General features: G+C 35.1%; 4 protein-coding genes across 4 annotated transcripts; 2 read left to right on the forward strand and 2 right to left on the reverse strand.

Annotated features, from left to right (window-relative positions):
* Nucleotides 1–13568: 13568 nt before the first annotated feature.
* Nucleotides 13569–14328, forward strand: LOC133831918 (uncharacterized). Its single transcript, XM_062262320.1, has 2 exons — nucleotides 13569–13598; nucleotides 13729–14328. Exons 1-2 carry the CDS (start codon nucleotides 13569–13571, stop codon nucleotides 14326–14328), a joined length of 630 nt encoding a protein of 209 aa, XP_062118304.1.
* Nucleotides 14329–35859: 21531 nt separating this feature from the next.
* LOC133830011 (uncharacterized) lies at nucleotides 35860–40168 on the reverse strand. The gene is made up of 5 exons (XM_062259888.1): nucleotides 37862–40168; nucleotides 37305–37408; nucleotides 37083–37216; nucleotides 36538–36729; nucleotides 35860–36192 (listed from the first exon to the last, which is right to left on the reverse strand). The coding sequence occupies exons 1-4, from the start codon at nucleotides 37916–37918 to the stop codon at nucleotides 36710–36712; spliced, it is 315 nt and encodes a 104-aa protein (XP_062115872.1). The 5' UTR covers nucleotides 37919–40168; the 3' UTR covers nucleotides 35860–36192; nucleotides 36538–36709.
* Nucleotides 40169–41269: 1101 nt separating this feature from the next.
* On the reverse strand, nucleotides 41270–42861 carry LOC133830010 (ATPase GET3B-like). The gene is made up of 5 exons (XM_062259887.1): nucleotides 42283–42861; nucleotides 41996–42061; nucleotides 41737–41811; nucleotides 41557–41655; nucleotides 41270–41368 (listed from the first exon to the last, which is right to left on the reverse strand). Exons 1-5 carry the CDS (start codon nucleotides 42325–42327, stop codon nucleotides 41300–41302), a joined length of 354 nt encoding a protein of 117 aa, XP_062115871.1. The 5' UTR covers nucleotides 42328–42861; the 3' UTR covers nucleotides 41270–41299.
* Nucleotides 42862–44229: 1368 nt separating this feature from the next.
* LOC133831919 (uncharacterized) lies at nucleotides 44230–45714 on the forward strand. The gene is made up of 3 exons (XM_062262321.1): nucleotides 44230–44751; nucleotides 44929–45268; nucleotides 45374–45714. The coding sequence occupies exons 1-3, from the start codon at nucleotides 44230–44232 to the stop codon at nucleotides 45712–45714; spliced, it is 1203 nt and encodes a 400-aa protein (XP_062118305.1).
* The last annotated feature ends 26375 nt before the right edge of the window (nucleotides 45715–72089 follow it).

Here is a 72089-nt window from a genome sequence, read left to right on the forward strand (position 1 = left end):
TCGTGGCGAATCTCTGGCATTTTTCGCATTTCTTCACATACTCGAAAGAATCTGTTCTAATGGTTGGCCAGAAATATCCCTAGCGTATGATCTTTTTGGACAGGCTATGCCCCCCGGTATGATCTCCGCAGAACCCTTCATGAATTTCTTCAATGATTTTCTTAGCTTCGGGAGGTGTTACGCACCTAAGTAACGGCATGGAATACCCCCTTCGGTATAGCCTTCCATCCAAAATTGTATAACGGGGAAGTTGATACATCAACTTTCGAGCCTGATTCTGATCTTTTGGAAGAGTTCCATTTTCGAGATAATCAACTATCGGGGTCATCCAGGTCGGCTCTGTTTCAATCATACACACATCTTCTTCTTCTGGCTCGCTGATGCTAGGTGCTGATAGGTGTTCTATGGGTACAACATTCAGCTCTTCATTTTCGGCGGATGTGGCGAGTCGAGCTAAGGCATCTGCATTTGAGTTCTGTTCTCGGGGAACTTGTTCGATTGCATAAAATTCGAAATACTCCAATGCGGATTTTTCCTTCTCCAGATAAGCTGTCATTCTAGTGCCACGAGCCTGGTATTCTCCTAGGACTTGATTAACCACGAGCTGGGAGTCACTGTAGCAATGTATAGCTTTAGCTTTGAGCTCCTTTGCTATACGAAGTCCTGCGAGTAAAGCCTCGTATTCGGCCTCGTTATTTGATGCTTTAAAGCCAAACCTTAGGGAAGAATGAAATCTGCTTCCTGCGGGGGTAACCAAAATGATCCCTGCCCCTGCTCCATTTTCATTTGACAAGTCGTCGATGTAAAGCTTCCACAACTCGTGGGCCGTGGTTATTACCTCGTCGTCGGCTATACCCGTACATTCCACTATAAAGTCCGCCAATGCCTGTGCCTTAATGGTCATTCTTGGGTGGTAGGTGATCTCGAACTGTCCGAGCTCAACAGCCCATTTAAGAAGTCGACCTGAAGCTTCTGGTTTAGACAGGACTTGCCTAAGTGGTTGATCAGTCAGCACATGGATGAGATGAGCTTGAAAGTAGGGGCGGAGCTTACGGGATTAATGAATCAGACTGAGCGCGAGTTTTTCCATCAATGGATATCTTGACTCTGCCCCTAGTAATCTTTTACTGATGTAGTAAATGGGTCTTTGCACCCTCTCTTCTTCTCGGACGAGCACTGCACTTATCGCGTGTTCGGTAGTCGACAGGTATAGGTACAGTATTTCTCCCGTTTCAGGTTTTGATAGGATGGGTGGTTCCACAAGGTGCTTTTTGAGCTCCTGAAAGGCCAGCTCGCATTCCTCCGTCCATTCAAACTTCTTACCTCTTCTCAGCAAGTTGAAAAATGGAAGACCACGATCAGTAGATTTCGAGATGAATCTGCTCAGGGCTGCCATCCTGCCAGTCAGACTTTGGACGTCTTTATGCCTTCGAGGTGAGGGCATGTCAATCAGGGCCTTGATCTTGTTAGGGTTAGCCTCGATTCCACGAGATTTCACAATAAAGCCCAGAAATTTTCCTGAAGATACCGCGAAAGTGTACTTCTGAGGATTTAGCTTCATGTTATACTTTCTGAGCACACCGAAGCACTCTTCGAGGTCATCAACATGGTTCTTGTTAAGTGGAGACTTGACAAGCATATCATCAACATAAATCTCCATGTTGTTCCCTATTTGTTCAGAAAACATCATGTTTACGAGCCGCTGGTATGTGGCTCCAGCATTCTTGAGCCCGAATGGCATGAAATTATAGCAGTATAGCCCTTTATTCGTGATGAAGCTCGTATGTTCTTGGTCGGGGGCATGCATGGGAATCTGGTTATATCCAGAATAAGCATCCATGAACGACATCAGGCCATGTCCCGCCGTGGCATCCACGAGCTGGTCAATCCTTGGTAACGGAAAACAGTCTTTTGGGCAAGCTTTGTTGAGGTCTGAGTAGTCAATACAGGTTCGCCACGTCCCATTGGGCTTCGGGACCAAAACTGGATTGGCTACCCAGTCAGAGTAAAAGGCGTCCCTAATGAAATGGTTTGCCTTTAACCTGTCAACCTCCTCCTTCAGTGCTTTCTTTCTGTTTTCGTCCAGCTGTCCTTGCTTTTGTTGCTTTGGGGGAAAGCTTTTTTCTATGTTTAGAGCGTGGCTTGCTACATTCGGGCATATCCCTACCATGTCTGAGTGCGACCACGCGAAGACATCCTGGTTTTTCTTCAGAAAGCAAATTAATTGCTATTTTGCCTCATCTTGGAGGTGTTTTCCGACCTTCACTTTCTTCGAGGGATCAGTTTCTTCGAGCTAAATTTCTTCGAGCTCCTCTAAAGGTTCGAGGTCAGCTTTCTCCTCAATCCTCGGATCAATCTCCTCGTCAATTTCTAAAACTGTTCCGTCTTTGTTTTGTATGATAACGAGTGCTTGAGCGTTCTTTTGTTTCTTTCCCCTCAAGGAGATGCTATAGCATTCCCTCCCTGCCAATTGGTTTCCTTTTAATGTCCCGACTCCGCTAGGGGTGGGGAACTTAAGAGCTAGATGCCTTATTGATGAAACTGCCCCCAGCCCGACCAGGGCGGGTCTCCCAAGCAGCACATTGTAGGCAGATGGTAAGTCTACTACCACGAACTCCATTATCCTGGTCACCGAGACTGGATAGTCTCCCAAGGTCACGGGGAGCTCAATGGATCCCATACAGGCAGTTCCTTCTCCTGAAAAGCCGTACAAAGTAGTTGCACATGCTTTCAGGTCGCGAAGGGAGAGTCTCATCTTCTCGAGGGTTGCTTTATAAAGGATGTTGACTGAGCTCCCATTATCTATGAGAACTCGGTGGACCCTTTTATTGGCCAACTGAAGAGTAATGACCAGCGGATCATGATGAGGGAACTAAACATAGGAGGCGTCTTCCTCGGTGAAGGTTATTGGTTGTGTTTCAATCCTCTGGCTTTTTGGTGCCCTAGGTTCGGGTTCATAAGGAGACCCGTCCCCTGTCTTTAACTCGTTAACATACCTTTTTTGGGCATTCTTGCCCCCTCCTGCGAGGTGAGGCCCTCCCGAGATGGTTATTACATCCTCTCCATCAATCAGCGGGGGCATGTCCTCTCCCCGAGCTCGGGAGTTATTGTTTTGTGTTGTCGGTGGCACGGCTACTCTCTGGCTCGCGGCCGTCTGACCAGTACTCTGGTTTTTGACATATTGCCGGAAGTAACCTCTCGAGATTAACCCTTCGATCTCGTCCTTCAATTGTCAACATTCATCTGTTGTATGACCGGTGTCTCTGTGGAACCGGCAATATTTACTGGAATCCCTCTTGGATTTTTTATTTCTCATTGGGTCCGGACGCCTAAAGGGGACCTGGTTTTCATTAGCCAGGTATATGCTCTCCCGAGACTCATTGAGCTCGGTGTATACTCTATACATGGATAAATACCTTTCCCCTTTCTTCTTCTTTCCTCCCTCGGCTTCGGGGTTACTTCCTTCGTTCTTTTTCCTCTTGGAGGGATTCTCCGTGGCAGGCTTTGGAGCTGCTGGGTCCGCCGAGGTTGAGGCAGAGTTGATGTTTATCGTTGTAGTTTCGGACTGGGAAGTCGCTTTGAGCGTCGACCTCGCTTCCTCTACATTGACAAACCTCTGCGCTCGTCTGTTAAACTCGGTTATTGACCTTACCGGTTTCCCTTGCATGTCGTCCCAAAGGGCACTTCCCGGTAATACACCAGCTCGGATAGCCATTAGGTGCCCACTGTCATCTACGTCTCGAGCTCGGGCGACTTCCAGATTAAATCTTGTTAGGTAACTTTTTAGTGTTTCGCCCGGCTGTTGTCGGACGTTAGTTAAGGTGGATGCCTCTGGTCTGACCCCCATCATTGCTCTGAACTGCTTCTTAAAGTCTTTGGACAAATGCTCCCAAGAAGTTATTGAGTGTCTCTTATATTTTTCGAACCAACTTTTAGCGGGTCCTACCAATGCTGTTGGAAACAACATGCACCTGAGCTCGTAACCCACGTTACTGGCTCTCATGATAGTGTTGAACGTGCTCAGGTGACTACACGGGTCGGTCTTTCCTTCAAACGTTGGAACATGAGGAATCCGAAACCCTTGAGGAAATTGAGTGTTGGAAATATGGGGAGCAAACGGCTCGAGCTCCTCGTCAGAGTCCTCATATTGACCATTCCCTTGTTCATTCTTTAAAAGCCTAAAGGCTCTTTCGAGCTGATCGATCATTTCTTGGACTGGGTTAGTAGGGGGTACTGTCTGGAATCGATCATCATTGATCGTGATTCCAGGCTCGCATCTCCGCAGGGGATCTCTACGCCTATTCAAGCGATCCCTCAGGTCCGGATTTGTTTGATCTCCATTACCCTGACTCTGGTTCAGATGATTTTGCAGGTCGGGACGATTCTTGCGGCTTCCAGTTTTATTACGACCTAGGTCATGTTTACTGACGGACCTGGTATCTCCGGACTCATCACTGGTGAAACTCATTGCTCGGTTATTTCGTGATGGATTCTTCCCACGTCACCTCGTCTCCGCAGTGCAAGACCGAGACGTCTGACTTTTTTCAGATGGGGCGCCTCTTCGCTCCTGGAAAGTCTCCCTGTTTCCTTGTCTTTCCCCCGCACGCCCTTCATTCTGATATCGAACGGGTTGAGCGTGCCTGCGGGGGGCGAAGGATATCTTATGGGTGACGGAGGAAACCGTATAGGCGACGGTGGCTACCACCCTTGTCGCGGCCTAAAGGGTCCAGAATTCGCCCAAGATGGGTCGGTCCCATTTGGTGCGCTCCCAGGTACCTGAGTCTGAGCCTCTACAGGGGTTCGGTTATTCTCAATTCCTGCAGGCACTTCCACAGGCGGGTTAGCCGGGGCCCAAGCCCGAGTACTCCTCTGGGGCCTAGGTGGAGCGAATGGCTCTGCTGGTGCCGGAGGTTGAGTCGGCCTCCTTGTGAAAGCATCTTTTCGTGGGCGCCCACGGGGTCTCTGGGGAGGAACATGCACGTCCCTTGGAGGAGGGACTTGGTTTTCGCGCGGAGGCGGGGGCTGAGCCACCTGCGCCTCTGCGGCTATCCTTGTCAACTCCTCATTCCGTTTGTTGGCCTCTGCCAACAGCTGCTTCAATTGCCGGTTTTCAAGTTCCACAATAGGAACGTACCGCTCCGGATTGTAGTACATATCCTCATCTCTTGGTGGAGGAGGTGGTCCCCGGGAATCAGAGGACCCACTTCTCTCCTCAGCATCCGGGTTCTCCATTGGTTGTTTTCTAGGACGCCTTGGGTAGTTTTCTTCAGGTGTGTTCTGATTGTTAGTGGCCATGATTTTCTCAGGGATGAATGCTTAAGGCTCTCAATGAAAGCACCAAACTGTTGACGCCGTTTTTCGTCAATCAGTGAAAGGAGAGCACGTAAACAATAATTGATTATGGCCAATTAAAATATCACGATACAAACACACGATTTTTTACGTGGTTCAGCAGTTAAATCTGCCTAGTCCACGAGTCTCTGTTATTAAACTCAAGATTCTCTCTGAAAATTCTTAAGCATGAATTCTTCAGAGTTTTCTCTCAAGGTTCAGAATTTCGGTCCATTACAATGGCGCATGACCGCTCTATTTATAGAGAAGGCTGCAGAATACTATCCCACATATTTTGGGTAGTTACTCCTTTTGTGTAAATAAAATAAATGGCTTTAAATGCCTATAATCAGATATAAAAGGAAACATCCCCTGAAGACCAGGGGACGTATAACTGACCAAATAATATCCCACGATTCTAGGGGATTTTCAATAATAAATAAGGATTACATCTCGTATGGACAACACTTATAGATATTCAAGGTCTTTATCATATATCTCCAAGGCTTTAGCTTTCCAGGTTTCTCGTCAGCTTTCGAGCTAGAGACATCTCCCGAGGTCACATGTCTTTCGAGATCGTCTGTGCGTCGAGCTCGGAACCCCTGATCCGAGGTCATCCCTGAGGATGGATGCATCTCCGGAGCTACCTTTCGAGATCATGAACACTTCGAGGTCACCATATTCGAGGCCGTCTATCCCTTGCAGGCTTGATACTTAGTCCTAGAGCATACTCTAAACCTTACGAGTCCAATTGCTAGTGAATCCAACTTTTGAGGTCACACTTACCATGGCTCGAAAACTGGGTACAACAGTTATGACTAGGTGATAAGCTAGGGCTCGGGAATGGATCGTGCTCGGGGGTCGTCCTCTCTAATTAAAGCATTTGGAATCAAGGTAAGAAAACTGCACCTGTGTATGTGGATAGGATGGGACTAAGTGTTCCCTATATTTGAATGTATTGTTATGTGATTGTGATACACCATGTGAATATGTTGGGACTAAGAGTTCCCTATAATGGTATGAATGTCATAAGGTGGTATTATGCTACGGGGACATGTGGTAAAGGCCTAAGGGTGTCGAAATCCACACTTGCGCACAGGGCGCGGCTCGGACACTGGTATCCGAGGACAGCTTATTATGCACTGAGCTCGGTTTAAGCGGGCTGGAGTCAGTGGGTTAAACAGAGGGTGCGGCCTAAGTCGTCGGCCCTGAATGTTATGTGATAAGAGTGTATTATGTGATTGATTGTATCTTGAATCTGAATGTACGTGCTGAATATCTGTTGTAGATTATTGTCTATGATTTAATGAGTATCTAGAGCTGGACTATTGGTTATTGACCAGAGTGTTGTCTTGAATGGACTTAATGGCTTGAAAGAACTAAGTAATGCTTTGTGGTTATTGGTTTATGCTCTGTGAACTGTTTAGCTGTTAATACTGTTATGATATGATATTATGTTTTCTTGCTGGGCTTCGGCTCACGGGTGCTACATGGTGCAGGGAAGGCAAGTTGGCCATGGGTTGGAGAGCTCTGGGGGTGAGGTGTACATTGTCAGCTGCTCGGCCACCACGATCGAGGATTTGTACAGGAACAGGAACCTAAAACTTATATTTTGCCATTAGAGTGGCTTGGTCAATTATTTGTAATTAAGAAGTTTGTATTTACGTTATTTAAACCCTGATTTGGGATCCCATATAACAAACGTCTGTTTTCAATAAAGCTTAACCATTTATAATCAAATCCTTCTTAACCTAGTCGTTTTGTGTCGTTAGATACACAGTTTGAACTAAATGACTTGATTAGCAAGTCTTGCACTATTTCAAACACACAGTGTAACGGTCTTGGTTATCCAGGGCGTTACAAGGAAAATCTACCACAAGCATGAAACATAATCATACACATAAACTATGAACATATATCATAATTCTAACCCATGTACATGGTGACTATTGGGGTTTGCTAACTAAGCAACTATAAGCCTAAAACTACAATGAGGTTTGCTAGTTAAGCAACTATAAGCCCCAAAAACATAAAAGTGTCGGGGTTTGCTATATAACAACTATAAGCCCAAAACATAAAAGTGTTAGGGTTTGTTATATAACAACTATAAGCCCCAAAACATGCATATATCATAACACATAAAATCATACTATAGCATAATCATAACACTTTTATATAAACATAGCACATATCACATAAGAACTATCATATTTTCCTTACCAAAATACCGGGATAATGAGAACAAGGTCGGGATTTTGGAACACTCCTAAAAACTATTAATAGAGAGGTGAGTGTTCAAAAAGAAAAGAGATGAAAAGAATGAACTAAACCATCAGGAAGATACTTACCAACAAGAACCTCAAGTTCAAAGAACTTAGATGCCTAACCAAGAATAAAGAATACTAAGTTAGGATTTGAGTGGAGAAAAAAATATAAGAACTAATGAAACAATACAGAAAGGAACTAGAATTAGGAATACCTTTGAAATTGATATACCCGAACTACACCTCGAAATCAAAATACACACTATGAACCTTACTTCCCAAGTGTTTGATAATCTTATAATGATAAAGCTTATAACCCCAACCCAAGTGTTTAACACTCTAAAGTAAACCTAGCAGCTTGTAGGCTCTGAACTCAGCTTGAAGAATGAAGAAATGGCTGGGTACTAGGTCCTATTTATAGAGTTCAAGAATGAAAAGATCTTCATTTATCTTGAATAAAATAATGGCTTTTTTAATTGAAAAACATTTGAATAATCGTTCAGCAGAGGCTAAAGATTCGGTCAAAACGATTCTAGCTTATCAAGAGGTTTATGGAATAAAATGAGCTCGATTTCAAAATCATTTGAAAATACAGCCCTAAAGCCGATATATCGCTTACCATAAGAGATATATTGCCTGGGCTCATATTCCCAAGGCTCGTCGAAATGGTCGTGCGAAGTTACGTGTTTTTCGTATCCCCGTATGGCGATATATCGCACCCTAGAGCTACGATATATCGGCATACGCTGAAATATTATACACGTAATTACACTTTTTTAGCCTAATTTGAATTGAGTAAACAACCTTGACTAAGTCCTTTAACAATTTCAAAGTTGCTGGCAGACTCTAGGATTTTCAAATATTATTCTTAATAAACTATTCCTCAAAAATACTTAATTTTTCATTAAACATACACATGACAAGTGTTATTATCTTATTGGGTCTATCTAAACCTTATAGTATAATAAATATCATCTCCATAATCAGTCATATTAATCAAACCTTAGGTTATAATTAATATTCTTAAACTATAGGTTAAACTTATAAAATCTACAAGTGTTGCTACGAGTGTCCAACTAAGTCCTGGCTTGAACCAAAATCCACAGTAATAAACATACTATAGCTACTACTAGCTATTACTATTACTACTATCTAACTAGCTAAGTAAAGTTCTTGGACTCTACAGAAAAACAGAAGCAGCTTTCACCCCTGAAACGTCGTGGTTTAAATCTTGCAACACCGAGGTGATTGCTTGACTCACATCGATTGGGCATGAAGGGCAGCCCGCGGTTCCCAAGCCACCCCCGAAAGCATCCTCCAAAAAATGGTTCTTGTGGGAGGCAAAAGTGGGATGTTTCCCCTCTGATCCATGCCTATTAGTAAGACAGGTGTCAAAGCTTCCAAACGAAGCAGCAGCTGAATTCACTACTCCTGTAGAACCAGGAAGGAGGCTGGAAGATCTCGCCTCCACTAGTGTATCATCAAGCACCCGTGTGTGAGTCGTCGCCCTTGGTGATTTGACTGTTGCCAAGGAAAAGGCCACAGGGGGCAAGTCACTTTTTGGACTAACCTCAAGGGACCTACTCACATTTGAGCCATCCCCCGAAGAGGATCCTGGCATAAAGGAAGGAGGAGGCGACTTAGCTCGAGAAGCAGCATGAGCGGACCCCGGAGACATTTTGGGGAGAGACAAAGCCTGCCTAAGCGGCAATCCCATGCGCGAGCTTAGGAATTGTCAAGGAAGAGCCCCCAATGACAGAAGAAAACCCCCTCGGGATACGAAGTTTGGACGAAATAAATTTTCTGTCATCTGAATCCTCATCAGAGGACTCTTCACGTGACTTCCTCTTCCCCAGGGCTTCCTTTGACAAAGGCACCTGTTGAAGAGGCTGGATATGCAGAGCTACAGAGGGCGTGGAGGATCGCCCATGTATACGAGAGGATCTGTGAGCTAGAGAAGATTTGTTAGGGGAGGCTTTTGAAGAGTGGGGCGGTTCAGAGCCATCTTTCTTCTTGTACTTAGGGGCACCCTGACGCCTGGTGCACACTGTGAAGGTTTCCGAGTACACCCTTTTGTACTCGGTCCTTGATAGTTTCAAAGTAAATGAAGCAGGGGTAGGCCTTTTTAAGAACGCACCCAACTGCTTTGCACATACAGCCGTGGTCTTGGCAAGGGATATGTTACCCTTCTGAGTCCTGACTCGCATATCCCCTAAATCAGTTTTGTCCAGGAAACAGAGGCGAGTCATAATTTGCATACAATAGGGGTTCATGACTCCCCTGATGCTAATGGCGTTCTCCTTAGACTTGTGGAGGAGTCCCTTCTCTGTCAACAAACTTTGTCTCTCAGGGTTCATGCTGACTTGAGGCCACGAAAAATCTGGGACATAAGACAAAATTGAAACACGGAGGTCCATATGAATAATCAATTATTTAAAAAAGAAAATACACACATAAAAAGAAGAACGAAGTAGAAACAAGGCGCACCCTTGATGAAAACCCTAGCAAGGGGAAAGATTTCTTGGGGAAAAAATTTGGGGTACCATGCGCCTCTGACATCGAAGAAGTACTTATCCCAATTCCTATGGGAATTGTCGAAATCAGTAAAAATCGTACGGTCCTTCTTAGGGGAAAGATAGAAGGTCTTCCAGGGCTTGCTTTCAACTGCCTTGTTGGTCGACTTGGTGAAGCATGCATAAATATTATCTGATTGAATGTCGACATTCCTAAGAGCTCCAATCATCTGGGCCCCAACAATGGATTGAATGGCATTTAGGAGGAACTGAGAAATGTGAGCTCCAGAATTCGAAATTACTTGGACCAGCAGGGTCGAAAGGGGGAACCGAAGCCACTCAATGCGTCTCGGACTCATGACGATCTCACCAGGCTTGACCATGTCCTTGAATCGCCATTCTTTTAATTCAAAATCCATAAGCATTATGACTGTGACGTTGTCTGGGATATCGAACGACTTGCATATACGGTCGAATGCAGCCTTGTATCCTTAATGGTCTACTGGTTCAGGAGCGAACGTGAAGCCATAGTTGCAAAAATTCGAATGGTCGATTATCTACAAAAGAGGAATAGCGAATGTACTTAGGGTTTTTTTGTCTTTCTCTGAGAAAATAAAAAATGGAGGTTCTCTAGTTTGAAAATGAATTGGAACAATTTGAAACAGTAAAGTAAAAAGGAAATACGCACAGGCGAAGTATAATGCGCGGCAATTGGGAGCTCAATAAATTTGAGGTGACAATTGTCAGGATTCACCATGATTATTTGCATGCGGTGGTTCTCGATTGAAGGAAAGTGATGGCATTGGGCAAAAAATTTGAAGACAAAGAGTCGACCCAAGGTTTGAACAGTCTGATAAGTACACCAAATTCAAAACTCAGGCCGATGGGCATCTGTTGGGCTCAAAATATTCGTCCCAAGTGTTTTGCTATTTTAAGTTGACTGAAATGGGGCGTTTAGGCCTGAGCAGAGGAGCCAGAGTCAGATGCCACAGATCAGAGGCGAACCCCGCCTCTGTCCTCTACACATTAGAAGGGTCTGAAAGCATTTTGGCAGGAAATTAAGTTATTCATTTAACCAATCAGGAAGTAGACTTGACCAACTAACTCCTTAGTACTTTTGACCCTATAAATACCATCATTTCATTAGAGAAAAGGTAGAATCAGACTTAAACATCGGAGTGTCTTTCTTGCAGGTACTCCCAGACGGTTCGACGTTCACTTGTGCCACCTAAATTCGCCAGAAAGAGATCGAAGAACTGAAGTCTAAAGATGGGTACCACTCAAAATAGAAAGAACAAAATTGTTGCATCAACAATAATATATATATATATATATTATTGTGTTGATTAGGTGAGCAACTTGATATGCATTGAGAAGTACGAGGAGTTTCCACAACTCGGAAGGTTTACGTTCCGGACTGAAGGTACGTAACAAACAGTTTAATAATGTTATTTACTATTATTTTTGGTAATTTGGTTTTATTTTCCCATATTCTCTAAAATATATTTGGTATGCTTGCAGGGAAAACGGTGGCTGTGGGTAAAGTCATGGATCTCTCTTAAAACAATTCTCACATAAGGTGGATAGCTAAGAAGTCTGCATTTCATGCTTTTAGGTCTATTATTTCTGATGTTAGTTTATTAGTTCTGTAGGATAATGTAATTGGGTAGATTTCAGCCTCCATTTTTTATATTCTTTTGATTTTTTATTGTTTATAATAAACTTTCTTTTCCTAAAATAAAAATATACTTCTAGCATTGGCTATGTTATATGTTTACTTTTTGCCTCAGTTGGCTTAAAAATCAGAGCAAGCCTTTTTTTCAATCCTAATTAAAATTTCTACGCAAATTCAATTGAGTCTTATCTTGGATGGAGTTTATGGGTCGTTCACAATTTTGTTTAGTCTCTTGCTTGGGTATAATTTGTCCGACCTCCAAAATGTGGCACTTTTTCCATTAGGTTTGTCGTTTTTTTTTTTATTTTATGCTCACAAATGAAAATATTTTTAATTATCTAATATTTATTTATTTGATAAAATTATAATGATTATATATATATTATAGTTTATTTAGTCTAACACACCGAACATAATATAAGGCATATTTAATATAATTTTTAGAAATATTAAAAGTTGATTTCAAAAAGTTATGCAATAAAGATGCTTGGTAAATAGTAAGAAAAGAGTAAATTGAATCATTTATGTAAAATCTACTCTTAGAAGTTAAAACTGGCACAACTTAACTTTTAATTTTCTAAAACATCTATGCAATAAATATGTTTTTTTTTAACTAAATATATTTACTTATTTATTATATATTACTCAAAATAAAAATAATTTAATATGATGATAAAATAAACAATATTTAAATCTTAAATTTTTTTTATTTTGTTCTAAAAATAGTTTTATTATTTATATTTATTAGATATTTCTTATTTTAGTAATTTTATATTGACAAACTATTTTAATATAGATTTTACTATACATTATAACATTATCACTTTATCTCATAGTATTTTCAAATTGCTATAAATATTTTATATATGATGTCCATAATAATGAAGAATCACTAGGTTACCCAAAGTAAAATATCAACATTAATTCTTGATTGTATTCAGAGTAGTTATCCGATTTCCTTAGGACATATTTATCTTTATAAATAGGGGTTATTTCTCCATTGAAATGATATACAAGAGTTTCACTTTCTCTTTACATATCTCTCTATTACTCTGTATTTCTTTTCATTATACTTTATATCTCAGTATTCTTAATAGTTTTATAACACGTTATCAGCATGAGTTACTAACCAAAGTAAAGATTATTTGCTAAAATCTTGAATTGTTTCGAAGTCACTATATACTATATTTAAAAGCTTTTGTTAATATTACATAAACAATTATGTCACCTATACATATACTTTTTTTAATGATTTAGTTTTTATGATACATGGCATAATATCATAATTTTTTCAATATCCATGATAATTATAAAATGTTAAAATACCAAGATTTAGTTCACTTGTTTTCAATTTTATTAGTCATGAAAGAATTATTTGGTACTTCACACTTATTACTTTATTTATTAATAATGTTTGCAATATAATTTCTCAAATGTCTATTTTCCTAATACTTTGAATATTATTCTATGATAGTTTTCTTCATGACAAATCTCACAAAACTTGACTTTGTGCCACTTGATATTTCTGAAAGAAATTATTATCATGGATTCTTGATGTTGAAATTCACTTGGATGCTAAGGGTCTTGGAGACACCATCAAAGATAACAATGAAGCCTCAAGTCAAAATAAGGCCAAGGCTATGATTTTTCTTTGCCACCATTTCCATGAGGGGTTAAAATCTGAATATCTGACAATAGGAAATCCTCTTACTCTTTGGCAAAGTTTGAAAGAAAGATATGACCACCAAAAAAATTGTCATACTGCCAAATGCTCAATATGAATAGATGAACCTGAGGTTGCAAGATTTTAAATCAGTAAGTGAGTATAACTCTGCAATGTTTAAAATTACTTCTAAATTAAAATTGTGCGAAGAAAAGATTACTGACAATGATATGTTAGAAAAAAAAATACTCTACTTTTCATGCCTTAAATGTGCTCTTGCAGCAGCAATATAGAGGACAAGATTTTAAAAAGTACTCAGAATTGATTTCATGTCTTCTAGTAGCAGAACAAAATAATGAACTTTTGATGAAAAATCTTGTATCTCGCCCAACTGGGTCTGCCCCATTCCCTGAAGTGAATGTTATAACATCCGACAATTGTGGTCGTGGTCGTGAGCATAATCAAAGTCATAGTCGTGGTCATGGACGTGGACGCAGACATAGTAAGGGTCGAAGTAATGTCTGGCAATGTGGTGGTTATAATAACAACTCTTCTACTTCGCTAAAAACCTCAAGCAATGAACATAAGGGAAAGAGTCCACAAAATAAGAATCAACAAACTTATGAAAACTTATGTTTCAGGTGCGGTATGAAAGTACATTGGTCACGTACTTGTCGTACGTCCAAACATCTTGTTGATCTTTATCAAGCCTCTTTGAAGGAGAAGGAGAAAAATATAGAAGCAAACTTTGCCTATCAAGATGATGACCTCCTCAATGAATCCTTGGATTTTACAAACTTGGATGTTGCTGCTTTTTTTGCTGATGATCCCATCAATGGCAATATGAATATTTCTACTGGCGATGAGAAAGTCCATAATTAGAGTTATTTTATTTGGTCATGTTTGACTTATTTGTCTGTTATTTATTTTGTTTTAAGTACTTTAGTTTGGTATGTTAACTTTATGGACTTATGTTTAAGTATTTCTATTTAGAACTTATTATGTATTTTTTTGTTGGTTAATAAAGAAATTGACATTTCTCATCTCTTACTTGATTATTAGAATGATGGTGAAGATATATGTTTAGCGAACATCGCAACAACTCATACAATACTTAGAAGCGATAAATATTTTTCAAAGTTAACAAGAATGGAGGCAAATGTTAATACAATATCAGGCAGTGCAAATTTGATTGAAGGTTCTGGAAGAGCCATTATATTAATGCCTAGAGGAACAAAAATTATCATAGATGATGCTTTATTATCTGTCAAATAAAAAAGAAATCTATTGAGTTTTAAAGATATACGTCGTAATGGATATTATATCGAGACAATAGATGAAAATAATATTGAGTATCTATGTATTACATTTATTGCTTCAGGAAAAAAATGTAAGTTAGAAAAATTGTCTACTTTGTCCTCAAGTTTGTACGTTACACGAATAAGTGCAATTGAGGCACATGTTATAGTGAACCAGAAGTTCACAGATCTAAAAGAATCTTTTATTGTTTGGCATGACCGGTTAGGCCATCCCAGTTCAATTATGATGCGTAGAATTATAGAGAACTCACATGGTCATCCATTGAAGAACTAGAAGATTCTCTTATCAAATGAGTTCTCATGTGTTGCTTGTTCTCAAGGAAAATTAATTATTAAGCCATCACCAGTAAAAATTGGGATTGAATCTCTGGATTTCTTAAACGAATTTAGGGTGACATATGTGAGCCTATTAGCCCACCATGTGGACCATTTAGATATTTTATGTTATTATTAGATGCATCAACCAGATGGTCACATGTTTGTTTATTATCTACTCGTAATGTGGCATTTGCAAGATTGCTTTCCCAAATAATTCGATTATGAGCACAATTTCCAAACTATGCAATAAAGATTATTCGTTTAGATAATGCTGGTGAATTTACTACACAAGCTTTTGATGATTATTGCATGTCAACATGGATACAAGTTGAACATCCTATTGCTCATGTACATACACAAACTGACTTAGCAGAATCATTTATTAAATGCCTCCAGTTAATTGCTAGACCATTACTTATGAGAACAAAACTCCCCATTTCAGCTTCGGGACATGCCATTTTACATGCAGCGTCACTTGTGCGCATTATGCCAACATCATATCATAAGTTCTCCCCATTACAATTGGCTTTTGGTTAAGAGTCGAATATTTCTCATTTAAGAATTTTTGGTTGTGCAATGTATGTTCCAATTGCTCCACCACAACAAACTAAGATGGGTCCTCTAAGGAGTCTGGGAGTATATGTTGGGTATGAATCTCCTTCTATCATTAAATATCTTGAACTCGTGATCGGAGATATATTTACAGCACGTTTTGCTGACTGTCATTTTGATGAGACAATTTTTCCAACTTTAGGGGGAGGAGAAAAGAAACAGCTGGAAAAACAAATTACATGGAATGCATAATTATTATCTCAATTTGATCATCATACAAGTTAATGTGAACTTGAAGTTCAAAGAATAATTCATTTGCAAAATATTGCAAACCAATTACCAGATGCATTCATTGACCCAAAGAAAATTACACAATCACATGTTCCAGCTGAAAATTCTCCAATTCAAATTGAAGTCCTAGAAGGACGCTCTGCTAATGAGTCTAAAGCACGCTTGAAGCGTGGTAGACCAGTCAGTTCCAAAGATAAGAATCCTTGAAAAAGAAAAGGAGCAAATAATCAATATGGTCCTAATGAAGAGGTTGATAATTTCGAGGGAGATATTGACATAAATAATCACAAATCTCTTGAAGAGATTCAGGTACCTGCAAATATTAAAAATAATGAGATCTCAATTAATTATGTCAATACAGGAAAAGAATGGGACCGACTTGAAGTAGTTGTCGACAATATTTTTGCTTATAATGTAGCGCTAAAAAATGTAAATGAAAATGAGGATATTGAACCTAGATCTGTTAAAGAGTGTCAAAATAGAAAATATTGGCCAAATTGAAAAGAAGCAATCCAATCATAATTGAATTCACTTGCTAAATGCAAAGTATTTGGACCAGTATTCCAAACACTTGAAAGTGTAAAACCTGTTGGATACAAATGGGTGTTTGTGCGAAAAAGAAACGAAGAAAATGAAGTTGTAAGATGCAAAGCATGACTTGTAGCACAAGGCTTTTCTCAAAGACAAGGTATTGATTATGAAGAGACATATTCTCCTGTGGTGGATGCAATTACATTGAGATATTTGATTAGCCTGATTGTTCATAAAAATCTTGATATGCATTTAATGGATGTATTCACAGCCTATTTGTATGGATCACTAGATAGTGATATTTACATGAGAGTCCCTGAAGGATTCAAGATGCCTGATGCATATAATTCAAGTCATCATGAAATGTACTCAATTAAACTACAAAGATCATTGTATGGACTAAAACAATCTGGGCACATGTGGTACAATTGACTTAGTGAATATTTGTTAAAAGAATGTTATCAAAATGATCCTCTTTGTCCCTGTGTTTCATAAAGAGATCAGGTTTTGAGTTATAGTTGTATATGTTGATGACTTAAATATTATTGGAAATCTTGAAAAACTTTCAGAAGCTATAGAATATCTAAAGAAAGAGTTTGAGATGAAAGATCTTGGAAAAACAAAATTTTGTCTTGGTTTACAAATAGAGCATTTATAGGGTGGAATTTTTATTCATCAATCAACATATGTCGGAAAAACATTTGAAACGATTTTATATGGACAAATCACACCCATTGAGTAGTCCAATGGTGGTTAGATCACTTGATGTGAAAAAGGGGATCCCATCCGACCCAGAGAAGAACATGAAGAGCTCCTTGGTCCTAAAGTGCCACATCTTAGTGCAATAGGATCCTTAATGTATCTTCCTAACTGCACAAGACCTATTATAGCATTTTCTGTAATTTTGTTAGCAAGATATAGCTCTGCTCCAACGTATAGACATTGGAAAGAGATTAAGAAAATACTACGCTATCTTCAGGGTACTATTGATAAAGAGTTATAAAATTCAAATAAATGTGGGTCACAACTAGTTGGTTATGCAAACGTAGGATATTTATCTGATCCACAAAAAGCTAGATCTCAAATAGGTTATTTGTTCACATGCGGTGACACGGCAATATATTGGCGTTCAACAAAGCAAACTCTAGCAGCTACTTCTTCAAATCATGCTGAAATACTTGCAATTCATGAGGCAAGTCGAGAATGTGTATGGTTGAGATCAATAACACAACATATCCAAGGAACATGTGGGTTAATACCCAATAAAGAAGTACCAACAGTTCTCTATGAATATAATGTAGTGTCTCAGAATTTTACTTAGCTAGATAGTAGTAGTAGTAGTAGTAGTAGCTTAGTATTTTAGTTTTCGTGGATATTGGTCAAAGCTGGGATTTCGTTGGAAACTCCTAGAGATAGTTATGAATTTTATAAGTTTAGCCTATAGTTTAGAAATATTAATTTTAACATAAGGTTTGATTAATATAGCTGGTCCTAGAAATATTATTTATTATAACCTAAGGTTTAGATAAAATAATTAAGAACATGACACTTGTCACATGTATGTTTGTTAAGGAATTAAGGATTTTAGATGAATAAATTTATTAAAGGATAGATCTAGAATGTCTAGAACCTTCCACCAGCTGTTAGGATCACGTTTTACTCATTCAAGGTGGTTTTAACAAACTTCAAGTGTGCTAAAAGTGTGCAAAAACATGTTTAAAATATCAGCGTATGCCGATATATTGCAGCTATAGGGGTCGATATATCATTTATGATTGATACGAAAAACACGTCGACTTCACACGAATGAAACCACGGAAGTTCGGGGCATAGGTAAGGGTGATATATCGCCTAGGGTAGGCGATATATCGGCTCTTGGAGCCACTTTTGAATTTTCATGGAAACTGAACTAGAAATAGCCCTCAACAACTTTGACTCATTCTTGAATGTCTTTGACCGAGTTCTGGGAATCTATTGAACCGATAATTCAAATTTATTCAATTTTAATCATTTATTTATTCATTTTAAAAGGAGTTAGTTTCACTCCTTGAACTCTATAAATTGGACCCTTCACTCAACCATTTTAATCATCATTCAAGCACAGTTCAGAGCCTCCAAGCTGCTAAGTTTGTTCTAGAAAGAAACACTTGGGAAGTAAGATTTTGTGTGATTTCGGTGTTTGAGGTATAGATCGAAGCTCTAAGCTATCTAAGCTACCGTTAATCTTCAGGTTTAGTCCATTTCCATTGGTCTTATTCTTTCCTTTTATTTCAAAACCTAACTCGTTATTATGACTTTTGGTTAGGCGTTTGAGTTTCTTGAAACTTAAGGTCTTTGGTAAGTTACTATTTTGATGGTTTAGATCTTCTTTTCTTTAGAGGACTTATGGTTTCTTATGTTTGGTTTTAGGAGTTTTCAATCCCGCTCTTGTCTCCAATATCCCGGTTTTTGGTAAGGAAAATTAGGTAGTTTAGTTTATGATCTAGTTTATGTTTTGTATGACCTAACATTTCAGGTACAATAAAGGGGTAAGTGTGTCTGAACCTAATGTGTCCAATGATGTATGACGGACTTATGTTTGGTAGGCTCGGTTGCCAAAATTTTGTGACAGACCTAAGTTGATGTCCGGTGTATGACAGACTTTTGTCCGGGGCTTAATTGCCACCCCCTGTATAAGCACTTGTCTTTTTATTATATATGGTTTGTTATTATGATCTATGACCTATAGTTACAATTATGACTTATGACCTATGATTATGACTTAGATTATGATCTATGATTATGACTTAGGCTATGATATGACCTATGGTTTTGTGATGTGAAATAATTAGTATAAATAATTTTTTGTTATGACTCTTGTGTAATTTAGGATATGTTGATTAAATGATTATATGACTAACTTTTGTTTGTATTTTCCTTACTGGGCTTAAAAGCTCACCCCTTATGATGTTGTTGTACATAAAATTGATGATAGAAAGGCCGGTGGCGAGTGGGACCTAGGAGCTTCGTGATGTACTCGTGGGGACCTATTTATTTATTTTTATTAAAGAATGTTTTCTTTTAAAGTTTTATTTAAATGTTGCTCATTTTAAAGATAGTTTTTTTTTTTTTTGTAAAACCATGGATCCATATATTTATTTTTAGGTTTTTATTCAATAAAAGAGCATTATTTATGATTATGATCCAACGCTATGTTCTCGATAATTTATGAGAAATTAGGGCATTACAGGTGGTATCAGAGCCCATGGCTATATTGGTCCAGAGCGTTCACACGAAATACACACGACAGCTACAAAGGACTAACTCGTTACCAAGTAAGTATACACATTGTTTTCAAAATATGTTTGTAATGTCTTTCTTGTGTTATTTTCATAAATTAGCTCAATGGACTCAAGTGTGGTTAGAAAAGTTAAAGTTATAAGAAGAATACCAGACCCTGATTATGATAATGAGTTAGAGAGAATGTTTCTAAGAATCAACTCAAGATATGCTAGAAGAAGGATCCGATGTGGAGGATTAGACGTATATAAGAACACATCGTTAAAATTTTATTTATGTTGTTTTAGAAAAAATTTCACTAGTTTGTAATTAATTGCTTATTTTAATAAAACATGTTATTTGTTTTTTATATTATTTGATTGTTTAGTAAGTGTTAAAAGTTTTGGATTCAATTGAAAGTGCAAAGTTTAAATTCATCTCTTATGGGTTAGCCCATTTGTGAAGACCCGTTTGCTTTGCATTATTAGATTGGATCTAATTAAAATGAATAACAATTAATAAAACAAGGGTTTAAATTCTTGTCTTTTGGGTCAAGTGGAAGTTAGGGGGCCTTAGTAGTGGGTACGATATATTGAACCCAGCCCTCCTCCATGAAAGATTCAATTGTTAAGGCCCATTTACCCGAGTTGGACTTAATTATAATATGGTAGTTTTGATAGATAGATGGACCTAATAGACAGTAGTACAATAAGCTAAATTGTAACCTCTTCTTGTTTTGTTTGTCTTAGTTTTTTTTTTCAAACTTTTCTCTTTTGGGGAAACAGAAAAGACACATGGAGTAGGAACCAAGAAGATCTGAAAGACTAAATGACCAAGGTAGAGGCCGAGGTCGAGGCCGAAGAAAGGGAAGGGAGCGAGGAAGAGGAGTAGCCGACACCCCCATATATGAAGAATTTCCAGCAGCCCCGGGAGTGCCAGAAGCACCCGATGTAGTGGAAGATTCGGTAGCTGCTGTTACACGAGAAAATTTGGAAAGAGAAAATGCCCGTCTTAGGGCAGAGCTAAGGAGAAGGGAAGAAGAGTTCCAAATAAACTCAGGGCAACAACAACAAGTGGCACAAGAAGTCATCCCTCTAGCACAATTACTATAGTTGACAGAACCTCGCTACGAGGCAGTGTACGAACGTTTTAGAAAGCAGCAACCGCCAAACTTTGACAGCGGATCTGACCCAATAGAAGCAGAAGAATGGCTTCGATCGGTGGAGTCCATATTAGAACACATGCGGCTAGGAAATGAAGATCGAGTCTCATGCGCTTCAAGCTTGCTAAAGAAAGATGCTCGCATCTGGTGGGATATAGTGAAGTAGACTAGAGATGTGAACGTTATGACATGGGATGAGTTTATCCAAGTGTTCAACAAGAAGTATTATAGTCCTGCGATTCTAGCCACAAGGGTGAATGAATTCATTGCGCTTACTCAAGGGAATTCGACTGTGACAGAGTATGCCAGAAGTTTGATAGGCTGGCTAAGTTCGTGGTGGACATGGTACTCACCGAAACGCTAAGAATTCAAAGATTCATGAAGGGATTGAAACCTATGATAGCTCATGACGTAAAGTTGATTCGAGGAATAACCACTTATGCATAAACATTAGAGGTAGCCTTGGAAGCTGAGTAGGCAGAAGAAAGGATTTGGAAGGAAGGCACGGCCAGAAGGGACGCCAAAAAGAATAAAAATGAACAGAATGACCATAAACAAAAATATGATGGTGGTCAAAATCAAAAGGCCGACAAGAAGAATAAGTCTACATCAGAAGGTAACGTGAATAAGAAGCCCGATGTGGAGTATCCCCAGTGCCCTATCTGCAAGAGGAAGCACTCAGAAGAATGCCGATATAAGATGAAAGGTTGTTTCAATTGTGGAGAAGAAGGACACATTAAAAAGGATTGCCCAAATTTGAAGGACCAAAAGAAAGATGACAAGCTTGTGCTAGCCAGAGTTTTTGCTCTTACTAGAGGTGAAGCAAAAACTAGTAATACAATGGTAACAGGTCAGGTCACTATCTCTGGTAAGCTATGCAATGTTTTATTTGATTCGGGAGCTACGCATTCTTTTGTCTCTATGAATATGATTGATAGTTTAGATAAACCATGTGAACTTTTTAGAGATAAGTTTGTCACGGAGTTACCCTCGGGAGAAATAATGTTATCTAGTAGAGGGGTGTGTAGCGTTGTAGTTAGAATTGGAGCAAAAGAATTACCAGTAGATTTGATCGAGTTAGACCTTATGGATTATGATGTAATTTTAGGCATGGACTGCTTAGCAAAACATGGGGCAATGATAGACTGTAAGGGTAAGATTGTCAACTTTCAAACAGAAGGCAGAGAATAATTCACCTTCAAATGAGAAGTTTCTTGAACTCGCATACCGATAGTCTCAGCTCTCAAAGCTCAACGGTTAATCAATAGTGGTTGCCAAGTGTTTCTAGCCAGTGTGGTGGACAAAACATGAGAGACGCAGCTCGAACCAAAGGATGTACATATTGTATGCGAATTTCCCGAGGTGTTTCTAGAAGATCTACTGGGATTACCTCCAAGTAGAGAAATCGAGTTTGAAATAGAATTGGCACCAAAGACAGCACCAGTTTCGAAAGCTCCCTATAGAATGGCGCCTATCAAGTTAAAGGAGTTAAAAACACAACTACAGAAGCTTTTAGACAAGGGTTTCATCCAACCGAGCTATTCGCCTTGAGGAGCACCTGTGCTTTTTGTCAAAAAGAAGGACAGGAGTATGAGGATGTGCATCGACTATCGAGAACTAAATAAAGTGATGATCAAGAACAAATACCCTTTGCCTTGAATAGATGATATTTTTTATCAACTACAAGGATCTATGGTATTCTTGAAGATAGATTTGCGGTCGAGGTATCATCGGCTAAAAGTACAAGAAGAAGATATCCCAAAGATGACTTTTCGGACTAGATATGGACACTACGAATTCCTGGTACTGTCTTTTGACTTATCGAACGCACCTGCCACATTCATGGATCTTATGAACAGAGTATTTAAGGACTACCTGGATAAGTTCGTTGTGATGTTTATAGATGACATATTGATTTACTCAAGGACGAAAGACGAGCATGAAGAGCACCTACGACTGACGTTGGGACAACTCAAAAGTCATCAAGTAAACGCTAAGTTTAAGAAATGTGAATTCTGGCTAAAGAAGGTGGCATTTCTAGGACACATTGTGTCTAAAAATGGCATAGACGTAGACCCAGCCAAGATCGAAGCAGTGAAGGATTGGCCCAAACCCAAGAGTGCCACGGAGGTGAGAAGTTTTCTGGGATTGGCAGGATACTATAGAAGATTTGTTGAAGGGTTCTCCAAAATAGCTATACCCTTAAAAAATTTGACACGGAAGCAGCATAAATTTGTATGGACGGAGAAGTGCGAAGAAAGCTTCCAAACATTAAAGGACAAGCTTATATTAGCCCCTGTTCTATGCGCCCAAAAGATAAGTGCAAGTTTGTAGTGTATTATGACGCGTAGAAGCAGGGACTTTGATGCATTTTGATGCAAGAAAAAAAAAGTGGTTGCATATGCCTTAAGATAGCTACATGAGTACGAACAGCGGTAACTGGCCCATGACTTAGGATTAGCAGCGGTGGTTTTTTCTCTAAAGATTTGTAGGCACTATCTGTACGGAGAAAAGTGTGAAGTCTATACGAACCACAAAAGTCTAAAGTACTTCTTTACGCAGAATGAGCACAATATGAGGCAACGGAGGTGGCTGGAATTAGTAAAGAACTATGATTGTGAGATCTTGTATCATTTGGGAAAGACTAATGTCATGGCAGACGCACTTAGTAGGCAGAGTTACGGAAGCACATTAATACTTAAGGGGATAGCTCAACACTTACAAGATGATATTAAGAGGTCCGGAATTGAGCTAATAACTAGACAACTAGTTGACCTCACAATCAAGTCAACACTAATGCTGGAAATAAAGGAGAAACAACAAGAGGACGAGTTTCTTCTTAAGATGAAGGCAGCACTACAAAGCTCAAAAAATATTGATTTCTCCTTGACAAAAGAAGGCATGCTACGATATAGGAACCGAATATGTGTGCCCAAAAGTGGTGAATTAAGAGAAATTATTATGAAGGAAGCACACACTACTCCGTACTCACTTCACCCGGGATCGACCAAGATGTACAACGACATCAAGACAATGTACTGGTGGCCGGGAATGAAGAAAGACAGCAGAATTTGTGGCAAAATGTCTTACGTGTCAACAAGTTAAGGCTAAACATCAGAGACCCGCTGGAACTTTGCAACCATTAGAGATTCCCCAATGGAAATGGGAAGATATAGCTATGGGCTTCGTGACAGGATTACCAAGGACCACCAAGCAGCATGACTATGTTTGGGTGATAGTAGATAGACTCAAAAAATTTGCTCACTTCTTGCCAGTAAGAATAGTTTATAATGCTGAGCAGTACGCATAGCTTTACGTGTCAGAGATAGTGAGACTACATGGAGTTCAAAAGACGATAGTCTGCGATAGAGGATCAGCATTCACATCAAAGTTCCAGGTCTACAATGTGCAATGGGCACTAAGTTAAAAATAAGTACGTCATTTCACCCTCAAACCGATGGTCAGTCAGAACGTACCATACAAATATTAGAAGATATGCTGAGGGCATGTGTGTTAGACTTCTCAGAATCATGGAGCAAGTATCTTTAATTGATAGAATTCTCTTACAACAACAGTTATCAGGCAACGATAGGCATGATACCTTTTGAGATGCTAGATGGACGGAAATGCCGATCACCACTTCATTGGGAGGAGGTTGGTGAAAGACGATATTTAGGACCTGAGGCTGGAAGAGAAGCAACTGGGGCAACAAAAAAGATAAGACAATGAATGATTGCCGCTCAAAGTCGCTAAAAGAGCTATGCCGACGCTAAGAGGCGGACTATTGATTTTTCAGTAGGCGATCAAGTCTTTCTCAAGGTTTCTCCGATGAAGGGGATTATGCATTTCGGAAAGAATGGAAAGTTAAGCCCGAGGTTTATAGGTCCTTTTGAGATATTGGACAAAGTAGGGCATGTAGAATATCGGTTGGCTTTATCGTCATCATTACCTGAAACGCATAACGTTTTTCATGTATCGATGTTGAGAAAATACATATCAGATCCATCCCATGTGCTCAATTACAAGGCTCTGGAGTTAAAACAAGATTTCAGTTATGAAGAACGGCCAATACGCATTCTAGAGCGGGAAACTAAGGAGTTAAGGTCCAAAAGTGTCCCTATGGTTAAAATCTTGTGGAGCAATAGCACAGAAAGAGAGGCAACATGGGAATTGGAGGAATATATGAGGGAGCGATATCCCGAGATTTTTTTTGTAAGTCAATTTTGAGGATGAAATTCTTTTAAGTAGGGGAGAATTGTAGTGTCTCAAAATTTTACTTAGCTAGATAGTAGTAGTAGTAGCTTAGTATTTTAGTTTTCATGGATATTAGTCAAAGCCAGGATTTAGTTGGAAACTTGTAGAGAAATTTATGAATTTTATAAGTTTATCCTATATTTTAGAAATATTAATTTTAGCATAAGGTTTGATTAGTATAGCTGGTCCTAGAAATATTATTTATTATAACCTAAGGTTTAGATAGAATAATTAAGAACGTGACACTTGTCACATGTATGTTTATTAAGGAATTAAGGATTTTAGATGAATAAATTTAGTAAAGGATAGATCTAGAAGATCTAGAACCATCCAGCATCTGTTAGGATCATGTTTTACTTAGTCAAGGTGGTTTTAACAAACTTCAAGTGTGTTGAAAGTGTGCAAAAACGTGTTTAAAATATCAGTGTATGCCGATATATCGCAGCTATAGGGGCCGATATATCGCCTATGATTGATACGGAAAACACTTCGACTTCGCACGAACGAAACCACGGAAGCTTAGGGCATAGGTAGGGGCGATATATCACCTAGGGTAGGCGATATATCTGCTCTTGGAGCCATTTTTTAATTTTCGTGGAAATCGAACTAGAAACATCCCTCAACAACTTTGACTCATTCCTGAACGTCTTTGACCGAGTTCTGGGAATCTTTTGAACAAATAATTCAAATTTATTCAATTTTTTAGCATTTATTTATTCATTTTAAAAGGAGTTAGTTTCACTCCTTCAACTCTATAAATATGACCATTCACTCAGTCATTTTATTCATCATTCAAGCACAGTTCAGAGCCTCCAAGCTGCTAAGTTCATTCTAGAGAGAAACACTAGGATTTTGGGGTTAAAAGCTTTCAAATATAAAGCTTTTCTAAACACTTGGGAAGTAAGATTTTGTGTGATTACAGTGTTTAAGGTATAGATCGAAGCTCTAAGCTGTCTAAGGTACCGTTAATCTTCAGGTTTAGTCCATTTCCATTCGTCTTATTCTTTCCTTTTATTTCAAAACCTAATTCATTATTATGAGTTTTGGTTAGGTGTTTGAGTTTCTTGAAACTTAAGGTCTTCGGTAAGTTACTATTTTGATGGTTTAGATCTTCAATCTCGCTCTTATGTTTGGTTAGGTCTTTAGAGGACTTATGGTTTCTTATGTTTTGTTTTAGGATTTTTCAATCCCGCTCTTGTCTCCAATATCCCGGATTTTGGTAAGGAAAATTAGGTAGTTTAGTTTATGATCTAGTTTATGTTTTGTATGACCTAACATTTCAGGTACAATAAAGGGGTAAGTGTGTCTGGACCTGAGGTGTCCAATGATGTATGATGGACTTATGCCAGGTAGGCTCAATTGCCAAAATTTTATGACGGACCTAAGTTGATGTCCGGTGTATGATGGACTTTTGTCTGGGGCTTAATTGCCACCCCCTGTATAAGTATTTATCTTTTTATTATATCTGATTTGTTATTATGATCTATGACCTATAGTTACGATTGTGACTTATGACCTATAGTTACGATTGTGACTTATGACCTATGATTTATGACTATGATTATGACTTAGGCTATGATATGACCTATGGTTTTGTGATGTGAGATGATTAGTATAAATAAGTTTTTATTATGACTCTTGTGTAATTTAGGATATGTTGATTAAATGATTATATGACTAACTTTTGTTTGTATTTTCCTTACTGGGCTTAGAAGCTCACCCTTTATGGTGTTGTTGTACAAAAAATTGATGATAGAAAGGCCGGTGGCGAGTGGGACCTAGGAGCTTCGTGATGTACTCGTGGGGAGCATATAGTCGATGAAGATCAAGCAAACCTATTTATTTATTTTTATTAAAGAATGTTTTCTTTTAAAGTTTTATTTAAATGTTGCTCATTTTAAAGACAGTTTTTTTTTTGTAAAACCATGGATCCATATATTTATTTTCAAGTTTTTATTCAATAAAAGAGCAATATTTATGATTATGATCCAACATTGTGTTCTCGATAATTTATGAGAAATTAGGGCGTTACAGATAATGTTGCATGTATCTCTCAACTAAAAAGAGGGTACATTAAAGGAGATAGAACCAAACACATTTCACCGAAATTCCTTTTCACACATGACCTTCAAAAGAGTGGCGATATGATGTTCATCAAATTCGATCAAGAGACAATCTTGCAGACTTATTTACAAAGTCATTACCAACATCAACATTTGAGAAGATGGTACATAAGATCGGAATGCGTCGACTAAAGAATTTTCAAGAGCGTCGAAATGAGGGGGAGTAGTATACACTGCACTTTTTTTTTTGTCTTAGCCGAGTTTTTGTCCCACTGGGTTTTTCTGGCAAGGTTTTTAATGAGACAGTTTTCATGGACATCCAATGGGGAGGGTTATAAATATTTTATATGTGGATGTCCATAATAATGAAGATTCACTATGTTACCCAAAGTAAAATATCAGCATTAATTCTTGATTGTATTCAAAGTAGTACCTGATTTCCTTAGGGCATATTTCTCTGTATAAATAGGGGTTCTTTCCCCATTGAAATGATATACAAGAGTTTCACTCTCTCTTTACATATCTCTCTATTACTCTGTATTTATTTTCATTATACTTTATATCTCAACATTCTTAATAGTTTTATAACACAAATTATAATTTATCAAACACATATCGATATGCTTTAGGAAAAAAAAATGAAAGGTAAATAATTAAAGACATAATTTAAGTTTTACATATTTGTGATTATTTTATAAACTAGATTATAATACCATGATCATTATATTTAGAATCTTAGCTACACCGAGTAGTTATAATATAAATACACAATTGTATGTGTATATTATATAATTGTAACACCCTAAATTCTAGCTTTTATTGTAGAAAATAAAGATGTTGAAAATAAACGTAATAAATTGTAAAAAATGTTGCCTTCTTTATTTATAATTTAAAATAAGCATAACTCAGGTTTAAGAAAAATAAATAATAGTCTTTACAATAAAATAAAATTAAAACTAGGCAACATTAAATCATAAAGTTCATGATTTCCCAAGAAAATAACACGCGGCTATACGACCCCCACATATTCACACCAGTCTTGCTATTGGGAATCCGCTCGTCACCAGTCATCTAAGGTTAACTTATTCTGCAAAAATAAAATAAAGGAATGAGCTTCTAAGCCTAGTAATGAAAATACACAACAATTCATACAGAAATCAATCATAAACTTATAACGAATAATTTCACATGCAATACTATATTCATAATAGAAACCAAGGTCATAATCTATCCTATATCACTGTTATACCAAAGATCACACATAGATCTAAATCATAAATTGTATCCTGCAATCATAACATTAGTCATAAACACAAAAATAACAAATCAAGACAACTCAAGAAACAATTGAGAGTCAGTTATATAATCATATAATCAAATATATCATAAATTTCACAAGCATCTTAACAGAGCTTATTTATACTAATCATACAACATCATAAAACCCTAGGTCATAACATAGCCTAAGTCATAATCATAAATCATAATCTAAATCATAGTTCATAGTCATAAGTCATAGGTCATAATAATAACCATAGGTCATAGGTCATAATCATAAATCATAAGTCATAATAACAAGACAGATATAATAAAAAGATAAGTGCTTATACAAGGGTAGCAATTAAGCCCCGGACATAAGTCTGTCATACAAGTTTGGCAACCGAGCCTACTAGACATCAACTTAAGTCTGTCATACAAGTTTGGCAACTGAGCCTACTGGACATAAGTCTGTCATACATCATTGGACACCTTAGGTCCAGCCACACTTACCCCTTTATTGTACCTGAAATGTTAGGTAATTCAAAACATAAAATAGATCATAAACTAAACTACCTAATTTTCCTTACCTTGAGTATGGTGCACAGAAACTATACTTGAGTCATTTGTATGATAATCCCGCTTAAAGCCTTGTTTCATAAACATGATACCATTATTAAAATATAAACTAATAGATCTAAAATTCAAACACAATCAAAACTTAACTATACCTCAACCTTGATCTTGAGGAAAAACCCTAGATCCTTAAATGCTTTCTTGTTGGGTTTTGACAATAAGAAAGATAGCCTTGGTCATGTGGCCACTTTGGGTTCTAGGGTTTCAAAGATATGAAGAAATGATGGTGATGATGATTTCGACCTTAGGATTTTTGTTTTGATAGTGGTGCACGACAAAAATAGGGAGAGGGAGAGTGTGTAGGTGAGGGTCTCAAGAGGAGCAAGAGTGAACGAAAAAAATTTAGAAGGAATAAGCTCTATTTATAGGCTCTCAAAAATCCAAATTTCATTCTAACTATAATCCAAATTTAAATTTAAATAAAATAGAATCCTAACTTCTATAGAAAATATCTCTAAATTATCTCATTAATATTTTTATTAAATAATTGAGCAATAATCTAACATCAAACTACCCAGGAAAAAACATCCCAACCTCTAACTACATTAATCTCGTAATTCTAGACTTACCTGTAGTAAAATCAATATAATTGGAGTTGTAGGAGTCCGATTTAGACAATCTTTATACCATTAGAAATCTAATTCAATTATCTACAACTTTATAGAAATACTATTTTTAAAATTTTTTAACATAACTAGGTCATAAATAGGTCTGAAGTTATAGTACCCAATAGTTACGAAAATTATATGTAATTATCTAAAGGGATAATTGCGGCATAAGTACCCAATGTTTGGGTTTTGTACGCGGCATAGACCCAATGTTTATTTTTAGTGGCAAAAGTACCCAAAGTCAGTAAAACTATAATTCTGTCAGTCTCCTCCGTTAGGCAGACACGTGTCACGTTTTTATTGGTCCAAATCATAATTATTTTTAAAAAATTATTGAGTTGGACCAATCACGAAGTGACACGTGTTGGTCCAGTCATCACGAAACGGAACCTAACGGAGGAGGCTGGCGGAATTACAGTTTTACTGACTTTTGGTACTTTTGCCACTAAAAATAAACATTGGGTCTATGCCGCGTACAAAACCCAAACATTGGGTACTTATGCCGCAAATATCTCTTATCTAAATAACAACCTAATCCACAAATATCTTAACTAACTATAAAATAACAAACTCTAATTCTCTAGGATGATTTTGAATTTACTAAGCCCAAAATCTTGTTGGGCTTTATGTAGACTCGATCCATAACAATTTTTAATAATACCATAATTAATTTATTCTTACGCAATCACTCATTTTCCCACAAACAAAGCTACTAATATCATAAAACTAACTATAACAATTGTTGACGCGGTTCTTCGGCAACAGATAATTAAGAGAAGAAGAGAAAGAGATTAGTACTAAAAGTAGAACCGTCACAGATATGAAATCTTTGGGAAAGAACTAGGTGACTCAAGACACGTTTTTAAGTGGTTCGAAGGTTAAAATCCCTCTACTCCACTAGTCAATATTATTGATATTCTCTGGGTATTTGGTTTACAAAGTATATAGTTCTTCAAAGACTATTTTTTCCAACCCCTATCAACTCCCAAGGTCTCCTTATTTATAGGAGAGGGCACCTGGAAGTTGGTAGGGAGGTCATCCCGTGACCTTACCATTTGTCATATCAAATCTGTGACATTCATGATTAATTCCTAAACCTGACACACAAGTGTGGTCTAATCAGTATGGAAGGAGATAATGGGCCGCACGGCCCAACCCGTCCGCGGGTGTCTGAATACACACGTTCCTGCTGCGTGTCCGAGAAGTCAGGGGGATATCGGACACGTGATGGCAGGAATATGCACGTTTATCTTGCGTGTTGACTTCCCATAGGGTCGGAGCTTCCTGAGAAGCTCGCGACCGGAGCAGTTCATAACCCGAGCTGCTCCGTCAGTGGCCTTCGGATGTCATTCTCAACTCCTGGGGCAACAAATGCGAGCTGGAAACAGGACCCCCTCGAGCTGACAAGGGCCCGTCCTGGAAATAGAGCCTCCGGCCTGTGGGAGCCTCGGACTAAACCTGATTTAGTCCGAGGCTCGTCCTGCTAAACAGCCCGTGGGAAAACCAAGGCGTACAACAATCATAACCACTAAATATTTAAAAAAATGTTAAACATTATTCTATCGCCACAACTCAAGTTAAATCTATTCTATAAATTTAAGACAACTATATCACATAAATAAAGAGGTCTAAGAGAAAGATAACCTCGGTTACTACAATAATATAATATTTTTGTTGATGATCACTTTATTAGGCTCCTATTAAAAATATGTTTTAATTTTAACATGTTTAAATAGATACACTATTTATATTGAAATCTATTTAGTATGTTTGAATTTGTTTTAATAAAATAAAATAAATATATGATCTATTTTGGTCTTTTAATATTTAACAACACTTTAATTATATTGTTTACCACACTCTAATACAGGACTTTAATCTGTAATTTTTGAATTTGATTTGAATGTTATTTCAAGATTATTGATTTTATTTTGTTAATTTTTTGGAAGCTTAGTTTCATTATTATTTTTTGTTTTAAATTTATTTTTTTATTGGGTTTATTATTTTTTTTTATAACTAATAAATAAAAATTCATTAAATTATATAAACTGATGACATTTTGGTTAAGTTGAAACATATTTAGACCTAAATCAGATCTAAGGTACCATTTTATTCATTTTGTAAAACACAAAATTCAAAATGTCATTTAACAAAGTATAGTGTCAATCGTACATTACGACAAAATACAAAATCAAACTAGTATCTTCCCTTAAAAAAATAACTATATATGGTATATATGCTATTCTACAAATTAATATTTACCTACTAAATGGTATCCAACACATTTCGATACTATCAAACATAATTTGATTCATTACTTGCACCATTATAAATCAATATATCTCTTCTATATAATAAGTGTGTAGATAACGGAAATTCTTTATTTTAACGGTTTGTTTTGTTAACTTTAATAGAATATTCTAAATATTTAACAGAATATTCATTTAAAACTAACTAAACTAGATATTTATTAACTATATTAATATAAATTTAAATATTATAAAATATCATTATTATAATATTATTTAATATCAGACTACATATATAATAATTATATTAATATAAATTTAAATGTTATAATATAATATTATATTATTAATATATAATTTTATTATTTTTACTAATTATATTAATATAAATTAAAATATTATAAAATATCATTATTATAATAATATTTAATATAAGATTACATATATAATAATTATATTAATATAAATTCAAATTCAAATTCAAATGTTGTAAAATATAATTATTATAATAATATATAATACAAGACTAGATATTTAATAATTATATTAATAAATTTAGATATTATAAAATATTATTATGATAATAATATATAAGCCTAATTTTTTACTAATTATATTAATATGAGTTCAAATATTATACATTATTATTATAATAATATTTAATACAAGACTAGATATTTAATACTTATATTATTATAAATTTAAATATTATAAATATCATTATAATAATAAATAATACATAATTTTTATTTTTATTAAAAAATTATCATGTATGTTTAAAATGTTATCATATTATATATATACATATATTTAAAAAAAAAATCATAAACAAAATTTTGGTTTAATTTTTCATTTAATATATTTATGTCATTTTTATATATAATATTGTTTATTTATTTGAAATTTATATGACAATGATACAAATTTAATAAATATAATTGAAAAATTCTATAAATAAAACTAAGCAAACAACATACATTGCATGTTGCTTATATCTAATATTTATATAAATAGGGAGCGACTACAATGCATCCCTTTTTTTTGCAACACCGGTGCATCATTTTTCTATTTCGGCACCTGAATAGTCATAATCCCAAAAAAAATTATATGATGGTGTACATTATAGCTATCTAGAATATCCTACAAATTTTTAAGAAATTCTGAATAAATTATGGTACCGAAACAGGGTCTAAACTGTCTGTTGCACACGTGCTTGTTTTTTTGTGTGCGCATGTAAAATTTGACAGTTTGAACTATGTTTTCGGCTTCGTAAACTAATAAGAATTTCTTGAAAATTTGCAGGATATTCTCAATACCTACAATGTATACCATCATATAAAAAAATTTGGGATTATATCTACCCAGACGCCGAAATAGAAAAAGGATGCACCAGTGTTGCAAAAAAAGGATGTGTTGTAATCGTTCCCTATATAAATATATATATATATATATATACATATATATATCTTCATATGTGGTAAGTTTTTTTTCATGGGTATAATGTTATAGAAACAATACAACTTAAAAAAAATTGAAAATGTATTCTATTATATTTAATCATTATTATTTTAATTAGTGTTAGATATTTTGATAAATTTGTTATTAGTGATGATTACGTAATTTGTGGTATTTAAATAGTAGTAGGGGATATTTGATTTTAATTGAAAATTCTTTATATTTGGTAATGTTATAATCAGATTGGGTATATTATATTTTCCATACGAGAGTAACAATTTTTTATTATATTGGTATAGTAATGTAAAGTCCATTATATACCAAATCAAGAAAAATGTGTTATATATATTATAACGAATATTCTGTATCCCTTAAAAAAAAATATTATATACCAAATTAAGAAATGTGTTGTTATATATATATATATATATATATATGAGTGTACTCTTAATAGTTACTATTCTAAATATGGCTAGTATTTTTCATTGGTGGAAAACACCATTAATTATGACAAAAAAATAACTAAATTCGAAATTAATATAGAAAAAAATATTTAGTTGTTGGTGACTTGCTATACCAAGTCCTCATCTATGGGTAGTAACTATTGAAAAAAATTTCATATATATATATATATATTAGGTGAAAACAACATCCAATGTATGTTTGTCTTTTAAAGTCCTAACTACTATATATATATTTAAATATGTATTTATTATATTTTTTTAATTGTCATATAAATAAAAAATTTCATAAAAAAAAAATGTTTAATATAATGTATGAGTTCAACACATTAAAAAAATAAAAAAAATTTAAAAAAATTAGAGTAATTATACAATACGTTTCTCATCTTGGAGAGGATAATGGAATGATTGTATTTTATAGTGAAATAATCAAATAGTATCAAATGTAGTGAATAAATTTTGATGAAGCTATCTACTGTGTTTTGATTACTGTTTGAATTTTTTTTAACTATATGACAATATTTAAATGCAACAATGATAAACAAATGATAAAACAGATATACATGCGAATTAATAATAATCAACTTGCACCCTGCGTCACTTTAATTTTATAATTCTTTCTTCAAAATTATATCACTCTTTACGATCTCTTTTTTATTAGGTCTTCCATTTTCAAGATAAAACATAAAATCTTAACTATACACACTTTATAATTTAATTAAATTTATATTGTATATATACTTTTAATAAATAAGCAAATAATAATATTTAATTGTATATTTTTAGGGACATGTGAAATAATTATACTATTTATATAGGGCATAAGATTGCCTTGCACTGATGTATTAGCAAGTAGTTGTCATTTTTTATTGTAATATGGCTTGTGTTAGAAAATTATTGAACGATGAACAATATGTTTCATTGTAGATCATAAGGTAATCCTCTTGGTAGGTGTCTGTTATCAATTTGAATCAAATTATCCTTTTTGGTAGGTGTCTGTTATCAATTTGAATCAAATTATCCTTTTTGGGAGGTGTCTGTTATCAATTTGAATCCAATTATCCTTTTTGGTAGGTGTCTGTTATCAATTTGAATCCAATTATCCAGCTAAAATTTATTGTGTATATAAGTTTTCTTAAATATGTATATAAGGTAGTAGTTAATTAGTTTGGTTGTTCCTTTAATTACCTATAGATGTTTAATTGACATGTGCTAGATATTTAATATTGCTACCTGTGTCTGGTCTACTTGGCTCAAACATGAAAACTAGCTTGGCTCAAACTTGAAAACTAGAATAGATAAGAATCTATGTTCTTGGTGTAATGATTCTTGCCTTTTGAAACACTAAGATGCCATAGAAGTTCATCCACGAGATAGGCACTGAGATGCCCTAGGTCCTGAGATACCCCGAAATAGGTCTTTTCAGATACTTGACATTACTTTTTTCTTATGTTGTTTAGGTTCTTTAACATCTTTTTCTATTCACTACAAGAAAAAAAAAATTAGCTACTAAAAAATTGGTATCAAATGATTTATATTTGGTACCTGATACAATTTTAGCTACCAAATTTTTTAGTAGCGACCTTGTAGCTAAAACTCCGTTGCTAAAAGTATTTTGCTACCAAATTTTTTTGTAGCTAATAGTTTTAATTTGCTACTAAATTTTTAGTAGCAAAAAATGTTAAATCTAGTAGCAAAATAATTACTTTTTGTGACTACTAAAAATTTTTTGCTACTACAATTCAGTAGTAAATTTCTTTTAAATTGGTAGCAAAAAAAAATTTCATTAAAATTTTAAAATCCAACAAAAATGATTTAACTACCAAATTTTAGTAGCAAATACTGCCTAAATACTTTAAAAATATAGTAATTTTGCTACTAAAACTTGGTAGCAAAATTAATATAAATTAAATTATGCTTTTTAATCTAATGTATTATTATTTTAAATTTCTTTTGTTAATTTATTATTATAGCATTTCTAATAATAAATACAATGTAACTGTGCATTATGATCAATTTCTATCAAAGTGACACAATGTAACAAAGTACATTTAATATCATCATTAGACAAAAAGCTCTCTGTAAATGATCAATTTCTATGAGAGTGACATACAATGTAACAAAGTACATTTAATATCATCATTAGACAAAAAGCTCTCTGTAAAGACAATTGTTAGTTCCTTCACTTTACTAGGAGGACCTGGCCTAGTAGTAGCTGCAGCACTGCCAAATCCAAACTTTGGCTTCTTATCAGTTGGTTTTAAAATCTGGAAAGAACACATTAAGCTCTCATCAACACTCATCGTGACACCAGCATTAAGTTCATATGTACCTATTAGGATAACAATTAAATAATCACTTAACCTCAAAATTATAGAAGATCATCAACAATGATCAAAAGAGCATGATTGATCAGAAAACTAAACAAAAACAGAAAATGAAAATAAAAAGAAAAGAGAACAATTAATGTTTTCAACTAAAGTAACAAAACCAAATTATTTATCAACAGTACAAACTCTGGTAGGCTCAGTCTAAAATTACACAAAATATATATAATAACAATGCAAGAGATATGAGATTTATAAGATTACGTAGTAGCTGTATAGATTGTTGCTAAAAATGGAAAACCTATTCAATAAAATGAAGACATAAATCAAAACAAAGCATAAAAGCTTACGGTGTCATTTCCGCTTTAGCAAAAGATCTACCAAAAAACATATATGCTCCAAACATTGAATGATATACAGAACATATAATGGACTTTAATCATGTTCCATAAGTTGTTGTCAAACTCGCCACAGTAGTTAGGCGCTAAGAATAGCGACACAAGTTTTCGGTTAGCAAAGAACTCATATCCATCTTCCACAACCTGCAAAATCAGCATATATTTAGGCTCTAAAGGGCTGTCATAACATAATATCATCACTAGTTTTTGAGCTTAAAAAGATCCCAAATCTGATGAGCTCTGCAAATCAGACGTTGAATGTCTTTGCTAGGATCAGACCATAGAAGATCACACAACAAGCCATGTTCTGGTACATCAGTAGGCCTTTGTATCATTCTTATATGGTTCAAGTTGTTCAAATCAGGAGAAAGCCCTCCATGCAAAATTGAGGCAGTGAATCCATGCTCAAATGCCTCATGACACGGAAAATATCAAGAGAGTCATATTTTACTACAGGGAAAAAGAAAAGGAAGAGCGTCAAAGATTTGAGCAAGTACCAACTATAGGCCTTGGCATAGTCCTTATCTTCAATATCTCAGGACGAGGAATAATGGATCCTGATGCACGACCTCTGGATACTCTTACTTTGGTTCCATCTTCAAGATACTTAATCCCAACTTTACAAGGCTTCCTGCAAAGAAACCACTAATCTCCACTTACAAACATGGAAGAGCAAAAACTGAAGGATTCTTCAAACAGAATTGAAGGCAGTCACATACCCTGTGACTGGATCAATAACTTGAACATTTGAAACATGAAGAGGGGTTTCAACTGTAAAGATCCCACCTTCATGACCTTGGCCTTGCTTGATATGCTTCTTAACCTGCAGCCAAGAAAAGTTCATTACATCATCAAACACTGGAGTCTTATCCACAAACTTCACTTAGACAACATCACCACACAGATCAAATAACCACAAACAAGCATTACGTATTAAAAATTAACATTTCATATTATGCAGCATCATCTTCAACTAAGGAATGTAATTTGCATTATTTCATAAATTCCTACAACACATTATAAAGAATTTCATAGTAAAGTCAAATATAAATTGAATGGTAGCTCACTTTAAAGTTCCAAGTACTTTGTCCGACCAAGTCTCAACAAAGTACACATAAACCAGAACAGAACACCCAAAAGTAAATTCAAGAATATCACATAATAGAACAAATTTCTAATTAACTTGATCATGAGATAAACATATGAACATGAAAAATTAAAGAATACCAAGAAGAGAATTTCACGTGTAAACAAGTAAAAGTAGTAGTTAACGTACCACAAATTTTAATAGGTGCTTATCGTCTCCTTTCCATTTTCTTGGAGGTGTCAACATTGAACTTAAGAAAATGGGATGGGCTTAACCTATTAGAAACATGGGCAGAGGATAATTACATAAACCACAGGCAATTAAAAAGTAAAAATTAATCATAGGGCACTTTCATATATATATCACGTTTTGGTAAATGTTTAAAATATTTGAGAAAGCCTCCTGAGAAAAGTGTATCACAAAGAAAATACAGAATTCCAATTGGGCTATAACTCATGTCTCAACAAATTGCATAATACCAATTGGGCAAGCTGATATTCATACTTGTTGCCTTTGTTAGTAGCAGAAGCATTTCCAGAAACAAGGCATTAATGGAACAAAACTATGTAACATGGAGTAATAAAAGTATATTTAAACAAAATTAAATTAAATATTTTGAACATGAATAACATCATGTCAAAGTGTAGTGGGAAAGTCTGTCAAAAACAATTAGTAGGAGAGCAAGTGAGATAACTATTAATTGTAAAGGACTTACATACACTTACATACTCAAAAAAACTAAGAGGAATCTAGTTTCTAAAAATTATTAATGTAGTGATAATTTTAACAATATTATACACCTTAAATTTTATAAAATGATAAGAAAAGATAATAGGGTGAAAAACTAGCATTCAATTCCATATTCTAAAAGAAAATGGATGAAGATGTATATTATATAGCCAACTTCCCAAAGAAAGAACATCACTGGTATGCGAAATAGAATCAGTCCCATAATCACCAAATATATATATAGTAACATCAGACCCTTAAAAGGCCATTTCAACAAAGAAAATGTTCAAAACAGTTTGAAATCTCTTAGTAAAAGACAAAAAAATCAGCAATAACCACTCAACAACATTTCAATATATATGATGTCAAATATAATTATCCTTTACATTTTTAAAAAAAAAATTATACTGTATCTTAAATTAATTCAAAGTTATAAGAAAAACTAAAGTATAAATTAATTCAAAAATATAAAATTACTATAAGAATATTCATTCAATAAATATATATATAATCAAATTTTACATGGCATAAGAAAATGCGAATGAATATGCACAAATCCTTAAGTGTTTTAATATTAAACTAGCAAATCTCATGCATGACATTGCCAATGTGTTTAGGAAAGAAATATGCACATGCACACATAAGGGAATTATAGCCGAAACATAGCTGCTCATTATAAATCTGAGCTAATTGTTGAACAACTACTTCAGATGTTAGCAAAACCCAATAAATTATATAATGCTATACAGGTAATCAAATACTGACCTAAGGGAAGTTTAGATATTCACAATGACAGCCATCACTCAATAAGACTATAAATAAAAGAATGGATAGCTACTCTGTTAAATTTAAAACTCTCTCCATAGTTATGATCTCTGTCCGTCACATGTAACTTTTAATTCTAAGATTCAATGATAGACTTCTTAAATCAAATCAAGAAATGGATAAAAAAAAAATCAAATTTTCTACATTTTGATCGAAAATGCCAGTCTCAGAAATACACACAAAAAAATGTACAAATCCAACGATGAAACAAATTGGTGATATAAATCACTAGAACTATGAGATATAAATTAAAGTTTCTATAGAGAATAAAAGCATTGGATAACATATAGACTGAAGTAGTACAAGAAGAGTAGGAGTGTTAAACTCACTCTCTTGCTCCAATAGCTAAAAGAAAAGCAACAAAATAGCAACTTACGATATGTATTAAATCAGTACTAAAATAAATGAATAATTTACAAAAGGATATCAAACACATTCATAATAAATTTACTTGAAAGGAAGCTTAAGAACAATTCTTTCATCAAGTTCACTTTGAACAAACCCAGTGGAATTGTTGATGAGCTTTCAGCCAAGTCATGGTCATTAACAAGTCAAATATCACCCAATAAAACCATAACAAATTTTAGAAAATACTCAGTTTTTTTATTCAACAAATCATAGATAAATATTATCCTAGTATTTTTAGCAAATACCTTAGCTACATTCAATCAGGCATCATTAAAAAAGCCAAAGTTCTCATCAAGTAAAGGATTATTTTAAAAACAATGGCAGAAAGACTCACCTCAACCATCGTGTAAAGGATGTGACCTCAATGCCAAATGATATAGACTAGGCATCGGAATAACTTAAACACAATATACAAACTTACAAATATATAAATAAATTTATTATATGATATTCAATTGAAATTTGAAAATATATAAGAGAATGGGCTGTCTCAAAAGTGATTCCTATGTATGGGTCAATAATACAAAAATCTTTGACATAATTTAAAAAACTAACATATTATATATATGCATATTCCGTTTTTTAATAATTAAAAAATATCTCACTTAACTATAACCACATATTTAAGAAACAACAACCAGTAATTATAAAATGTAAATTTAGATTAAATTTTTCATAACCGTGTAAAGTGGGAAATATAATAAAAATTAATTATAAAAAAAACAATTTAATATTTTCAAATTTTTATTTCATAAAATATGCATATCTCTATATAAGTATAATCAGACACAAATATAGGAAATAAAAGTATTAATTAAAAAACTTACAAAAAACTAGTTTGAAATTTAAATTTCAGTTTTTCAAGGAGGATAGTACTATCTAAGAAAATTAATATATATAGTAAGTATCTCTTTTTTTTTTCACTAGCTCATCAACATTTTGTTGAGGTATGTATGTCATATACAGATTAAATATCATGGCTATATTGGTTAGATTGTTTAATTAAATTTTTTTTCTGTAGGTGCTTCAACTGGGTGTAAGGAGAAGGTACTGACAAACAGGTTTTTATTCTCTCTACCATATTTCACTAAAACAATATGCATTGAAATTAACTTGGAAATAAAAACATTGATCATAGACATATACATCTCTTTTTTCTTATGAATGTTGTTATACTTTCTTGAAGATTCATTAGGTGTTTTCTAACATTTTGATCACACAAATCAAACACTCTTTGATGGAAATCTATAATCAAAGAAAAAAAAACACAAAGAACAAGTAACTAGTTCTTAAATATGTCTGTGCAGAGCTTATATGTTTATAAATATATATATAATAAAATGTCAATTATTACTGCAATATAGAGACACTTCTATGGCTTTCTTAATTCTCTATGATTAGAACAAATCGGAAAAAAAAAATTAGAACCAAATCCAAGCCTACCCAAGAACAGAACAAGAAAAAAAAAATCAAATTCATACCCAAGTATTGACTTAGTTCTCTATGATTAGAACAGATCAGAAAAAAAAAATTAAAACCAAATTCAAGCCTACCCAAGAACAGATACAAGAAAAAAAAACCAAATTCATACCCAAGTATTGACTAGCACTAGCGCTAGATGATTCATTGACTGCCATCACCTGTGGTTAGAATGCGAACAAAATATCATTTGAATTCAAAACTCTCAAGACTTGCTCTTAGCAAGCTTTTTAAGCATGGATTTTTCTGGTGATCCTACGGAAGGAGGGTAGGAAAAGAATTTAGAAACTTTATCAGGTCCTTGATTTTAAGAGATAAAGTTATGCATTTGTCGATGATGAATCATGTTCATTAGTTTCAGTGTATACTTCAGAAATAGATGATATATACCAGCAAGCAAGCAAAATATACCGTTTACCAAGTTAAATGTCTAAAGATTTTACCGTGGGAATTGTTACAATAACAAATTCTGTTGAATCAGTGTCCCGAAAAAGCTCCCGCACTTTGATCATCCTCTCCCTTAGTCGCTCTAGTTTGTCAGTCTGCATCATAGATAACCTTAGATAGTCGATAAACTCGTGTAAAAGAAAACATAACGGCAGCTAGAACGACAACCGGCTTACCGCATCCTGCTTGGGCTGTTCTTGGCCGAAAACAGATTTGATGGTTGAGGTGGCTGAAGCAATCTTTTGTTTAAGCTGTAATAGACCATATGAAAATAAAGGATTAAAGTTAGTGAAATTTCAAGATGTTCTTTTGCATTGGTAAAACAAAAGAACCTTTCTAAAAGGTCCAGAGCAAAAGACAATGAGAAAAGGGGGAAATATATAATATTATGAAGAAAAATAAACAAGAGAGACAGAGAGAAGTGGACATTCAAACCTTCAATAGCTTGCCAATTGATCGATCTAAGAAATCTGGCAAGGACAGAAGTCGCAACGTGTGACCCTATTCAAAACAAGCCATCAAATTAAGAAGTTGAAAGTTCAAGCAACAAGGACAGTTCGTGATAAAATACTCACAGTAGGCGCAGTATCTAAGCTAGCTATGTAGAGACACTTCTATGGCTTTCTTAGTTCTCTATGATTAGAACAGATCAGAAAAAAAAAATTAAAACCAAATTCAAGCCTACCTAAGAACAGAACAAGAAAAAAAAAATCAAGCTTTACCTGTGTACTGGTTCGTGAGGACATTGCTGGACCCAATCTTTCCATCTTGTGAACCTCCACCACCACCTTTCTTGGAATCACTACCTTTCGGCTAGATGATTCCGAGTTCCTTCGGTTAGAAGTTGGTATGTGAACTTCGAATGAGAGAGACAGAGAGAGCTAGAGTGAGAGGGAGCCAGGAATACGAGAGAGAGGGGAAGAATAATGGGGTCTGGGGTTTGATTTCAACTGAGAGATAGAGAGATTAGAGTGAGAGAGAGAGCTAAGGATTTGAGAGTGTATAGGGGAATATGAAGAAGAAAATGAAATGGGGCTTTTCTTTTCAGCTTTATTGGGTATGGAAGCTATGCGAAAGGGTGAGAGAGAGAGGGATTACGGAGAAGAAAGAAGGTGAGAGAGAGAAGGATTACAGAGAAGAAAGAAACTTAGAATCAGAGACAAAGAGAGCTAGAGTGAGAGGGAGACAGGAATACGAGAGAGAGAGGGGAAGAATAATGGGGTCTGGGGTTTGATTTCAACTGAGAGATTGAGAGATTAGAGTGAGATGGTGCTAGGGATTTGTGAGTGAGATGAAGCTAGGGATATGAAGAAGAAAACGAAATGGGCTTTTTGGATGAGGTGTATTGGCTTAAGCCCTTTATTTTAATTTAGAAATAAAATTAAAAAGAAAAATAAAATACTTAGAGAAAGGAAAATCACCACTTACTAATTTAATATTAATTTAATAAAATTACTTATTTGCCTAGATATCATAACACACTTTATATTCCATTGATAGAAATATCCCATTTGAATTCATAAAATTTCAAAGTTAATTATGTGGTGGTACATTTTTTCGATTGTGGAATGAGCTTCTTTATTATTAGTTTTTCTAAAAAATTATTTTATATTGTGTACAAACCTTATCAACTTTACTATTGTGAGACATTCTATTAATTTTTCCTTTCTTTTTGATAATTTTTTTTAATTAAAGTTGGAATTTAAGAAATCTTCTAGTGTTTGTAAAAAAAAAAATTGCAGTGAAATTACCCAATATTTTTTTATTAGTTTAAGTATTCAAGATTTTTTTCGTTGAAACTACTCACGCATCCAAAAACTGAGATAGTAGTCACTCATTCTGGAATTGAGATAGATTTAATACTTGTTGACTGATTTTTTTGTCAATTACAAATAAACCAATAAAGCATAAAAAAAATCAAACACGTACGGGATTTAGGTTATTAATTAGTCTTAGTGCACGAGTTAATTGTATTGAGAAATAAGAACTTGCAAAACTTAAGTTCTTTAGAGATTTATTAGGTCGCATTTTTGCATGCACTAAACAAGTGATACTCTAACTTTATTTATAGGCAGTTGAGAGGATTAAGCTCATTAGTGTCTGATTAGAATAAAATTCCGTTAATGGGTTTAAGCTTATTATTTTGGTTTTAGTATCATTGAACCTTATAATTCTATATATTTAATTATTTTAAATTTGAATTTATAGTAGGATTTTCTAAAGTTTGTTGGTTTTTTTATTTTTATTTTACTTTAGTAATTAAATTTGTTTCATAAATAATAATTTTAGTATTTATTCCTTAAAAAAGAAAATTTTAAAATTTTTGTTAAATGATTTTTAATTTTTTTTTATTAGATTTTAAATAAATTTTTAATATTTGAATGAATTTTTTAAATAAAAAAATAATGGCATGTACCAATTAAAGACTTACACATATGTGTCTATTTGGCACTTAAATTAAACACATTTATAAAAACAAAATATGCATGTAATAGAGTAGGATAAGAAACACTTATACTAATATCCTACCCTATACGTGCATCGAATACATGTTTTTTGTACCATAACTCTATCATACCCTATAACTACAATTCAAGGGCTAATTAAGTATTTTATTTCTCTCAATGTAGTATAATCCATTGTCTACTTGTTCTAAAGATAATAGAGAAATGATGGATAAAAGTTGGATTTTCCAAAAGAATAGATTATCAGTGGAGTATTTTGATGGACTTAAGAGTTTTATTAAGTTATCAACTTTGCATTTAAATGGTGAAAATAAGATTCGATGTCCATGTGTTTCATGTATGAACTTATATTATCATGACTTAGAGACAATTGAGCGTCATATATTCGTAAAAGGATTTTATACCAAATATCTTATGTGGGAGTTTCACGGGGAAGATATCACAGAAGTAAACGAAGATCAAGAAGAAGTAGAATCAAACAGTGAAGAAGACATACCATATGACAGTGATGATGATGAAGACAATGACGATATGAGACCAGCATTAGAAGATTTAGCTAGTCAATATCATAGGAAGAGTGATTTTGTGAACCTTGGAGATTCAAATGAGCACAATGATGAAAGGAATACATTGCCTGACTTATTTGCAGAAGCAGAAAATGAGTTATACTTTGGATGTACAACGTTCTCAATCTTAACATTTATTGTTAATCTAATGCACATTAAAGTGATATGTGGTTGGAGTAACAAATCATTTGATTTGTTGCTCGACTTACTTTCGAAAACATTTCCCAAAGACAATAAAATTCCACGATCTTATTATGACGCTAAGAAAATGTTGCGTGATCTTGGTTTAGGGTACGAAACTATTCATATATGTGAGTATGATTGTGCTTTATTTTAGAAAGAGAATAAAAATGCTAAAAGATGTCCTATATGTGGTCATGAACGATACAAATTCCAAGGAACTAAAGGCAAGAAGATCCCACACAAAAAGATGCAATATTTTCCTATAACTCCACGACTACAGAGACTTTTTATGTCACGCCATACATCATCTGATATGAGGTGGCATAAGGAAGAACGTGTTGATACAGAAGGTGTACTTAGACAATTGGCAGATGCAGAGGTTTGGAAGGATTTTGATAGACAATATCCATATTTTGCAAAAGAATCTAGAAATGTAAGGCTTGGATTTGCAACAGATGGGTTCAATCCATTCAGCGATTTATCAAACTTGTACAGTATGTGGCCAGTGTTACTAATGCCATATAACATGCCGCCATGGTGATGCATGAAACGAGATTTCTTAATGATGGCATTATTGATTCTGGGACGTCATGCTCCAGGAAAAGACATAGATGTCTATTTACAACCTCTGATCGATGAGCTGAAAGAACTATGGGAAAATGGTGTACGTACTTTTGATATTATTGATAAAGAATATTTTACAATGCGTGCAACAATATTGTGGACGATCCATGATTTTCCAGCATATGGTATTGTATCTGGGTATAGCAATCAAGGTTATAAAGCTTTTCCTATTTGTGAAGATGACACATCTTCATTTCAAATAAGAGGAAAAACATGTTTCATGGGTCATCGTCGATATTTGTGTCCGGACCACCAATGCGCAATGATATGGAGTATGATGGTACAATCGAACGGCGTTCACCTCCAAGAATTTTAACAGGAGATGAAATCTTAGATAAATTAAAAGGTGTATGGAAATGTAGGGCAGGTAAAAATGATAAGATCATTAAGGACGATAAGCAACAAATGAAGGATGCATGTTATGAAAATAACACGAACAGGAGGCGAAAAAGTATTTTTTAAGAGCTAGAATATTGGCCTAAATTAAAACTAAGACATAATTTGGATGTGATGCATATTGAGAAAAATATATGTGATAGTGTAGTTGGTACAATATTTAGTATTGATGGGAAGTCTAAAGATACTGAAAAGGCAAGACTTGATTTACAAGATTTAAATATTCATAAGCAGCTACACATGAAAAAGAAGGGGAACAAATGGTTCAAACCAGTAGCATGCTATACATTATCAGCGAAGGAACGACAAGAATTTTGTACGTTCATAAAGTCCGTAAAATTTCCTGATGGATATGCTGCAAATATTTCTCGGAATGTTAACATGAAAGATGGAAAGTTATTTGGGTTGAAAAGTCATGATTGTCATATTTTATTACAGAGGTTGTTACCTATTGGTTTAAGTCCATATTTGAAAAAGATAGTAATGGATGCTACTGTTGAGTTGTCGTTATTCTTCAGAAAGCTATGTGCGAGGACATTATATGTGAAAGACTTAGACGAATTGGAAAAGGGCGTTGTACTCACGCTGTGTAAATTAGAAAGTATCTTTCCTCCTGCCTTCTTTGATGTGATGATTCATCTTATGGTTCACTTGCCATTAGAAGCTAAGTTAGGTGGTCCAGTACAAATGCGATGGATGTATTCAATCAAAAGGTAACAAAATCTATAACTTAAGTTTAAAAAATTAAATAATCATTGAATACAATTCTTTATTACTATATATTGAAAACATAATTAATTTCAGGGAATTAGGTCATTTAAAAAAATATGTGAAAAACAAAGCTCGACCTGAAGGTTCTATTGCAGAAGGATACATTATTACTGAGGCACTAAACTTTTGTTCAATGTATCTTCGTGGAATGGAAACACGCTTTAATCGTCCTGAGCGCAATCCTGATTACCTTGGAATTAGAAAACAATCGACATTGTCAATATTCAACATGCCTACAAGACCATTTGGAAGACAATCATTCATCACACTAACTCAAGATCAACGAACCCAAGTTCAATGGTACATTTTGAATAATTGTCCTGAGTTGGAACCATATTTAACGTAAGTTTATAATTTTATTTTTTTAAATTCTAACAACATTTAGGTTTTAGCATAAAAATAATCTTTCATAGTACTTATTGTGAACACAGAGAACATAGATTATTCTTACAATCTCAAGGAATTCTGGATATCAATCAAGTGCAAAAAAATGAATTTTCAACATGGTTTGAAAATAAAGTAAGTTTAAATATCAATGTTTAATATTCTAAATTTTTTATTTGTCTTCATCTTACATTTATAATTTTAGCTGCCATTACAGATAAAAAAAATGAATGAAACAATATCTGGTAAAGCACAGGAAGATTTGTATGCAATTGAAATGCAACCAAGTTTTTTGGCTTGTACATATGCTGGTTGTATGGTTAATGGAGTTCGATACCATACAAAAAGTCGAGATGAAAGACTTTTAACTCAAAACTACGGTGTTCACGTTGAAGCAGAATATGATGGAAATATATGTGATTTTTATGGTGTCATCAATGAAATTTGGGAAGTACATTACCTCTATTTGAACAAAGTTATATTGTTCAAATGCTCTTGATACAATACCAATGGAAGTGATAGAATGTACTCTGAATATAACTTTACTAGTATCAACATCAACTCAGAATGGTTTGAAGATGAACCATTTGTTCTTGCCAATCAAGTAAGTTTGGTTTTTTATTTGGATGACATTAAAAAAAGTAAAGATAATAAAGATTGGAAAGTGGTACAAAAAGTAAATTATCGTCACATCTGGGATAAACCATCAAAGCCAATGGATGGTGAAGATGATGATGAAGATCCAACTATCAACAGTTCTGAGGCATATCAAGAAGAATCTTTGAATGGCATTGGCGTGAATTTTGATTCAACGACAAATGATACTAATCTTATTCGGGATGATATTGAAGATATAGAATGTGATAATCATCAATTGTTCAATGAACTTCAAATAAATCATAATGATCAAGTTCAAAGTGATATAAACAGTGACGATACCGATGAAGAAGCTTTACTCGATGATTCTGAAGATATAACTTTGAGTGATGAAATTGATTAAGTATAAAGTGTGTTATTATTTTTATTTTTTGTAAAGTTTTGAATATGCAAATTTATTATATATTAATAAAAAAATTATATTTTTTAGATTTTTAATCATGACAAATGAGAAGTCTCTCGATCCACCAATAACTACTAGAAGGGTGTTTGGCCGTAAGAGGACGCATGTTAACTCTTCATCATCTACACAGTCTCCTCCTCGTTTGCCATGTTCTTCCAATGATGATTCAATAACACCATTAAATGATGAAACACACAAGTCCTTAGAAGGTATAAATGGTTTATGTACAACTTATGATAATATGATAATATATACATTAAAAATTTATGAAAATAGTTATGATTATAAGTAATATAACAATTATTTGACAGAATCAAGGAAGAGAACTCGTGGCCCTACTCGTGGGGATGGTGTCAGACGCTTATTAAAGGATGATGCAAGTAAGTTAAAGATTTCCTATAAAAAAAGGTGAACTTCGAGTTCATGGGACGCATGCCACTGCATTTGCGAACATTGTTGGTGTAAATGTACGCCATCATGCTCCACTTCAGTGTAGTGGATGGGCTAAAGTTCCTCCAGAAGATAAGAAAGTCATATATGCTCGTATCATGGTATATTTATGTTACCATACTTATTTTATAATATTTTTTGCATGACAATTTATTGAAATTCTTTTTGCAGGATGTATTCGAGATGGATTTTAAAAAAGATCCATATCTTGAAACTATTTGCAATCACTATTGTTCAGAGCGCTATAAAGATTATTGTAATAATTGTCACAGAGAGTACAAGAATATCATCAAAGAAGGTAAGAATCCATTAGAAAATCGGCCTGTGAAATTGGTGCTAAGAGATGAAGATTGGCAATGGATGTGCAATAAATGTTTCTCTAATGAAGAATGGAAGGTATCCTACATTTCTTGAATTATTTGTACACATTTCATAATTTTTAATTCTTAAAACTCACATGAAAAGTATTTTGTAGAAAAAGTCAATTGCAGGGTCAAAAAATAGATCAAGTGTTTCTTTTATGCATTATGGTGGAACTAAGTCATTTATTCAGTATTTACATGAGGAGGTAAACATATATTTGGCATAATATCATTGTAATTTTATTATATTTAATGTTATTAATTATTTAAATGCATTACAGAAATCAAAACAAATAATGGATGACAAAGTACAACAAGAAACAATGAAGTTTGGAGAGATTGAAATGTTTCGAAAAACTAATTGTACAATTAAGAATGAGTGGGCCCACAGAATAGTCGATGACAAATATGTATGTTCGACTTTTAAAAATTATGAATTTTTACCTTCTAAATTTTTTAAAACTATTACACTATTATTTTGTTGTTATTGTAGAAGGAAATGGTAGAGTTACGAAAAGAGAAACTCATTCAATTTGAAGATGGATTGTTACTAGTAGTGGATGAGGCTGCTATATACATGCAAGTTTTAGGTGAAGAAAAATATGGTTGGTTACGAGGTTTTGGTCTTATACCCGGAAAGAAGATGTCAACCCAGTTATCATCCAAACGTGAAGAGATTGAAGATGAACGTTTGAAGAAATTAGAGAAAATCGTTGAAGATCTTAAAAACGAACAAAATAACAACATTGCAAGAATTGTTCAAGAGAATATAGAGAAGTTCTATGAATCACAACAAAGTCGATTATTAGAACAAATAGCATTAGAGTCACAAATCACACATCCTCCATCAATGGTTTCATTAAATTTTAAATTTTAAATCCAATATTACATATAATTTATGATGTTTTTTTCTAATCAATTATTAATTTTATATTTTGTTTCAGAATAAACAACATCGCCTTTCACCGCAACTGGAGCCATGTAAAGGAAAAGATCAACCTTCTTCTTCACAAACTCTCAGTACATCCTCCACAAGTTTAAAGAAGTGCAAAAATCTCCAATTCAATTTGAGATGCCCAAGGATGCTCCAAAGAGTGTAAAAGTTGTATTACTAGTTGTTCGACTTTATGAACCTTCACACACATTTCGTATTGCCATGGACCCAGAAATTTTGGATAGTGATCAATACTTATTTTTTTCACCTGAAGATGTGATTCACCTTGGCACCATGACAGAGATTGGAGCTCCTTGTATAACATTTTGGATCAGGTAAAAAAGAAATACCTTTCACATAATTCTCATGCACAAAATAGCATTATTTGTCTTACAAATTCAATTGTAATATTTAGGATCATACATCGAAAGTTGGAAAAAGCAAATCGAGCACAATATTTTCGTTTCTTTCATCCAACTTTGGCTTTGGATTCGTGTCAAACACAAAATGCAATATCAATGGCAAATCGCTTGGAAGACACAGAAATAGGACAATTTTGGTTGCTTCCTATTCATATTGGGTAAGATTTATTTATTTATTTAACTAATTACATTATCAATATCTTAATTTATATACAATATCGTATTTTATGGTCAGCAGATATCATTGGATGCTAGTAATAATTGATCCATTGTGTGATACATGTTATTGGCTTGATCCAATTAGACTACCCCCACGAAACGAAATTAAAAATCTAATAGCAATGTAAGTTAAATAGTGATATGGATTAGTCTTATTTAATTTTTACTTTAAATTTATTATTAAATATTTTATTTGTTTATTAGGCTTTTGATTACTACAATACCTCCAAAAATAGGCAACCAAAAGAGATTACATGGAAATCTATAAATGTAAGTTATAAAATAATATCACATAATATATATTACATTTGATAGTTACTTTAAAATATTACAATATAATATTGTATTGAAAATTTAAATTATCAATATCTTTTAATCTTGTCATTTACATTTTATGAATTTGTGCAGTGTCCTCAACAACCATCGAATATTGAGTGTGGATATTATGTAATGACATATATGCGTGACTTTTGCATGAATTCTAGACCTACAATTGGTTAACTACTCATGTAAGATGTATATAAATACTATTGAAATAGAATATTTTGTTATTAAATTATACAATTGACTAATATTCATTATTACTTACATTTATTTATTACAGTGCAAAGAGAAGATGAAAGATTACACAAAACAAAATATTGATCAAATTCGAGTGGAGTGGGCTAACGAATTCATAGAATTGGTTGACTAATTCCAATGAGCAATACTATAGTTCCTTCTCCAATTTTCATTTTCAAAAGTTGTATCCAAAGAGTTTTGTGGTTCTAGTTTTTTATTTATTTTGAATAGTTTTGTAGTCACTATGCTCTTTTTTCCCCCAAGAGGCTTTTTCTCATTGGATTTTCCATTTTGCATTTTTTAACTGAGGCTTGCCATAGGTTCAACACAATATCTTTGTTTTAGGAAAGTTATATGCATCCCTATACATGGCTTATGTAGTTCTTACTTTTATTTTCCTTCAAGTTTGTTATTGTACTTATGATATTTTTAATTTTATCTTTTGATTTTGTCCATATACATTTAGTTAGTTTTTTTTACCTTGATCTTATTTTTTAAAAAATAAAATTATTTTACGAATTAAAATATTATTAATTTGTTGAGTGTCCATAACACAAATCTAAATTTAATTACTTTATGTTTGGTATTCTTATATATTTTTTACATTATAATTTTTATTGTGTACTTTCTCTACCAATACTTTTGTAGCAAAAATACTACTAATAGAAATATTTTATTTGCTAGTGCCAAAATATGATATAATTTAGTAGCAATAAATTTATTTCTACTACCAAAGAATTGATCACTAAATGGGAAAAAAACAAAGATAAAATCATATAAAATGCATCAATTTTATATTTGGTGCTAATATTTAATTTTAGCTACAAAAAAATATTGGTAGCTAACAATATAAATATGCTACCAAATATTTTGGTAGCAGACGTATTTAGTATCATTTAATTATAATTTGCTACTAAATCATTTTGCTACCAAAATTTAGTAGCAAATTTATTCATTGGTGCCAATAATATTAGCTACAAAAGAACATTGGTAGTTGAAAATATAAATATGCTACCAAAATATTTGGTCTAAGCAAATGGTAATATTTGGTCTAAGCAAATGGTAATTAACTGCTACCAAAAATATTTGGTTGTAGCTAAAAACATGTATTTGGTAGCTAAAACTTTTCTAGCTAAAAACATGATTTCTTGTAGTGATTCTCTCATCACGTCTTTTTCTATTCTCTCTTCTCCCCTTCAACTTACATATTTTTCTATTATGTCTTCTCCCCGTCAACTTACATATATTTAGCTTTGATTTATAAAATTTGTATAATAAATATAAAAATTTGTAAAAGTATTACTAATAGATCAAATATATTAAATGTTTCAAAGAATCTATATTGCAATTTATACTTGAATTTTTTTGGATGAAGCTCTTATATAGAAGTGAATTGGAGCAAAGTTTACTCACTAAACAATGTGGGACTTTCTATTTCTCTTGTTTTTTTATGGAACTTTTGTTTAACTGTTATTAAATAGTATTCAAAGCTTTTTCATAACAATTAAACCATTTGCTTAATGGAGAAGCTATCTTTATCCATCTTAAGTACATGAGTTCTAATCCTTGTAGAAGCAAGAATTGTGTGTTTTTTTTTAATTTTTTTTGGCCCTGTTTATGTTTTAGTCCCTGAGATTTCTACGTTAATCTATTCATGATAATGCTAGATTTTGATTGTAGGTGTTACCAATTTTCTACTTAAGATTTGACTGAAACATATTGTAGAAACTAGGAAAATAACTCCATTTTAATGATCTCTCCATTAGTACATAATCAGATTGTTACCAAATGATAAACACCAGAATATGGGCTAATAGCAGCCATATGTAGTTGGCCAAAATGAGAACCTAAATTGCAAGAACAAAATATTTATTTGATATTTGTGTTAAAGAATTGGCTTAGTTGATTCCTTTTCATATTGTTTTCTCATATTTTATGTTGGATGCAGTAAGCATTGAGAAATTGATCTATGTTACGTGGCCCTTTTTAAATTGAATTCCAGTTAACTATTTGGAAGTCGGTGTTGGGGATTTAAGGTTTACACTTTCTAATCCAACAATGAATAATGAGAATTAATTCAGTATTTCAAATTCTAGAAAATCAATAACCATATTCAAAGTATGAATACAAATTTTGATAATTAAATAAACATATTCAAAGTATGAATGCAAATCTTGATAATTATAACATGAATTTAGAAATATTTAATCACAATACAACCATGAATTTAATGATAGAATAACATAAATTGGATCAAGAGAAAGAATAGACCTTCGTGGAGAGAAAATCAAATTACATAAAATTATAAGTCTATGACTTTATGTGAATCAAAAAATGTAATAAGGCTTGACACAAATTGAGATTTGTTGTCCAAAAATATATATTTCTAGCCTTCCCTTTGAGATTTCTTAAAGCTACTACAATGGAATGAGATTGGAATTTACAAGTCTTGAATCTACATACAAGTCAAGCTTTCTTGATGAAGATCTTAGAGAAAACTAGTAATCTAGAAAGCTAGAGACAGAGAGGTGAGTGATCAATTCACCAATTTGCTCAAATTAACCATTTAAATAGTATAGGATCCTCATTAGACTCAACCAATGAGATTAGAGCATTTTAATTTGAATTTTGGAGCCAAAAACATGTCACTGTACGGACAGCCTAGGCGACACGTCGCCTGGTTCATTCATTCGTGACCGAGCGGCGTGTTGCCTCCCAGAGGTGACGCATCGCAGATGCCACTGACTTGGAGCTCCAAAACTTGTCTCAAAACATCCCCAAATGCTCCCAAACTTTTTAGGTACTTTTATCTACTCCAAAGAAATACTTTTGTGGCATCCCAAATTTGCTAATAAGGCTTAGGGCCTTGATTAGCATGCCTGGAGGGTAATAATTGAATTATTGTATTAATATGTGAATTTGATGAGTATGTGATTAGAAATGCATGTTTAGGTGAATTAAATATGCATGTGGGCTCCATTTGGTTATTAGGGGAATGTTTGTAACTTTAGCCCATTGAGGGCATAAATGCAATATTTATGCATATTGTGACTGACACCACATGTGAGTGGTGGTGTATTTGTGATTCACGATCCGAGACAGTCCTAGGGAGCGGTTTAGTTAGAAAGTCACAACGGGACCCGATACCCGACTCGGGGCAAGTCAAGGGGTATTTCGAGTGATAGACATTTTATTGGGTTATCGAATTATGAAAATAAATATTTGGAGATATATTTAAAGTTAGAGAGTTTGGGAGGGAATGTTGGGAAAACTTACCATTTTTCCCTCAGGGACGTTTTCAGTACCCCGGGCCTTGGGAGTAACTTAATTGACTTAAGTTAGAAAAGATAGAATCATAAACACTTTGCCTAAACCGACCCTATCTCCCTTTTCTCTCCCTCTTGTTTTCTCTAGACTTTTCCAAGGGAACCATTGAAGCTGAAGCAAGGAATTAGAGCTCTAGACTTGAAGATTAGCTCAGTATTAGCTTGTGGATTCTAATAGAGGTTGAGGTAAGCTTTGAATTATGATTTTAGCCATTAAATTCTGTAGTTCTTGGCTGAGTTTTAGTGTTTTTTTTTTGGTCTTTGAAGTTAAAGATTGAATTGGGGATTTGATGAGGTTTTAAGCTAGCTTTTTGTTAGGTTTTGTTGTTAGGACCATTCTAGAACTACTGTGATAATTAAATTGAGTTGTGGGATTGATTTTGAGTTAAATTGTCTGGGTTTTGGTTGTTGAAATGGGGGATTTTTTGGGTTCGAAGGGGTCGGCCTGCGGCTCTGTTCTTGGTGAGCTGCGACCCTCTAGAACAGATGGGAGGCCAGGAAGAAGGGCGAGCCGCGACACCCCATTGGCTGGGCCACGGTGCATGTCTGAGTTTTGGGGAGGCGGAGCCTCTGGTTGAGGTGGGATACGACACAAGGCCATGGGGTCGCGACTCTTAGGGGGTTTTTGGCTCGGGAACTCAAAAGTTAAGGCTCGTGATGGATTTTATCACCCGGATTGATAGAATTCAATGTCTCGGAGACTAGAATTAAATCCCAAAGTTATTTAATGGATTAAGGCTTGATGGATGGATGTTGTTGATACATTGTGACTAGGTTTTTAGCGAGGCTCAGACTAGAGGACTGTTCTCGGGATAGCGGTGCTCAAGAAGGTTGGGACACAGGTAAGAAAACTGTTGTACCCGTAGAGTAGGGCGTGGCCCTATAGTTTGTATTTCAGGGCGCGACCCTTTATGATTGTGTTGCATGGCATAGCCCTATTATTTATGTTTGTATCTGTTTAAGTATTTGTTGATTATATGTTATGTATTGCATATTTGTGAATGAACGGCGAAGGCCGGGAACGGTGAAGGCCGAGAACAGCATGAAGTCGAGTACGGTAAGGGGCCGGGAATGGCATTAAGCACGTGGAGTGCAAGGCCAAGTACGGTAAAGGGCCGGGAGCGGCGTTGAGCACGCGGAGGGCAAGCTGCTAGGGTGAGACCCTTCTCAGATGCTTGAGTAATCCTCACAGTTTAGATCGCAAACCCAGGGCCTAGTAAAGCGCCTAAGACGACATGGTCGTTATGTGTTTAGCCTATTGGCTGCCTTGTTATATGTTGATTGATAGTTATGCTTATGTTGATTGTTTGTGTTGAGTTTTCTTGCTAGGCTTCGGCTCACGGGGGCTCTATGGTGCAGGTAAGGGCAAGGGAAAGGTCGACCAACCATGAGTACGGAGAGCGTGAAGCGACGTGTACATGTTTGGGCTACCTGGCTGCCACGGCTAGGGGTATTTTTGGGAGATGTTATGTATTAATCTAAATTTTATCATTTAGTCGACTTTAATCATATTTTTGAGTTGTAAATATTTCTAAACAGTATTTTGGGATCCCAAATGTATATCACTTTATAATTCCAATGAATGACTACATTTTCAAATTATATGACTTTTATTATAATTTAGCCACACTTTTAACTTAAAACCTCGGTTAGTGAGTTAATTGCACGTTTTATACTCACTTAGTAACGGCTCTAAGGAAGTAGGGCATTACAACTTTGGACCCAAAAGATGATTTATAAATGCCTATAGCGAAAGTCAACTCTCACATGATTACTTTGTGAAATCGTTATGGTTTTGCACCTTTTCGTGCCTAACTAATTTCACCATGTATTTAACCAATCATAACATTCCCCCACTTGGTTAAATGCATCTTCAATTCTCTTGCCAAATGATATTAGTGCATAAAATAAAGTACATTTTGGGTTTGAACTTTATCTTAGTGAAAACACTACAAAGCTTCTACAGAAATGCTAAGGTATTCTTAAAAGATTGAACCCAACATTCCTAGTGATAAAAATCGGTAATATCTCACACACCTCTATCTGATTACTCATGTATTTCCCACTTTTCGCGCTTTGCACTTTTAATGGCCTTATGCTCATCCATTTCATGAACTTTCCAGGGAGAAAATCAAACTCCCATGAGAGGCGGCACCACCTATAAGTTCACATAGGTGAGGTTCTTAAAACATCTTTGCTACCTTTAGAGATGCTTGTTGCACACAACTGAATTTCATAAATAGCCCTAGGCTTAACCCTCACTAAGTAGCACCCACACTAACCATTCTTGGATGGAACTCACGATTATGTTAGAGTTGAAACTATTTACTCAATGACTTGTTCTTACCCATTGAACTCTTTCCCTTGATGTATATAAGTTTGGAGTTGGGTTGCCATCATTGATGAATATATTATTCTAGGAGTTTCAGTCCCATCCCTTTTTAAGTGGAACTTTCTAAGCTCTTCGCAAGAGGTTTTGTAAATGGATCCGCTAAGTTCTCATTTATTTTAATGTATGAGATCAATATGATTCATCCTAGAATCAATTGTCTCACTTACTCATGTATTACACATATATGTCTAGACTTCTCATTATATATATGCCATTATAAGCTCTAGCTAATGTGTCTTGTTTATCACCATTGGGATATTCCTCATGAAATCCCTAAGCCACTTGGCCTCTTTGCCATTTGCCGCTAGAGCTATAGACTCATTCTACATGGTTGAGTGAAATATATATTTGTTTATTTGGACCCTAAGAAAAGACTCCTCTTTTGAGCATAATACCCAATTGATGGTGGAGACATTGTCTCCCACACTTGATATTAAACTTGCGTCAGAGTATCCCTCAAGTATCTTAGAAAACATTTGAGATCTAGCTTCTTGGACCTCTCTAGGTACCCTAGAATTCTCTCAATTTCTTTCCAACGTTCCATACTTGGATTGCTAGTAAACCTACTTAGTTTATTAATCGCATATACAATATCTGCTCTTGTACAATGAGCGACGTACATTAGACTCCCTAATGCACTTGCTGCTCAAGTTGAGCCACCACTCTACCATTATTATTTTCAAGATTTATGCTTGAATCAAATGGTGTATTTTCCTCTTTGATTTTAAGATTACTAAACTTATCAAGCACTTCCTCACAAAGTGAGCTTGACTTAAGGAATAACCCCCACTATTTCTTCTCACTTTTATACCAAAAAATGTATCGACCTCTCCAAGGTCCTTCATCTAGAAATTGGAAGATGGACCTAACTGGGAAAGACCATATGAGATCCAAAATGAAGTATGTCTGGGAACATATCGCTTAAAGCGGCTAGACGGAGCCTGGAACGCTGAACACCTTCGCCAGTACTACCAATAGTCAGAAGGAGTTATCCGTATCTTCTCTCTTTAACATTTTTATTTTCATGTAATGTACGCCCCGGGGGCATTTCCTATTTAATGAAAATGGTGTGAACAAAACACCATAAGAAATGTTTTATGAAAAGAAGTCCATGTCCGTCTTTAATTTTTACATGAACAAGTGACCTAAGACTACATTCTTTGATCACTTGGGGGGTAGGACCATCTACACGTTCTAGGACAAAAAAGGATGCAAGGCTCAAAGCATAGTCGTAATCCGGATTCGTGTGGACGGAGGGGTTCAAAACCCAACTCCCAAAACAAAAACAAACAAAAAACTGGTCCAGTCCTAACATGGTCGGGATAGTTTAATCATCATTCATTGTTTCCTTATAACGGTCCAAGTTGTTGGAAGCTGAACCGTAGATTCGGGATAAATCAATTAAATTATATCTGGTAAGTCCAAAACGGTACAGGTCATTGAAACCTGAACCTTGGTTTCAAGATAAATTAATTAACTTCCACAATTTTCCCCTAACGGTCATAGCCATTGGAACCAGGATTTAAAATTTCAAAAATTCATGCATAGTGGTAAAACATTTAGTGAATTTTTAAAGAAATAAATGAATATAAAGTGGGAAATAAAGAAGTCCAATGATAGAAACTAATATAATAACAAGATAATAAGATAAATAATTGTCTTAAGTGCATCTGCACCCATAAAAAATATTATACCAAAAAAAAAAAAGTATGATCTACAAAAAAAGGAAATCCTAAGTAAAATTACAAAGGCTTAGGCATGGGCTTTGTTCTGATCTGGGACATCTAGAGCAGTTTCATCCTGTTGATCCTCGGCAAGGAGCTTCGTGTCTTCTTTCTCCTTGGCCACAAATTCGGTCCTCTTTGCAGCTGGGTCTGGATAGACTTGGAGATTCATATTTTTATCCTAAAGCCAGGCCATGTAAATGGCTACATCAAAAGTGGTCGTCAGCAACTCTGCAACTCTTCAGCTTTCTTTTTCTCCTTCTCCTTGCAAGCCTTCTCGCTTTGCTCCCACTCTAGCTAGGCCTAGACCTCCAAAGCCTGGACTTGAACCTCGAGAGACTCCACCTTTTCTCTCCCTTGACGCAGATGGGCCTCAGCGGCCTCCTAGAGTGCCTTGATTGAAGCTTCCGAGCCGCAGACACTGGACAGCTCCGCCTGTAGCTTCTCTAGCTCCCCAGTCAAGTTTTCCACCACCTTCTTGTGGTCAACATCTTTCCTGGACTAGGCTTCCACATGATGAGCTTGAACCCGGGCAGTATCCTTGTTAAGGGCCTCCTTGGCAGCTTCCTGTTGGTTAACGGCCCCCTCCAGCTCCATCTAGGTCGTCTCCAGCTTCATGGCCATCTTGGCTACCAGTTCTGCATTCCTATGAGCCAACAATGTCTCCTGGAACAAAACAAATTAAGAAACAACACAAAAAAGATAACAATGATACATAAACAAGACAAACAAATGAGACTAACCGTCGTGGCCTGGTGACGGATGGCCTGGGAAATGAAGAGGGCATCATCACTAGCTAAGGTGGCGTAGCATCTGAGCCAAAGGAAGGACATGGAAGTCCCCACTTGGGCCAGCAAGTCCACGATGAATGGGGCCAAGTCCTTCCCCAACTTAGGCCGAAATCCAAGCTCGGCTCCCAACCGATCCACGATTTGTTGGGGAGCGTTGAAAGCCTCGAGACGCCTGGAGAACTCCACATTCTGTCAAGTAGACAGAGCCCAAGCCACCTCATCCTGTTTGTCATGGCCCTCATCCTAAGCCCAGGACACCATCCTCATCCTCTCCTCCAAGACGACTGACTCCTTTTCCCCAAGAAGATCCGGGTTGATGGGAAGCACATGAGCATCCGAGAGCTCCGACATTATAATGAGACCTTTTCCGGGGGAATGCGCCTCGATCATAGTGGAGTCCCCCATTTTCTTGGCCTTCTTGACCCGCTCTGCAAACGCCATGGCAGTGACATTCGTCTTCCTTTTATTCGCCCCACCTTCTACCGAAGGCTCATGCTCAAAATTTATGACTTATAGGGGGGCAGATGGGGGTAAACGCTGCTCAGCAGATGCCATGGTGGCTGGGGCAGTAGCTTGAACTCTCTCTGGGGCCCCCGCAGTCAGTTTTTTGGCCTCGATCATCAAGTTGATGATCTTCGTCGGTCGGGCCCTTGGCGGCCTTCTTTGCTGATGCCTTGGCCTTGGCAGCCTTGGCCTAAGTCATTTCTTTCCTTTTAGCCACAAGATCAGCCATGTCCGATTCACCTAAAGTAAGAAAAAAATATAGACTAATAACGAAATAGGAAGGACAAATACAAAATAAATCAACAAGTCTAAGTCCTTCGGGGTGGACCCTTATCTATGAAACGAGCCTGACTTAATTCTCCTAGGGCAAAAACATGAATTTGATCCCCAATGTCATCTAGGCCCAAAAAGCTATCATATTGAAGGAACCAGAACGAATGCATGAGGGTCAGCGTGTCCACGACAATAAGGCGAAGAAGCCCCATGTTGTTAGCAGTCCTGGTTAAATAGTCCTGGTTCCGTCACATATTCCTAACAAAGCCCTCAATATGAGGGGCATAAGTAAAAAATGGAGGCATTTTACCTTACCCTGAGAGGCTGGCTCTGGGAGCTTTAGTGTTGGGTTGCCTCCCCTCGAGCAAGGCATCCAGCTCCTCAGACTCGGCCCGCTTTGCAAGGCGCACACGTTCTGCCTTCAACCTCTCCATGTCTGCCCTTACAGCGGCCTCCACCGCCTCAATGTGAATGAGGGCCAACTCTTCCCTCAGAGCAGGGTCCCTCTCATATTTTTGACCCTAGAGGTTGGGGGCGTCTATTGATTGATGAGCGACAAGCAACCTAGCCAGCCAAAGATTCTCCGTGCTCACCAACCCACCCACGTCCAGATCTTCAACACTGAAGGTGGCATATTTTTTCTTTCGTTGCATGATGAGCTTAGCCATCTGGGTCTTGGCAAGCGAACTTGTTCAAAGGAACGTGAATATCCGATGAAAGATAAAAAAAAAAAGGACGAAGCATGGAGTGGAAAGGAAAGCTTACCCTCCCACACGCTGAAAGTCCAGCACTAAAGTGGGATTCTTCTCCAGGAGGAACCCGAATGTCATAAACAATTCGTGTCTAACATTCGAGGGGTGTTTCTAGGTGCTGGATGGAGTTAGACCGACATTACGACTCTTCAATCTATAAAACTCATCTCGCGTCTTATTCTTGGAGTTCAGTTGTGGCTCCAACCGATAGTAGTATAGCACCTCCGTGGGGGTGGGTTCCGCCATCTCATTCCAGGTACAGAACACATGACACCCTCGCGATCAACTTGTATGCTTGGGGCAGGAGTTGGAATGGCGCAATCCCAACGAACCAGAGGAATCGCGCGAAATAGTCGGGATGCAGGAGACTGGTTCCCGCACTAATGCGGCCTGTGTTCTAGGCCCCGAATACACTGATAAAGTAGTTTTTATAGTATTTTTGTAATGACCCAACTACTCTAGACTTTGGACCATTAACGAAAACTATACATAGACCCTAATCTTTAATAGAACTTACAAGTGAAAAAGATCATATTTTATTAAAAACTTGTAAAAACCAATGTTTAAACTTACATAAACTCAAAGCAGGATATGGGATCCCATTGTTTTAAAAGGAAAACATATCTTAATTGAAATGAAGAGAGATTACATAAATAGGTGCGGAAAAATACACATAAACCATAAATAAAGACTACATCCTCGAAATCGAACTCTCGACTCCTTGAATCCATTCATCACCGATACACATTCCCCAAGCATCCACGAACCTTACCCGCCACTATAGTTATTTTCCTGCACATACAAACAAAAAGGAATGAGCCTAATGCCCAGCAAGGAAAATCTGCCACATAGTTCATATACATAAATTTCATAAGAAACATAAAAACATAACATAACACTTATATCATACACATACTATAATGGCCATTATTACTTGGGGTCCCATAGACTAAACAAGTCATATGCCCATTAGATTAGTGGGGTCCTACTAGCTAAGCAGGTCATATGCCCATAATCTATTTGGGGCTTGTTAGTCATATGGGTCATATGCCCAAGCCTACAAACATACATATCATAACATATTGCATAACATAAGAATCATAAGATAACACATGCAAACATATATCATATAAATTCTATCCTATTTTCCTTACCAAAATTATCGGGATAAGAGGACAGAGTTGGGACTTTGGAACACTCCTAAGAACCATTTGAAAAAGAGTGAGTATAGTGAAGAAGAGAAATGAAAGGAATGGAAGGACTAAACCATTGAGAAAATACTTACCAAAAACTTATGTGCAAGTTCTTAGATTTCCTAACCAAAATAAAGATTAAGGTTAGAGGGTTGAGTAGAAGACTATGAGAACTTAAAATGAAATAATACCAATGAACTAAGGTGTGGAAATACCTTGAAGACTTGTAAGACCAATCTTAAACCTCGAACCGAAATACTATAAAGCCTTACTTCCCCAAGTGTTTGATAAGCTTATGATGATCAAGCTTATGATCCCCAACCCAAGTGTTTACACTCTCACACTCACCTAGCAACTTGCAGCCTCTGAACTTAGAGCAAAAGATGAATAATGGCTGGGTACTAGGTCCTATTTATAGAGTTTAGGAATGAAAGGATCTTAATTTAACTTGAATAAAAATAATGGCTTTTTAGGTGAAAGTAATTTGAATTATCGTTCAGCAGAGGCTGAAGACTCGTTCAAAAAGGTGCTGGACTTATCAAGAGGTTAAAGGGTTGAATGGAAAATGATTTCAAAAACATTCAAAATATGTTGAAGGAGGCGATATATCGCCCCCCAGAGGCGATATATCGCTTGGACCATTATGCCCGAGGCAAACGTGCATCGTTTCGTGTTTTCCGTATCTACGTGCTGCGATATATTGCCCCCTATAGCTGCGATATATCAGCATTCGCTGATTATTTAAACACGAAATTACACATTTTTAGCTTAATTCAAATTGAGTAAACAGCCTTGACTAAGCCCTCAAACGTTTTCAAAGCTGCTGACTGACCTTAGAGCATTCAAATTTTACCCTTATTACATTTAATCCTTTAAATACTTAATCATTAATCACCCATACATAACATGTGCTTAAAATCCTATTGGTTCTTATCTAAACCTTATAGTATAATAAATATTATCCTCCATATCATCCATATTAATCAAACCTTAGGTTAACATTAATATTCTTAAACTATAGGTTAAACTTAGAAAGTCTACAAGTACTACTATGAGTGTCCAAATAATTCCCGGTCTGAACCAAAAATCCACAGTCATAAAGATAATACTATAATTACTATAATACTACCATCTAACTAGCTAAGTAAAGTTCTTGGACTCTACAATTTTAAAGGGTTAATTTCTTTTTCTTTTTTGAGGTTTATTTAGTAATTTTTGTGCAGTATGACCTTTTGTTGCATGTGTTTGATAATATTTCAAATTTATGGGATGTAATTGATAAATGATAGCATTTGGCTTTAAAAAGATGAAATTTGTTGAAAAAAAGACATTTGACCCACAACGCTTGGTATTAGAATCGTGGCGCTACGATTAGACAAAGAGGTCAATCTATCGAGAAGCACAAGGCCGCAGCGCTGCCTTTGAGAGTCACGACGCTTGAGCAATTCAGAAATGAGGAGAATTCCTTATTTTGGACATGGGTCGCGACACCTCATTATAGAGTCGCGGCGCTTGAGTGGCTTATTGCGAAAAGGACATTTTATGCAGGGGCAAAAGCGGGATTTCACATCCAAAGCATAGATTACTATTTAATCATCATTATGACGATTTCTGAAGAAAAAAAAACCTAAGAAGACTGCTTGTTTTATCTATTTATTATTTTCTAGATTTCTTCATCATCTTAATTCTTTAGGTTATTTTCTATGAACAATTATCTGAATGTTATTGTCATTATGTCTGATATGAACTAAATCCTCTATCTAGGGGTTAATGTAGTCGCTTGAATTTCAATTTAATTTTATTATGATGTTCTATTGATTCTTCTTCTTTATTCTAATCTATATGATGTTTGTCTAATGCTGGTAAATACTTAATCACTATTTGCTTGATTTATGATTTTGATTCAAAATTCGAAAGATGTGAATTGAATGCTATCATTATATAGACATAGGTTACATATTGGGCGAGAGTACCTCTATGACTTGTGTAGCAATTAGGTTACCATTCTTAATGCCACCTATGTGTTTAAGTTTATCACAAAAATTTAGAAAACTTGCATATAAGTTGAGATCTTATATCTTGAAAAAGAATAGGAATCAATTTTTTTTTATCTGCTATTAGAATATGAAGGAGAGATTTAGAACTGATTAGTAAAATGAATAGAATGAAAAGTTGATGAAATTAATTTCCTAGGCTTTTTGTAATTAATTTTATCATTTGATTCATTGTTCTATTTATAGTTATTTAAATTGTGTTCGTAACTTAGAATTATTCATCTTAATTTTAATCACCAAATAGAAAGTGAAAAGCGATTATTGGTAATTGGTTAATAGTCTTTGTGGGACGATATCCGTTCTTACGAAATTTATTACTTGACATGACCACATATACTTGCGTGCATATTTTATCGATCAAGTTTTTGGCGCCGTTGTCGGGGACTAATAAACAATATTAAAATTAATTGTTTTTCGTTCTACATTGGTTTTATTCTAACATTTTCTAATTTGAGTTGCTTTTAAATTTCTCAATTTCACATGATTTAGTTTATGCGACGTCAGGGTTCGAATATACTAGTGCATGTTGATCCTGAGATTGAGAAGACTTGCAAAAGAAAAAGAAAACGAAAAAGACTAGAAAGAATGGTGCATAACGTTAATAATGTTCCCAACAACAATCTGAATCAGGGTAATGAAGGTAACACTACAGCTGAGGCAGACCCACCACTGAGGGACTATGTAATCCCTACTGTTACAGGGATACACTCTAGCATTCGCCCACCTATTGTCGAGGCAAATAATTTTGAGATCATGCCTTCAATCATCCAAATGGTTAAAAATTGCGTTTTGTTTGGGGGGATACCTAATGAGGATTTGAACCTCCATATTACCAAATTTTTTGGAGCTATGTGCTACTTTCAAAATGAATGGAGTAAGTAATGATGCAATCTGTTTAAGGCTATTTCCGTTTTCCTTGAGAGACAGAGCTAAAAGTTAGTTGATTTCGCTGCAAGCCAACACCATTTCAACAGGGGAGGATTTTGCCCAAAAAATCCTCGCTAAGTATTTTCCTCCTGCTAAAGCAGCGCGGATTAAAGGTGAAATAAATAATTTATGTCAATTTGAGGGGGATTCATTATATGATTCTTGGGAAAGGTTTAAAGAGCTGCTTCAAAAATTCCCACATCATGGTATCGTGAAATGGATGTTGGTGCACACTTTTTATAATGGGCTGAGGGGAGACACAAGGACTATAATAGATGCAGTAGCGGATGGAGCCTTTATGAGAAAAAGTGCTAACGAAGCATATGACCTCTTGGAGGATATGGCCATGAATAACTATCAATGGCCAACTGAGCATGAAAATAAGAAGGCGGCGGGAGTTCTAGAAGTTAATCCTAATTCTATGTTCACCGCTCAAATTGCTTCGTTGACCAAGCAAATGCAACAACAAAATAACATTTCAGCTCAAGTGATGCAACTACAACATGCTCCTATTATTTGTGAGACATGTGGAGGCCCTCATCACTTTGAGCAATGTCCAGCAACGGATTCTTATTTAGTAGATGATATTCCACTTGAAAAGGTGCAAGCCATTGGTAATTACCCTAGACAACCGAATAACAACCCATACTCCAACACTTATACTCCAGCGTACAAGAACCATCAAAATCTATCATGGAGTAATAATCAAGGGCACCAACCACAGTATCATCCAAATCCGCCTCCTCAATATCCTCCAAATAGATCATCCTATGGGCTCAATCAAAGACCATTTTATGCCAATCAAAGGCCACAAATTCCACAACATCAACAACCACCACCTCAAGTGACTAAACCAAAGGTACCCGTTGATTTATTTAGCCAATTTATGACAAAAACAAGATCCTCCATTTGGATCTTAGAAACACAAGTTGGCCAACTTGTAAAGCTAATGGAGCACTGTAATCAAGGGGCTCTACCTAGTTCCACCGTGGTGAATCCTAAAGAGCAATGTAAAGCTTTTACTTTGAGGTGCGGGACTAAGTATGATGGGCCTACAGTGGATGACAAGGGAAAGAAGATAGAGGATCAACATGTCACTAATTCAGCACAAAAGGAGGTTACTTAAGACCTTCCAAAGAAAGAGAAGTCGAAATACCCCAAGCCTATACCAAAGATTCCTTATCCTCAACGGTTCTGAAAGGCCAATCTTGACAAACAATTCTCCAAATTTCTCGAGGTATTTAAGAAACTTCATATTAACATTCCCTTTGTTGAGGCTCTTGAACAAATGTCTACTTATTTGAAATTTATGAAAGATATAATGTCTAATAAGAGAAAAATGAAGGATTATGAAACTATGGCTTTGACAGAAGAGTGTAGTGCAATTATTCAAAAGAAACTTCCTCAAAAGTTAAGAGATTTGGGTAGCTTCACTATACCGTGCACCATTGGAAACTTTCATTGTGAAAGGGTGTTATGTGATTTGGGTGCAAGCATTAATTTAATGTCGATGTCTGTATTTCGAAGACTTGGTTTGGGGGAAGCAAGACCCACTACTATTACTATGCAATTGGTAGACCGTTCATTAAAACACCCCCGAGGTATTATTGAAGAGGTTCTTGTGAAGGTGGACAAATTCATTTTTCCCGCTGATTTTATTGTTTTTGATATGGAGGAAGATGAATATGTTCCAATTATTTTGGGGAGACCATTTTTAGCCACTGGTCAGGCTTTGATAGATGTTCAAAAAGGAGAGTTGAGGCTAAGAGTGCAGGGCGATGAGGTTGTATTTAATGTGTTCAAGGCTTTGAAGGATCCTAGAGCAAGTGATAATTTCTTTAGTGTGAATGTAATTGGGGAAAGTTTGTCAAAGGGAAAACTCATTGAAGATCCGCTTGAGAGGAGTCTTATTTCACCAAGTATGGAAGACTGTGATGACATTGAGGTCATTGAATATGTAAATTGTTTAAACTCCGCTGGACCTATTTATAAGAAGAAATATGAGGAAATTGGACCAAGGGCCCGAGAGACCACTACCATCTATTGAGAAGCCATCGGTAGTTGAATTGAAGACTTTACCGAAACATCTTAAGTACGCTTATTTGGGTAATAATGACAGTCTCCTGGTTATTATTTCAACTTCATTATCTACTATTGAAGAGGAAAATTTATTAAGAGTGCTTCGAGCTCATAAATTGGCAATTGGTTGGACCTTAGCTGATATAAAGGGTATTAGTCCCTCTACTGTTATGCATCATATTCTAATGGAAGAGGACAACAAACCTAGCATTGACGTTCAAAGGAGGCTAAATCCCACTATGAAAGAGGTGGTTTAGAAAGAAATTTTGAAGTGGTTAGAAGTCGGTGTTATTATCCAATCTCGGATAGTTCTTGGGTATGCCCGGTACAAGTGGTTCCAAAAAAGGGTGGAATGGCGGTAGTAAAAAATGAAAACAATAAGTTAATTCCAACTCGAATAGTGACGGAGTGGAGAATTTGTATAGATTACCAGAAATTAAACAAGGCAACAAGGAAAGACTATTTCCCATTGCCTTTTGTTGATCAAATGCTCGATAGACTGTCGGGCCATCATTTCTATTGCTTCCTAGATGGGTATTCTGGTTATCATCAAATTGTTAGGAACGAGTTTCCTAATATACATCGAAATGGTGGTGGATTAGCCCAGTGTACAACAAAATATTATGTAACATATTTAAACTGCCTTTAAATATGCAGATCCATTAATATACATAGAGTAATCATAAGTAAGAAAAAAATAGAAAACATACATCTTGATGTCTATCAAGTGCCCTTGCTATCTTTTCGTAATTTGAAAGAACTTCATATCCAAGCTGCTCCCAGGTACTCACACCAAGACCTTCCACAACGTTCTCTACACCTCAAGAAGTGTGTGGGCACTTAGAGAATAAAAGATAGTTAATTTCTGATTCTACTTGATGTACTCAACACATGAGATCAAGAGAATAGACCAGAGATTGGTTCTTTATCATTTTCAGGGAGAGATAGAAAAGTATCGTTCTTTTCTTTTAGAGCGAATAACAATCTGTCATCTTATTTTCTGATAAGTCTAACTTAAATAGAAAATATTTAATTTTAAAAAATAAATCTATAACCAATTTACAATTTATCTTTTACTTAATTAATTATCTCATTAACGAAAATATCCAAAAACTACATTTTGAATTTTTCATTAATTAATTAATTAAATAAATAAAATTGAAAACTTTATCCCTGAAAAACAGTGTAGTACAAGCCACACACACCATGGAGTGTGTGTGTTGTGTACCACCCTATATTTTAGGGTTATTTTATTTTTCTATAATTATTTAATTATCTATTCAAACTACCTTATCAGATAAAATCCAACAACGTGATAATTATTTCAAATTTGAATTAATTATCTTTTTAACTAATTATCAAATATAATTAATTATTTGAATAAATATCAATTTTTTAAATTCAAATCCAATTTGAACTTATTAGATTATTATCTCCCACTCAAATAAATATATTTAATTAATTCTACCAATTAATTAAAATCAATTTAAATTTTGAAATTAAATATTTAATTTATTACAATTTCGAAAATGATAATTAATTAATTATTTAATATAATGTCGAAAATTACATAATAATTAAATATTAATTAATTTTGTTAATTATAACTAATTTGTAATTAATTAATTAATCACTATTATCACATAATTGTATATTTGGCCCGAAGAACAAATTTCTTCTTAAATATGTCTTTCAATCATTTTTCTATTTACATCAACTATTGCCTTGAATAGTGTTGATAGAGCCATTGTGCAGACCTATGGACCTATAATTTCAAGCTCCAATAAATTTGAGATTATTAATTAAACAATCTTAATTTATTAATCTCATGATTACTCTACTATAAATATGAGGTTACACTCTTGTAATTATAGACATTTCATTTACTAAGTACTTTATAAAATAAAGCGTCCATTGATATAATTATTACATACAAATTAACCCTCTAATAATGGTTCATAATTAATCGGGAATAAAATTATTGTTTTACCCTTTTAATTATATCTTGTTTCCTTAAGTACCATTGACTTTACTAGTGAAGGTTAATTCATAACTAAATTATGAATTTGAGATCAATAACCTTTCAGTCCCAAAAGTCAACCCTTAAGAGAACCATTATTCAATCTCTTACGATAAGGTATAGATTCCATATCTGTATACTATGTCCCCAGCCATTTACATTAATGAGTTCCCAAAACAAAAGTTTCTAGCCTGATCATTCTGACAGACCCTAACAAGTGAATCAAAGAACTCATATAACATAAACAGGAGTTCATAGTAACTTCAGTATTAAGATCTATTTGTATATGATCATCAGTTGATATATTTAATTAATACTTCAAAACGATATTTAACTAAGTATTAATAAAACATATCTGGTCCAGTTCTATATATTCTCTAATATATAAAGTACCTCCACTAAAGTGTCCTACTACACTAGTGATCCGAATCTAGATCACATGTTTTCATAATACTAGTGGGTCGTACTTGCAGTAATTAATCTAAAGATTCCTTAACTTTATTTTACTGCGAACTATTCAAGTTCATTTATCTCAAACACAATCCTCCCATACCAATACGTGTTTTAGATCACATATATGAACTTAGGAACTTTTCTAATATTTACATAATATTATCACAAAATAATATAGTCTGTAAAGTATATGCATAACAAATTCAATTTGTTTATTTATTTCTTAAAACAATGTCTACTACATATGTTTTCAAGGCAAAATTCCCAACAATCTCCCACTTGCCCTAAAGCAAATGACGCATCTCTCTAATTCCCATGTTTCTTACATGCTCCTTAAAAGATTTTATGGATAAAGTTTTTGTGAAAGGATCTGCAAGATTATGCTCTGAAGCTATCTTCATAACTGCAACATCTCCTTGATGAACTATCTCTCTTACCAAGTGATATTTCCTCTCGATGTGCTTCCCCTTCTTGTGACTCTGTGGTTCCTTTGAGTTAGCTACTGCCCCACTGTTGTCATAGTAAAGGACTAGTGGCTTATCCACATCTGGCACTACTTCCAGATCGGAATAGAACTTCTTGAGCCACACAGCCTCCTTAGCTGCTTCACAAGCTGCTATATACTTGGCTTCCATGGTGGATTCTACAAAGCTGGTTTGTTTAATACTTTGCCAGACTACTGCTCCTCCTCCATGAGTAAACATTAATCTAGAAGTCGATTTCCGACTATCTCTTTCTGATTGAAAATCAGAATCAGTGTAACCAGTGGGGTTCAGGTCTCCACCTGAATATACAAGCATATAATCTCTAGTATTTCTAAGATACTTGAGAATATTCTTCACTGCAATCCAATGACTCAATCCAGGATTGGATTGATAACGGCTGACTATCCCTACTGCATAACAAATGTCAGGTCTTGTACACAACATGTCATACATTAGATGGCCTACCGCTGAGGCATAGGGATACTTTCTCATATCTTCTTCTTTCTGAGGTGTTTTAGGACACTTCTCCTTGGAAAGGAATACTCCAGAACGGGTTGGCATATCACCCTTTTTGGAGTTTTGCACATTAAAGCGAATGAGCACCTTATCAATATAAGTTGCTTGAGATAGTGCCAAAGTTTTGTTATGTTTATCTCTAAGAGTTTTAATGCCCAGAACATACTTGGCTTCTCCCAAATCTTTCATTTGGAATTGTTCAGCTAACTAGTTCTTTACCTTTGATAATGATGTTACGTCATTGCCAATCAATAATATATCATCAACGTAAAGAACAAGGAATACTACTACACCATATTTGATTTTTTTTATAGACACAAGGTTCGTCAACGTTTTGTTCAAAACCAAAAATTTTAATTGTGTCATCAAATCTAAGATTCCAAGATCTAGAAGCTTGTTTGAGTCCATAAAGAAGCTTGCAAACTTTTTGCTCTTGAACTTTTTCTTCGAACCCTTTTGGTTGAGACATGTAAATGTTTCGTCAAGGTAGCCATTCAGAAAAGTTGTTTTGAAATCCATTTGCCAAATCTCATAATCCATGCACGTAGCAATGGATAATAGTATACGAATGGATTTTAGCATGGCTACAAGAGAAAAAGTTTCTTCATAATCAACCCCTTCTTTCTGTGTGTAACATTTGGCTACAAGCCTTGCTTTGAAAGTCTCTACTTTCCCATCCACTCCTCTTTTTCCTCTTGAATATCCACTTGCAACCAATGGGTTTGATATTCTTAGGTGGATCTTCAAGAACCCAGACAGAATTGGAATACAATGATTCCATTTCTTGGTTCATGGCTTCTTGCCATTTGTCCTTGTCAGAATCATTCATTGCAGCTTGAAATGTCAATGGATCATCTTTGTTTGTGTCAGACATAAGCATTTGAACTTCAAGTTCATAGCGTGTGGGTGCTTACTAACCCTTCCATTATGACGAGGTTCTCTACTATTCTGACTAGAACTAGCAGTTTCCTCTTGTCGTTTTTCATTGGTCGTTGCTGGTGACTTTGCAACTTCATTCGAGACCATCTCCTCCAGTACAACCTTACTGTGAGGTTTGTGTTTTTTGACATAGTCATGTTCAAGAAAAGTTTCATTTGTCGATACAAATGTTTTATTTTCTTTTGGACTAAAGAAAATTCCACCTCTAGTCTATTTGGAATATCGCACAAACATGCACACTTCAGAGCATGATTCCAACTTCCTGGTCTTTCCTTTAAGCACGTGTGAGGACACCCCCAAATTCAAAAATGGTGTAAACTAGGTTTACAACCATTCCATAATTCCATGGGTGTCTTCTGGATAGACTTAGATGGAACAACATTCAATATGTATAGAACACATTGAATCACATAGCCCCAAAATGACATTGGTAATGATGAGAAACTCATCATTGATCTAACCATGTTTAGTAATGTTATGTTCCCTCTTTCTGAAACACCATTTTGCTGGGGCATTCCAGGTGTTGTGAGTTGGGATTGAATACCATGCTCACGCAGATGGTCCTCGAATTAAAAATCCAAGTACTCTTCTCCTCAATCAGATCGAAGGACTTTTAGTGATTTACCTAATTGCTTTTCAGCGTCTGCTTGAAATTCTTTGAACTTTCCAAAAGTTTCACATTTTCTTTGCATTAAGTATAGGTA

Source organism: Humulus lupulus, chromosome 4 (assembly GCF_963169125.1).
Source record: "Humulus lupulus chromosome 4, drHumLupu1.1, whole genome shotgun sequence".
NCBI classification, from domain to species: Eukaryota; Viridiplantae; Streptophyta; class Magnoliopsida; order Rosales; family Cannabaceae; genus Humulus; species Humulus lupulus.

What these genes read in the sequence shown, in the direction of transcription:
- LOC133830010 (XM_062259887.1), bottom strand. Translation starts at nt 42,327, where the DNA reads ATGGAAAGATTGGGTCCAGCAATGTCCTCACGAACCAGTACACAG. An exon ending in CCTCACGAACCAGTACACAG is followed by an intron (nt 42,062 to 42,282) that starts GTAAAGCTTGAT and finishes TGTTTTGAATAG; the next exon opens with GGTCACACGTTGCGACTTCT. An exon ending in CAATTGGCAAGCTATTGAAG is followed by an intron (nt 41,812 to 41,995) that starts GTTTGAATGTCC and finishes GGTCTATTACAG; the next exon opens with CTTAAACAAAAGATTGCTTC.
- LOC133831918 (XM_062262320.1), top strand. Translation starts at nt 13,569, where the DNA reads ATGAACCTGAGGTTGCAAGATTTTAAATCA. An exon ending in GGTTGCAAGATTTTAAATCA is followed by an intron (nt 13,599 to 13,728) that starts GTAAGTGAGTAT and finishes GTGCTCTTGCAG; the next exon opens with CAGCAATATAGAGGACAAGA.
- LOC133831919 (XM_062262321.1), top strand. Translation starts at nt 44,230, where the DNA reads ATGATGGATAAAAGTTGGATTTTCCAAAAGAATAGATTATCAGTGGAG. An exon ending in TTAATCTAATGCACATTAAA is followed by an intron (nt 44,752 to 44,928) that starts GTGATATGTGGT and finishes GCTTTATTTTAG; the next exon opens with AAAGAGAATAAAAATGCTAA. An exon ending in CGATTTATCAAACTTGTACA is followed by an intron (nt 45,269 to 45,373) that starts GTATGTGGCCAG and finishes GTCATGCTCCAG; the next exon opens with GAAAAGACATAGATGTCTAT.
- LOC133830011 (XM_062259888.1), bottom strand. Translation starts at nt 37,918, where the DNA reads ATGTTGACACCTCCAAGAAAATGGAAAGGAGACGATAAGCACCTATTA. An exon ending in AGCACCTATTAAAATTTGTG is followed by an intron (nt 37,409 to 37,861) that starts GTACGTTAACTA and finishes TCTTGGCTGCAG; the next exon opens with GTTAAGAAGCATATCAAGCA. An exon ending in GTTATTGATCCAGTCACAGG is followed by an intron (nt 37,217 to 37,304) that starts GTATGTGACTGC and finishes GTTTCTTTGCAG; the next exon opens with GAAGCCTTGTAAAGTTGGGA.